Here is a 72,089-nt window from a genome sequence, read left to right as displayed (position 1 = left end):
ACTTTCCGAGGACCCATGGGATTTTCTGAACCGCTGCCATGAAGTATTGCAGAATATGGGAATAGTTGAAAGCAATAGGGGTTGATTTTACTGTGTTTCAGATGACGGATTCCACCAAGAGGTGGTGGAAAGATTAGGTATTTACTAGACCCGTTATAGTTCCGTCCGAAGATGCGGATGTATTGAGAGATCACCTAGTGAATCTTGTAGGGGTGCAACGGACCTTGATGTCTGGTTGATTTATATGAGTTAAGAGGCCAACATTGTGGATTATCGGACGTTGTGACCCATGACTTCGTGCAAAATGGGGATGTCCACTATCAATGAATAGATCGAATGGTCATGTGTTATATCAGTTTGACCTGAAATGTATATATATATGGTACTAAAAGGCTCCCCAACAATATACACATAATTAAGGCCTAAGACATGCAGGGGATAAGGTTGGGACTTGCGATATGTCTGCCTCTTTAATTATCCAATACTTTAGTATCAAAGAAGTTATAAAAACAACTTTAAATTTATTGAAGGTCCGCTTAGTGTGGAAGTCAAGGTTGTAGATTTTGGGGTGCTTTAGAGGAAGTATAGTGGTTGACGATCTTCTGGATTATGTAGTTCATGCCAAGATTTATCTTGATGTAGGTATACTTTTGTGATTATTGTGCATAATTATGGGAAAGAGTTACCCCAAAGAAGAGTCGGAGAGTATATGAATAAATAGGTTAGCTCAGCAGTGTTGAGACAACATATCAAAAGAAGAAATTAGCCGCCGGTGTTTGTGGCAAGCCTATGAAGAGGGCAGACTAGCCAATGAAACACCACCTACTCAGCTCCATTCTCATAAATGTTTTTGAAGGAGTTTGTCTCCCAGATTCTCCGTAATATGTGGTATATGGGGTCTGAACGATTGTGTCAGGTCACCATGACGGTGTCAGAATATGTCATCAGGTTCAATAAGTTAACCGTCATACTCCTACTTTGGTTCCTAAGCTAAAGAGTGAGTCCACAGACTCATTAAAGGACTCAATTATGATCTTGAAATTTAGTAAAACCCGGGAATCTACGGGTTGATGCTTCATTTTGACTAGTGGTAGAAATTGCCAAAATGTTAGAATGTGTTCTGGATGAGGAAAAGAGGAAGCTAAGAAGACCAAGAGGTCTCGAGGTTTCAAAGGATTCAGCGGATTCTACTCTACAACTACAAATCATTATGACAGGGTCTCGGGCAGCCGGCCAGCCCAGTCAATATATCTGATTACTCAGGGTGCTCCAGAAAGTTCTTTCAATGCACCACCTCCATGAGGTTCGTATAATGGTTATTCCAATTATCTAGCATAGACTCAGTTTAAGCAGCCGGACCCTCAAAGGGGATTGTTATGAATGTGGTAGTACTAGGCACATCATGGGAAAAATTATCCTAGACTTGGGAGAAATACATTTTGTAAAAGCACTCAGGATACGTACCCCATTACAGTTACTACTCCAATTACATGACCAACCAGAGGTAGGGGTCAGGATGTTAGAGGTGGAGGTGAGACTCCTAGAGGTGGAGACCGAGCCATTGATATATTTTTTATGGTATGGCTGAGGTCGCAACACCAGATGGTGTCGTTACAAGTACGATCTCGAATTATTATAAAGTAACAATTTTGTTAACTTGATTCGGTTCTGAGTATTGAGGCAAGTACTCCTATTGTACTCCACTTATGAGTGAGCTTCGTAATTCTAAAATCTGCTTATGTGAATACTCCTGTTGGGAGATTCGACGGAGATAGCTATGTCTATCATTATACGTCGGGATTTTGTTAAACGGAAAATATTTTGAAAGAAGAAAATGAAATATTTCGATTGGCACGAGGTGCATAATACTTGTGATTCAGAACTGAGGACGAGATCCTCGCATTTTAATATAATGAGAAATATTTAAACCGGGTTACAAGGTGCGATGGATGTTATATAAGGATGAGGTCCTTGTGGTGGAAAAAAGTGTTTACATGCTCCCTTTGTAAAATTAAAATTTGTACTATAGTACTTATAGGGAGTCATGCCTATTAGACTTATTCGAAAATTCTTGTATGAATATCCTTGTGCATAATTTGCTAGATTTATATTGTAATTATTGAGTTTTAGACTACGAGGTGAGTGCCCGGGGATGTAAATTGTTACTGGTTAATTCAGGTAAGTAATTAAGAGATCTTCATGCCTCGTTGTTAGTAAACTGGAGGTTTGAAATGAGATTTTGTTAACATGAGGTTAATTGGCGATGCTGTAATCTATTATGAACAACTATTAGGACCAGAGATGTGGTTATGGTCATACATATGACGTGTTTCATGTCAAGATATCATTCTGATAATGCAGTGCTTGTAATGCGGAGATTTGTATTATTGATATATATATTGTGGTGCATTGTTGAGTTGTGGATGTGTTGTTAGGAGTTGTTTGGGTGTTACTCTGATAGGTGGGTAGTCCCGGTTGCAAGGGAGGCTCTGCCAAAATTTCTCAAAAATTTGGGAGTTAGAAAAATTTGGGATATTGAGATGTGCAAAGAAAGAGATAAGTTACATTATGCGTTTGAAGACGGGCTCTACTTCTCATTTGAGGACGAATAACCCTAAGTGGGGGGGGGGGGTTATAACACCCCGTATTTGATGGGTGCATAGGCACGAGTTTCTATAGCCAGTCGAGACTAATATCATGTGTCGACGTGAAAATCGGACCTTTCTGGAAATGATTGGAGTGTAAGAAAATTGGTCTTCAAGTTTACAAATATGGATAAAGGAAATAATCTCAATTGAAATGGTATTGTCAGACTTATGTTGAATACAGTAATGGGGATCAACCGCGAATATTTGCGTAAAAGTAAAATCGCCAATTTGGCAACCTCAGAATAATTCTTAGTACGTTCGAGTACGAACGTTTGTTTAAGAGGTGGAAAATGTAATGACCCGAACTGTTGTTTTAAGAATTTACGCCCCGATCCCCTATTAACTACATTCCCGATTTGTTTCTGCTATTGTGAGTTGCCGAGAGGAATTATTTGGAGTTTCGGAGAGTTTTTGGGACACTTGGTCCCAAAATGAGAGCTTAAGTTCTTGAAATTTGACCGTAGTCGGAACAGTGTGAAGACGGCCTCAGAATGGAATTCTGATGGTTCAGTTAGCTACGTTGGGTGATTTCGAGTTTAGGAGTGCGTTCAGATTGTGTTTTGGAGATCCGTAGCTAATTTAGGCTTGAAATGCCGAAAGTTGAATTTTTGAAGTTTCCGGTTCGATAGTGAGATTTTGATCCGAGGGTCGGAATGGAGTTCCGGAAGTTGGAGTAGCTTCGTAGTGTTGAATGTGACTTGTGTGCAAAATTTCAGGTCATTCGGATGTGGTTTGGTTGGGTTTTGATCGAAAGCGTAATTCGGAAGTTTTTAGAAAACTTAGGCTTGAATTCGATGTGTTTTGGGTAATTTGATGTTGTTTGAGGTGTTTCGATGATTGGAGCAAGTTTGAATAAGATTTTAGGACTTGTTGATATATTTGGTTAAGGTCCCGAGGGCCTCGGGTGGAGTTTGGATGGTTATTGGAGTTTAACTTGGGCATTTCAAGAATGTTTCAATGTCGTTTTTCAAGAATATGTGGTATCATATTATGCAAATGAGCTCCAAATTCAGTTTTGATTGAAGCATTAGATCCGTATCGAAATTTTGGAGCCATAGCAAAAAGAATAGTCCAATTCGGACATCGTATGAGAGAGTTATGCCCATTTTTGTGTCGGAGAAAAATAATTTCCCATTGCCAGCGCCCAGGGTAGCGCGGGGTGCCATCCATGGCGCCAGGATTATTTTTGGCTACTGGAACCAGCGCCCGGCGCCACCTGTGGTGCTCGAATCATAAAACTCAATAAAAAGGGTGTGTTTGGCCATTTTTGACGAAAACATAGTTGGGGGAGCTCGGGTGAGGCGATTTTTCGAGAGATTTTCAAGGAAAACATCGGGGTAAGTGTTCTTAACTCAATTTTGGTTAGATTACTCGAATCCACCGTTTTTTTAACATTTAATCCGTGATTTTGTAGGAAAAGTTTAGAAAACCCTCTTGGATAGAATCGCGGATTTGATGGTCGAAATGTGATGGGATTTGGATAATTTTGGTATGGTTGAACTCGTGGGAAGATAAGGAACCCGTTGATATAAAATTTTTTGAGTTTTGAGAAGTGGGACCGGGGCTCGGGTTTTGCTAATTTCGGGGTTTTCGACATTTTTCGATTGTTTTTGCTTGGGCTTTGTTCCCTTTGCATATTGTGACGTATTCGTTCTGATTTTGGATAGATTCGACGCGCGTGGAGGTTAATTCAAGGGGTAAAGGAATCGCGGCTAGAGTTGTAGCCGGTTCGAGGTGAGTAATGATTATAATTGATGCTCTGAGGGTTTGAAACCCCGGATTGCACATCGTAGTGCTATATTGATGTGAGACACACGTTTGATGACAAACGTGTGGTCGTATACTATTGGGGATTGTGACTTGGTCCATCCCGCATTGATGATTTTACCGCGTATTTGACTGTGACTTATTTCTTTTCATTATGCTTTGGGCTAATTGCCATATTTGGGCTTCGTGCCAACTATTTGAATCCTTCGGGGATTTTTACTACCATTTCCTCACTGTTTTGACTTATTACTTGAACTTAGTCCTGTTATTTTTCCACTGTTTTACTACTCAGCCATTTTACTCAGTTTTGAGATTTAAATGATATTCTAAATGATGTTTTGGGCTGAGAAATATTATTTTACTATTTCCCGAGGGGCTTGTGATGATCTTCGAACTGAGTAAGGCCGAGGGCCTAGTTGTGAGGAAACACTAATACTGATTGAGGCCGAGGGCCTGAGATATGTACGCCACGAGGTGGCTTGTTGATATTGTTTATGAGGCTGAGGGCCTGAGATACATATATACACCACGAGGTGGCTTGACTAATATGAGGCCGAGAGCCTAAATTGATGCCACGAGATGGCTTGATATTGCGCTTGGGCTGTAAGGTGCCCCTCCCGGAGTCTGTACACCCCTAGTGAGCGCGGGTACCCACTGTGATCTGATATTGAGCCCGAGGGGCTGTTACTGTTCTAATATTGAGCCCGAGGGGCTGTTACTGTTCTGATATTGAGTCCGAGGGGCTGGCACTGTTCTGATATTGAGCCCGAGGGGCTGGTACTGTTCTGAGATGTTGCCCAAGGGGCAGATTTGTTGATACTATGCCCGAGGGGCGAATTTTCATTTTGTTACTCACTTGTAAACTACTTGTTTTACTTGTTGGAAAAAAGGGATTTTCACTTGATTTCTCACTGCTTTACTGTTTAAAGTGATTTTACTGCTTCAGTATAGAATGCTTTGTGTTTTTACGTGATTTCTTATCTTCAGTCATTATTTATATTTATTACTCACTGGGTCGGAGTAGTCACATTACTCCCTGCACCATGTGTGCAGATTCAGGCGTTGCTGGTTCCGCTCCTGAGTGCTTATTCCTCCAGTTTCAGGCGGCTTTTAGGGATTACGAGGTAGCTGTTGACGTTCGCAGCCCCGTGTCTCTATTATCTCGTCTTTTATATTCCTTACGGACATTGTACTAGTTATTGGATTTAGCATACTTGTATTATGACTCATAGATGCTCATGACTTGTGACACCCCGGTTAGGGCTATGTCGAGCTGGACTTCCGCATTATTATCTTTATTTTCGCTATTTAGTATTATTTAAACCATGCTTAGACTATATTTGTGTTAATTAACTATTTTAAAAGATGATTTGCATTAAGTCGATTGGCCTTGTCTTCACGAGAGGCGCCATCACGATCGGGTTCGGGGTTAGGGTCGTGACAAGTAGTGTAGTGGGACTGTAGCTCGCAGGAATCCCAGATCGGAAAAGAGAGGGGGAGTCCTAGGCTATATTAGTAAGACTTGGACTTACATATGCATAGGCCTTTTCCCCAGTGGGACTGGGGGAGAACAAAACCGTGCCGGTGGGATCCAAAACGGACAATATATGCACAGTGTGGGCCCAGGTCATTACAGTTGGTATCAGAGCCGACTCTCACCTAGTACGGTGGGTGGGTACCCACAACGAGGATGTTGTTTCCTGTTGGTGGGGTGAGTGCAGTGGGACTGTAGCTCGCAGGAGTCCCATATCGGAAAAGAGAGGGGGAGTCCTGGGCTATATTTGTAAGACTTGGACTTACATGTGCATAGGCCTTTTCCCCAGTGGGACTGGGGGAGAACAAAATCGTGCGGGTGGGACCCAAAGCGAACAATATATGCACAGTGTGGGCTCGGTTCATTATATCTCCTTATGTAGTTTATAAAAAAAAAGCAAAGGGGCAAGATTGGAAAGTAGGAAAGAATACAAAAAGGTGTCCCTTCCATTATGTTAATCAAGACAGTGGATTGATCGAAAGATTTACAGAGTGGTTGGAGATGGATGCCAGTGAATATGATTCCAATCGATTCAGATTAACTGGATTTGACATTGCAAAATCATTCTTTACCGAGCTTATGGATCCTAACTCTGATCTTGCGGATGAAGTAAGTTATTAAGTTTGTTTTTTGAATTGGTTTTCAACTGTATTTCCCAAAACTTCAGCTTATTTTTTATAGTAAAGTTTTTGCACTGTAATTTGGAAAACTTCAGCTTTATTCATAGTAAAGTGCTGAAGTTTTTTAGCTTATTTGCTAAAACTTCAGCCTAACACTTCAAACTGAATATGCTTAAGTTTTTGTCATGCTGTTTGTAGTTTTTTAATGCATTTTTTCTAAACCTCAGTGGTATTTTCACATGTTATCATTTGTTGTTGTTCATTTGCATCATATTGATGTGGGCATATATTACTTGCGTAAAAATATTGCTATCACCTTCCACGTTATCCAAAATCAAGATGTGCAGTAACAGATTTACTTTTCGATCAGTATATGACTAAGCTGGATGGTATTCATCCTTCAGAAGAAAAGATAAAGATAATTAACAAAAGGAAGCAAAGAGAATGCAGGATCAAAAAAGAGCAAATCAAAGAGAAAGAGGATATCCAAACAACAGGCTAAAAAAGAAGAAGAAGCGGTTATTCAGCCACTTACGGACTTTAGTTGGTTTGAGGAATCAACAAATGAAAAGGTGACCAACTATGTAAAAGGCCTCGACCTTTCCTGTGGTATCTCATGGGCATCTGCTAGAAAAGTATTCTTTCCATTTCGACTTAAGCCAAGGACGGGCCAGACATCTACACACTACTTTTTTGGAATTTTGGACTTTAAAGATAAAATTATATATGTGTATGATTCCATGGGCAGTGTAACATACGATCGTGCGCTTGAACATGTCAAAATTTATGCCCGGTTGATCCCACACTGTCTCAAATGCTTGGATTTTGGGCCACACAATAAATTTTATGGGGAAAGTCCTGTAGAAAAATTTCAAATTATGTGGATGAAGACACCGCAACAGACTAACAAGTACGTGTTTCGCATATGTTTTACCATGCATCTTATATTTATTATTTTTTGCCCTTGTGTTAACGATTCTTCAATTTCTTTTTCATGTGTTTTTTGTAGTGTTGATTGTGGCATATTTGCTCTTAAGTTTATTGATATGCGGTTGAAGAAAGAAGATATCTTCAATTTCGATCAAAGTCAGTCATTGACATTCAGGAGAGAATTGGCTGCCAATCTTTGGGCTCATGGAAAGTAGAAAAAAGATAGCGGCTATGAAACTCTATAAGAACAAGAAGGACATGATTATGGAGATTTTGAAGAGACTCTGTGTGAATTTTTTGATTAGAGGATTGGTTGAACATAATTTGGATTTTGTGAATATACATTAATTATTTTTTAGTTCACTTTTGTGTCATACAAATATGTTTTTGTCTTTTATCATGAATTTTAAGTACATTTTTGTTTTAAAAAACTTAAGCATGAAGTAAATGACTTCTGCTTTTTAAGCTGAAGTTTTGGTTAAAAGTCATAACAAAACTATTGAATCCAACACAATAACTTCAGCTTATCAGGTGCTGAAGTCTTTAGAAATATACTAAAGAACTTCAGGATATTGGGCCGAAGTTTTTTGAAAAAGCTTTACGACAAAAACTATTGAATCTAACACAAAAACTTTAACTTATCGGGTGCTGACGTCTTTAGAAATATACTAAAAAACTTCCGCACATTGGGCCGAAGTTTTTTGAAAAAGATTTACGACAAAAACTATTGAATCCAACACAAAAACTTTAGCTTATCAGGTGCTGAAGTCTTTAGAAATATACTAAAAAACTTCAGGATATTGGGCCGAAGTTTTTTGAAAAAGCTTTATGACAAAAATTATTGAATCCAACACAAAAACTTCAGCTTATTGGGTGCTGAAGTCTTTAGAAATATACTAAAAAACTTCAGCACATTGGGTCGAAGTTTTTTGAAAAAGCTTTACGACAAAAACTATTGAATCCAACACAAAAACTTCAGATTATCATGTGTTGAAGTCCTTAGAAATATACTAAAAAACTTCAGGACATTGGGCCGAAGTTTTTTGAAAAAGCTTTACGACAAAAACTTTAGCATGTTTTGGTATTTTTTAACTTTATACTTACCTTTTTTTGCATTTTCTAGCTACTTTTTGTCATTTATCACCTATATCACCTACTTTTTGTGGCCTTATTTTTTACTATTTTTTATTGCATTTATCAACTACTAGCATTTAGCACTTATTTGTTTGCCAACTACTTATCTTGTTACATTCAATTTCTGTGGAAAAAAAAACAGTTAATAATCTCTTCAGCATTTATAGATATTAAATTGATTAGGTGCACTCTTTGGCTATATTAACAATCTTATCACTTGAAAATTTCATAGTCATCCATAGACTTCCATCATATTTCTTTAAATTTGTATTCAAAGGAAAACAAGAAAATGTTGGCTAAGACATGCTTATTGGGTGTAGCAGGGAGTTCGTGGGGAGCAAAGATAGTGAAGGAGAAGTCGAAATACTTCATATGTGAAGGAGAGTGGCCAGATCAAAAACTCGAGCTCCAGGACAATTTGCTCTTTTTACTAGTTGATAAATTTAACTTTTAGGAAAAAGAGCAAATTTCCTGGGGCTCGAGTTTTTGATGTGGCCACTCTCCGTTACATATGAAGTATTTTGGACTTCTCCTTCACTATCTTTGCTTCCCATGAATTCCCATATGCACACCAGTAAGCATGTCTTTGGCTAATATTTTCTTGTTTTTTTCTTATGAAAGAAGACGGTAGTTGCTAAAAAATCATAGTACTAAACATCGTCAACCTGTGTCAGGTGCTCGTATTGCCGCTTCTGTAAATCAGTTGAAGACATAGTGAAGGTTCATGGAATGTAGTTAACAAAACCAAGAAGAACAACTAGGACATGACTATGGAGAATATGAAGACACTCTGTGAATTTTTTGAATAGAGAATAACTTGTAAACAAAAAACTAATTTTTTCTTTTTTTCCAAGGATGTAAGTGAAAACAAAATTGAATTTTGTGAATATACATTATTTTGTGTGAATTATGTGACTTGGATTGATTCAAATATGTTTGTGTGCTTTTCTATGAATTTCAAGTATATTTTTGTTGAAATTCAGCATGCTAAACTTGAGCATGAAGTAAATAACTTTTGCTTTTTAAGCTGAAGTTTTGGTTAAAAGTCATAACAAAAGTGTCAAATATACGACAAAAACTTCAGCTCATCACTAAATACACTAAATGAGTTTTTGCGTAAGTTATTTGGAAAAGCTTTACGACAAAAATTATCGAGTCCAGGACAATAACTTCAGCTTATCAGGTGCTGAAGTTTTTATAAATGCACTAAATAACTTCAGCATATTGGGTTGAAGTTATTGAAAAAACTTTACGACAAAACTATTGAATCCACGATGAAAAGCTTCAACTTATGATGTGCTGAAGGTTTTAGAAATGAACTAAATAACTTCAGCACATTGGGCTGAAGATTTTGAAAAAGCTTATGACAATAACTTCGACATGTTTTGGTATTTTTTTAAGTTGATACTTATCTTTTTTGCATTTACTATCTACTTTTTGTCTTTCGTCACCTATTTCATCTTTCATTTACATTTGTTTGACTATATAGTAAATGATCCGAAAAGATATTTTTCAGGCTGAAGTTATTTTTTTACTATAGAAAAACTATGGGCTTTATTAGGGCTGAAGTTACATTTCTTTTTGCATTTACCACATACTTGTTTTTACCACCTACTTATCTTGTTTCATTCAATTTCTCTGAACGTAAAGCAGTAAAAACAGCTGAAAAGTTACTTTTACATTTATAGATATTAAATTGATTAGGTGAACTCTTTGTCTATATTAACAATCTCTTCACTTGAAAATTTAATAGTCATTCATAGACTTCCATCATATTTCTTTAAATTTATATTCATCCTTAGTCTTTCAGCTTTTGTTAAAGAAAAAATATCTGGTGCAAGCGGAAGTAGGAAGCCTAATATGGATGAAATTATGCAGAAGTGGGAGAGTTTGAAGTGTGAGTGATACAATAACAAAGTGATAGCTAATCTTATGCTTTTGTGGGATCAAATAAAGGTTGATTGGGAGAGAATCAGACCAAAGCTCTTTGCAAATGAATCATTCCAGAACAGGCTTAACCTGGAACGTAGTTGTGGAGGTTATTCAACCTCGTTCGACAAGGTTGTGCAGCAGTTTGATAGTTTTCAGTTTTCCAGCTGGAACGACTATTCCAAGATGCAAAACAACCTGAAGGCTCTTCTTACTCTTATGGACAGAGTAATCGTCGAACAAAGTCAGCTACATGATGAATTCAACAAGTTGAAGATTGATCTTCCTGGATTCAGTTGTCTTTTGCCCGACTACCCTATAGTTATCTCCGATACTGATGATGATGATATATATAGAGAAATTGATGAGTACTGTGATGATGATGATGATGATGGTGATGATTGTTAATGTTTGTAATCCTTTTTTTTATGTTTTAATGCGATGCTTTTTTGTTTACTTCAGCCTATATAGCTGAAGTTTTTAGGTTCATTTTGTATAACTTCAGCCCAGAGAGCTGAAGTTTTGTTTGTACTTTGTTTGTTGTTCTCATCTCTTTTTATATCAATGTAATTGTCATCCTCTTTGTTCTTAGCTTTCTATTGCATTGTCCTTGTTATTTGTTGGTATTTGATTTATATTTCTTAGTTGAAGTATGGTTCTTAGTTTTTATTAAGTTCTTTTTCTATAACTTTAGCTTAGAGATGCTGCAGCTTTTGTTTGTACATGCATTTCTTTTTGTGTGTTGTACACGTATGTGTGTGTGTGCGAGTGTGTGTATATGTGTGTGTGTGTGTTTGTTTGTTTAAGGATATGTATTTCATATACTGTAAGCTAATGTTTTTTGTCACAGAAGTCATTGCTTACTTTTTTAAAATGCAACCAAACCTATAAGCCTGCGCAACAAAAATGAGTGATTTGTACTTTAGTAGTATATAAAATAGTCCAAGAGCTTATTTTTTTTATTCCTATGAAAAATATCACATTTCAATTATGCCATACAATAAAGAAAGTCTAAATTCACACCAAGGATTATTGAAGGTTGGATTATTTTTCAGTGTGTTTCTTGGAATATGGATGAGGTGCTGGGGAAGACAAGCAAGTTGTTCTATTATGCTCAGCTTGTTTACATCGACTGCATTTGGTAGACTTGAATGGTACTGATTCAGTCGCAGGTATATGCCTCTTCTTTTGTCTTCTTCCTTGTAAAATCTCTACATCGGGAGGTTTTGTGATCTCAAATTGTACATTTTATGGTATATCCCATGATTTTTGATCTCCCACGGTATTCACATATCCTTCATATGTTTTCAACCATGTTTCCCTTGAATACCAATTTGAGCAGTAATCAGATTTCTGCAAATATCTCTTATTTATAGCAGCAATTGCATGTGGACAGGGCAATTCATCAAGTTGGAATTTCAGGCAGTCACAAGTTCTCTTCTTTAAGTCCACAATGAATTCGATTCCTTCACTATTTATTCTAAACAACATTGAGTCAAGGTTGACCACCTAACAAGGAATAAAAAATTAAGACAAACTATATTAGTGTATTTTTGCTTCAAAAAGAAAAAGTATGAAATTTTTTTAATTGTAAGCAGTAAATCACTGCAACAGATATAAAAAGCTGAAGTTAATAAATATACTCACAAATATTTTGCAAGCCAAGTCCATCTTCTTAGTCATCTCTTCTTCTGCCCATATTGATACTCTGTGAAAAGTTTTATTTGCCTTTTTTCTCTGTTCGTAAAACCACTCTCCCAACTTTTCTTGGATGAAATCTAACATTCTTAAAATAGGCATTTCTCTCCCTTTTAGTAAAACGAAATTCATTGATTCTACCATATTTGTTGTTAGCATATCATAACGTCGCCATGGGAACCACGATCGAGCCCATCTCTCGGGAGGCTCTTCCATTATGTAATTGTATGTTTTCTTGTCAATACTTTTGAGTTGGGACATTAACTGATTAAAATCTTCACGTTTATATGACCTTGCAGCACTTTGAAAAAGATTTATTACCGTGGCTTTTGCATGTCTTTGCTTTAAATTTTTCTCAAAGTGATAGAGGTAGATACCATGGTGACTTCAGGAAAAACTTTTCTAATCCCATTTGCGATCGATTTGTTTCTATCTGACAAGAAAACCAGTTCACGACGGACTTGAATTGCTTTTCTCATTTCCCCCAAGAACCAAATGTATTCCTCATTGTTTCTGAATCTGCTACACCAAAACATAGAGGAAAGTTTTGATTGTTTGCATCCTTTGATACAACAACAAATAGAACACCACAATATTTTTACTTTAAAAACGTTGCATCTACTGTAATAACGGGTCTACAGTAGGACCAACCAGCTATTGATGCCGTATGAGCAAAGAACATGTAAGCAAATCTGTACAATGAAACACACAAAAAAACAAATCATAAGATGTGAAGTTTTTCAAATAGGAACATTTGAAACTTCAGGTTGATGGTTAGTATTGTTTTGCTTACCTATTCTGCGCATCTCTTTTTATGCTTATGTACGTTCCTGGGTTTTTGCCCACCATCATATGTAGGTATGAAGGAAGAATCTGGTAGTTCTCTTCAGGTGTTTCCCTTATGCAAGCAACAACTTTTTGAATAGCACGTCATGCCTTGTGATAACCAATGTCAATTCCAAATTTCTTTTTCATTTCATTTTCTAGAAAGGCTGGTGTAACCTCTATCTTTTTGTCTCGAACATGTTCTATAATTTGTTCACTTATAAAATTTGATGTAGCATGCTTCTGATCTGATTTTCTTGTATCAACCAAGCATTCATGGTTGTTAAGATATTTTATCACACTGAATAATGTGGAATTTTTTATTCTGGTAGCACGTACATTCCAACCACATTTGTCCACGATATATTTCAGCTCGTATCTCTTTGAACATGTCTAACAACAGTGAATTCAACTTTCTGGTTTATCTCCAAGCTGCAGAAAAATTTAGTCATGTTTTGTTTGTTCTCAAAAATAGATCCAACTCTTACTTCCTCAGGAAACACATCGTGCCTAAGTATTTTACATGGTGGAGATTCTTTTAGCTTTCTCCTCACTCTTTTTCTTGATTTCTGAGAAGCATAAGAACTTTCAACAATTTCTTCAATTCTATCTGATGTAATCGGTATAAGCTCCATGTTTACTTCATTTTCGTTGTTGCTTATCATTACAGAAGGTAACAAAACGTTTTGTTCGATTGTGTGTTGGTTGTCAATTTACATTATTAGTTGTCCTTCTTCTTCTTAGTCATCGACAAACTGGTATGAATTTATTGGAGGAGGAGGTAATTGTTGCAGCATTATATATTTTGAAGCAGCTGTAATGTTAGAAGGTTGTTGCTCGTTGTCTACTTCCATTATGGGCTGTCCTACTTCATGTTGATAATCAGCAAAAGGTTCTGAATCTATCACATATGCAAGTGATTATTTGAATGCTGCAAATCTGAACAATGTATTTTTTCGATGATGAAATGGTAATTCTTGTAGGCTGAATCAGTTGTAAGCAAATGTAGGTACTGAGTTCTTCATCTGAAGTTACAAGCATTCCTTTGCTTGTATTTAGTTTGATATCAAACCATACTTTTAGTGCATATCTGGTTAAATCAATATTTGCAACTTAGCTAATTTTCTTCAGGAAAGTATTGAATGATATGTGCTTATTAAGTAGAATAAGTTTTGTATCATGATCCAAGTATTTGAAATTAGGAGTCCAACTCCCATTGAAAGTTATAACAACACAAATCGAACTCATCCTGCTGATTCATGTTAGTGGCAAGTATTAGAAAAGTGAACAGAAGAATATTTAGGTTGTTTGTGCTGAAGTTTTTACAAATGAACTAAATCACTTAGGCATCTTCTGCTGAAATATTTTAGAAAAAGATGTATGACATAATTAATGAATGCTGCACAGAAAACTTCAGCTTATTAAGTGCAAAAGTTTTTAGAAATAAGCTTAATAACTTCAGCATATCAGCTGAAGTTTTTTTGAAAAAGTTGTATGACAAGGATTCATGAATGCAGGGAAAACAATTTCAGCTCATTAGGTGCTGAAGATTTTAGAAATGAACTAAAGACTTCAGCACATTGGGCTAAAGTTTTAGCAAATGAATTCAACAAACTTGAACATCTTTCAGCATTAATTGCATAGTATACAGGAGTAACCTACACAATTAAAGTAGTAATTATATTGCGTTGGGGGTATGTGCTAGTGTAATAATTACATTCCTATCACATTCATGCACGCTTTTCATTAGATAACATTTAAAATTCCTCTTTGCTTTTCATATACCATGCAAAAGTTTTTTCCCCTATATAAGTACGCTATTTCTTGTGAGTTTATTCACTCAAACACATATATTTTAGCATACATAATAAAATACAAAAAGGAAAAAATGGATGTTGTCATCAGGCATATAGCGGAAGAAATCAAGCAAGGCATTATAGAGGCTTTTGAGATGAAACTGGATGAGCTCATACACAAGTACGACATGGAGCTGGAAGAAATTAACAACAAGCTTGATACGCTTGTGATGTATGCAAGATTTGATAATCTTGCTGATGAAGATGCTCGTCCATCTGGTAGTGACGACGACGACGACGATGATATGGACGATTAGTTTTTCTTTTTGTTATTTATATTTATTTTGTTATTTATGTAGTTTAATTTATCTTTTTTGATGTTTAATGAAATATTCAGTTTTTGTTTTAAGTTTTTTTCTGCGTTTTTTTAATAGTAATTCTATTAAAAGTCGAAAAATAGCAAAGGAAATGAACTATATAAGTTCAGCAGGAATTAACAAAAACTAATCCGAATATTAAGCATTTTTTGGTATGAAGTTTTTTAAAAAACTCATAATAAAATACACAGTGCTTAAAGAAAACTTCAAGCATGAACTAATTTTTTTTAAACTTAATAAATAACAGAACAATTAACAAAAACTTATCCGAAAATTACATATTGCACGATAAAATATTAATCATTTTTAGCAGACGAACTAAAAAAACTTCAGCATACAAAAAATTATATGAAAAATCTTTTACATATTCCTGAAAACATAAGCATTTTTTGGTATGAAGTTTTTCCAAAAAATGATAATAAAATATATAGTGCGGGAGGAAAACTTCAGCTCCATCAGCCGAAATTTTTACAGATTAACTAAAGAACTTCGGCACCTGTGCTGATATTTTTTGTGCAATATGAAATTTTAATTTATATTTTATTTTTTACCCAGTGTAGGAGGAAAACTTCAGCTCCTCCTGTTGAAGTTTGTAAATATTAACTAAAAAACTTTAACACCTATGCCGAAATATTTTGTGCAATATGAAATTTTAATTGATGTTTTCTTTTTTTCTTACAGAGTGTAATAGGAAAACTTCAGCTCCTCCTGCTGAAGTTTGTAAATATTAACTAAAAAACTTCAGCACCTATGTCGAAGTTTTTTGTGCAATATGAAATTTTAATTGATGTTTTATTTTTTTTACCCAGTGTAATAGAAAAAATTCAGCTCCTCCTGTTGAAGTTTTTAAATATTAACTAAAAACTTCGGAACCTATGCCGAAGTTTTTTGCGCATAGGTGCTTTAAATATTAAAACACTCATATAATGTTTTAATATAATTTTTTCTTCATTGTGTTATTTGCCAGCTCGTTTTGCTGAATTTTTTAGATATGAACTAAATAACTTCAGCTTGTTTCAGCATATTTGTCGGATTAGAATGTTAGAATTCATCGTCAAATAGATTTAGAATGCAAATTCAGCATATCAGTGAAGTTCGTCAAACAACTTCAATCAATCAATCAGAAAACATGTAATTCAAAAACTATTTTGAATTCTGAAGATGAATTTGAATACTTACAATGTATTTTGTAATTTTGAATTTGGAATTTGAATCTGGTTTAAATCTGGTTTGCGAGAGGCGATCTCAGGAGAGACGGACTGATGGAGGAGATACGAAGAAGATCTGGAATTTGATTCTGGGTATGCTTGATGCATCTTTTATATGTTTTGGAAAGGGTATAATGGTCATATTATTACAGATTTTTTGTTAGTTGGTTACAAAATCAATAGTTTTTAAAAATAGGGTATAGGTTAAAAGATGGCATAAAAATAGGGTACGACTGCAAATCGCCCGGAATTTACTGATATTTTCAGTGTTCGTGTTGTTGGATGACTCTGAGGTCCATTAGATAAGTGAAAGTGGTTACAACTTGAAACTACACTAATTTTGTGAAACTTCCCAAATAAGTTTCAACTTACCAACCTCTGGCCATTAGTCATAGACTTACCAAAACTAGCCAAGTACATATAAAATTGAAAAATCAAATAAATAAGGTTCTTTCTCTCAAAGAATCACATGCAAAAATTACCTTCGATATTTTTATGCGTGATTAGCAACATTAGATGCAAGACTGAAAGGAAATTTCATGGATGAGGTAGCAAATGAGGTGATGAAATACAAAAAAAAATACAATATTCCAAAAATCTAAGCAAAAAAGGAACTTTTTCAATGGGTATAGTTGAAACTCACTGAAAACAATTTGAGGAAGATTAGAGGTGATTTTGACTGGTTTTGTATCAAAATTCATAATTAAATCGAGTTCAAAAAATTATTCTATGACACATGTATCACGCATGTATCTCACACACAGGTATACATGGATATACATGTGATACAAATATGATACATATGTGATATACAAATGATACACAGTGTGATACACATATCTTTTTTTCATGTTCAATTTTTACTTCGAATTTTCAGTTCAAACCACCTCAAAACTTCACCAAATCATCCCAAACTGAGATTCAAGCTCCTTAAGTTGTACCCAGTCTATTCTAATAACACCCGCTCAAAAGAAAACAAAATTTTGATATGTTTTAGCTACGAATAACTAATTGACTAATATTAGTAATATTTTATGAATTGGCCAATTTTTGTAATGAACTACTTATAAATGGACATAGATGGTAGTTTTCCTATAATTTTACATTACTTATGCCCAAATATTTCAAGCTAGTTCCATATTCAAGAGGTATCTTCAAGTCAATGACTATTGTCAACTAAATTAAGCACTTTTTCGACTTGATACGAGATAGAGAGTTTACACTTGCGGAGGTTGTACCTTAGGCTTTGGGGAAGGAACTCTACCATTAAATCAGTTAGAAGGCCAATCTAGTTAAATTTATTAGTGATTACACTTTAGTCCATTATAAGTTTTATTATACAGTTTACTTATTTGTAATTAGGTCTATGAATTATTCTGTTGGAGTACCTTTTAGTCCATCACAGGTAGTTATGATATTTTGTCCTGTAGTAGCTGAGTGGGAGATATATACCCTATAATTATCCATTACCATTATCAATCAAATTAAGTTTTTCGTCTTACCCTAGTTATTAACGTAGCTGTAATTCCATTTTTTTTCTTCTTCTTCAATTAAGCATAAATGGTATCATAGCATAATCTTGCTATGAGGATTCATGGCGAATGAGATGTTAGGGGTGATGTCAATCCTTCACAAAATGTCTGCTGATATGGTGAATCTAAATCAAAGGCAGGACCGATCCGAATATCGACAAGAATAAGCTATTCAGATTCAAGATTCTACCATGCGTGAGCTTAGGGAAGCTGTTGCAACAGGGAAAAGACCAGAGAGAGACAAAGACATCAACTCCAACGGAGGAGAGCTGTATTCTCCATCGGATACTCCATTAAGGGTTGGAGATCTGATTTCCCCTTTTCATGCGAGCTCAAGTTTGAATAACTCAAGCAACACTCAGCTGAACTCACATGGTAATTTTACCCTTCAGAGTATTGTTCCATTGCAAATCCTTTCTTTTGTGGTACCAGTTGCCCCTAATTTTCAAACAAGCAACCCTTCTGTTAATTCCCCAGTGCAAATTTGCTCATCTCTCATTCTTGCTACCCAAAATTTGTTAACGCCAGTAACCATGCTCCTAACACCTCCACACAACCCACACAACCCTACCCCCATAACCCTAACTCAGCAAACTTACCCCCAACCTTCCCTAACTATAACTTACCTACTGTAGGCTTAAGCAACCAAAACCCTCAAACCAATTATATGAGGTATCCCATGCCACAGTCTCACAATCTTTCACCACTACCGAAATAAGGTATGAACTACCCAACACACCAGCCATTTGTCCAAGGAACGCCTTTGGGGATGTTATTGCCTTATAACTCCTATGTTCAATTCCCACTTGCCTATAATACTTAGCCCACACACATTCCTCCACCCCTTTACCATCAGATTCCCTATGCATAAAATAATGCTTCTTACCACACACACTAGAATTATGCTGCCCTTGCCTAACATTTCTTTCACCAAATATACCAAAGTGGAGTTCCCTAAGTTTAATGGGGAAGATTTGAGAACATGGTTGTACAAGGTGGGACAGTTTTTCTCTGAAGAAGATGTCATCATCCAACAAAATATGAAGTTGGTGTCAATGCATTTTGAAGGGGATGCTCTGCAATGGCATTTGGGTTACATGAGGAGTAGAGGACAATTTCCTTTTCCAACGTGGGAAGAGTACTTACGGGCATTGTGTGACAGTTTTAAGGCAGAATATTCAGATCCTATGACTGAGTTGATGAATGTTAAAGATACAGGTAGTGTGAAAGACAACTAGAGAGCTTTTGTTAGTGTCATGACCTGGCTTAATCTGTCTGTAGAGCATGCTATAAGCATTTTCCTAAACAACCTCAAACCTGAGATTAGTAATGCTGTCAGATTTGGGAATCCTTGTACTCTCCCACAAGCATATTATCTAGCTAGGCTTCAGGAGACCAACTTTGCAGCCCAAAGTCAAGCAATAAGGAGTAGTGTTGTTGGTTCTTTCTCTCATAGAGGGCCAATGGGGCATCATTCTAGCACAACATATAAGAACACTACCAACAACTTGAAGAAACCTATTACTGCCAAAATGGATAACAACAGGAGAAGAAGGCTTACTCCAGCAGAGATGGAAGAGAAGAGAGCTCAAGGTTTATGTTTTTTTTTTGTGATGAGAAATATGTGTTTGGCCATAAGTGCCAGGTCAAGAGACAATTGTATTCACTTGAGTTAGAAGTGATTGAAGAGCATACTTGTGCAGAAGAACAAGAGATGTTCAAAGAGCTGGTGGAAGAGGAAGTAGGAGTGGTGACAGAACCATAAAAAACTATGCTAGTTTCATACAATCTTTAAATGGATCCATGGGATACAGAACTCTAACACTTAGGGGCTATACTAACAAAAGACCCATAGAAGTCTTCATTGACTGTGGATCAACACATATAGATGAAGAGACTGCCAGGAAGTTGGGTTGTGCAATCCAAAAGATTAAACCACAACTAGTAGAGGTGGCTGATGGAAGGGAAATTCCCACTGATAAAATGTGCAAATGATTCAAATGGTTGATGCAAGAAACAATGTTTGAAGATGATTTTTTAGTGTTCCCTGTAGGGAAAAGTGATCTGGTTCTGGGAATACAATGGTTATACCCATTGGAAGGCATCAAATTCAATTTTAGAAAGTTGTTGATAGAATTTGAGTATAAGGGTAAATTATTAATACTTAAGGGCATACAACCTACCTTTAAGGCTGTGGATGCAAAGTCTTTTGGAGAAGATGTTTGTGGAAGGATCACAATTCTTTATGGTAAGGGTAAAAAGTAAAAGGAGGACAACAGAACTGATCACTAGTTCTAAGACAGAACCTGAGGAAGTCATACAAATACTGGGAGAATATAGTGAAGCCTTTGGTGAGCCACAACAACTGCCACCTTCCAGGGGAGTCTTTGATCGTCATATTCTCCTGTTGGAAGGTTGTACACCAGTAAACTCCAGGCCCTACAGGTACTCCCTAATTCAAAAAGAAGTAATTGAGAAGATGGTGCAGGAATTACTGAGCCAAGGTATCACCCAATATAGATCTAGTCCTTATGCTTCTCTAGTGGTATTAGTTGGCAAAAAGGATGGATCGTGGAGATTATGTGTTGATTACAGAGCCTTGAACAAGTTGATAGTGAAGGACAAGTTTCCAATTCCAATTATTGAGGAGTTGTTGGATGAATTAGGAGGATCACAAGTCTACTCTAAGTTGGACCTAAGAGCTGGCTACCACCAAATAAGGATGACTCATACAAGTGTTCCAAAAACCGCTTTTAAAACTCACTCTGGCCATTATGAATATCTGGTGATGCCATTTGGGCTAACCATGCTCCTTCAAGCTTCCGAGGACTAATGAACCACATATTTCAAAAATATCTTAGGAAATTCATCTTGGTTTTCTTTGACGATATAATAATCTACGGCAAAAGCTTGCAGGGACATGTGGACCACCTAAGGATTGCTTTTGAATTACTAGTGCAACATCAGCTGTTAGTGAAGATGAGTAAATGTGTCTTTGCTGCTGATAGAGTGGAGTACTTGGGGCATTACATCTCAGCAAAAGGGGTAGAGACAGACCTTAAGAAGATAGAAGCAGTACAATTATGGCCAACACCTTCTTCTGTCAAGCTACTAAGGGGCTTCCTAGTTTGACTGGATACTATAGGAGGTTCATTAAGGGGTATGGAGTCATTAGCAAACCCCTGACTAATCTTATCAAGAAATATGGCTTTAGTTGGTCTGAAAAGGCCAATGAAGCTTTTGGAAAACTCAAATTGGCACTCACCACAACTCCAGTGTTGATCCTGCCTGACTTTTCCTTGCCTTTTGTGGTAGAAACAGATGTCTGCAATGTGGGTATATGAGAAATTTTGATGCAAAAGGGGCAACCAATTGCCTTCCTTTGTAAAGGCCTATCAGTACAACCCCAAACACTGTCTGTATATGATAAGGAGCTTCTAGCACTTGTAATGGCTATGACTAAATGGTCCCAGTACTTGAATGGGAGAACTTTCATTGTGAAGATAGACCAGAAGCCTTTGAAGTTCCTACTTGAGAAGAAGTTGCATATAGGAACACAATTGAAATGGATTACAAGGCTTATGCAGTGTGATTTTACAATCGAATACAAGAAAGGGAAAGAGAATAAGGTTGTTGTTGCTTTATCCAAATTACCTCTAGTGGAGTTAACAACATTAACCTTGTCAACAATGAAGACCGACCTACTGAACTTGATTATGTTAAGTTGGGAAAAGGATCCTTCATAGAAAGAGCTGATCCAAGCTCTAATGAAAGGATAACATGAAGGCAAGGGATACTCTTTCAACCATGGACAATTAAGAAAGAATGGAAGGCTAGTGGTTGGTCTTGATGATCAATTGATAAGAGAAATTCTACAACTATGGCATAATTCACCTGTGGGAGGGCATTCAGGCATGGAAGCTACATATAGGAGAGTGGCAGCTCTGTTCTATTGGGAAAAAATGAGAGAGGACATTCAGAATTATGTCAAATCTTGTGATATCTGCCAGACACACAAATATGACAACTCTCTCTACCCTGGGTTACTACAACCTAATAAGATACCTGACTCAGCATGGAGCAATATAAGTATGGACTTTATAGAGGGATTGCCAAAATCAAAGGGGAAATCAGTCATTTGGGTAGTGGTGGACATGCTAACCAAGTATGCGAATTTCATAGGGATGTCCCACCCTTACACAGCCAGTTCTCTTGCCCAAGTGTTCTTTGATCAAATCTATAAGCTGCATGGTATGCATGAGGATGTAATCAGTGATAGGGACCCAATTTTTACAAGTAAAATTTGGCTGGAGTTGTTTCCAATGTTTGGAGTCACACTTAACACTTCCACAACTTATCATCCTCAAATGGATGGCCAAACATAGGTAGTCAATAGGTGCCTAGAAATCTACCTCAAGTGTTTTTGCTCAGATTCACAGTCAGACTGGTTCCAATTCCTGGCTGCAGCTGAACTATGGTACAACACTGCCTTTCACAGTGCCATCCAGTGCAGTCCTTATGAGGCCTTGTATGGAAAACCTCCTCCTCTTCACTTACCCTACATGGCTGGTGATTCTGCAGTAGAGGAAGTACACAGGAGTCTGCTTACAAGAGAGTTCAAACTACAGCTTCTCAAGTACCACTTACAAAAGGCACAACAAAGGATGGCAGAACAGGCCAATAAACATAGGTCTGACAAAGTTTTCAAGGAGGGAGATTGAGTCTACTTAAAGATCTAACCCTACAGACAGGTCACTATGTCCACCACACACTTCTCCAAGCTATCAGCTAAATTCTATGGCCCATATCAAATTCTACAAAAAATTGGACCTATCGCATATAAACTCTCATTACCTCCTTAACTATTGCTCCATCCCACTCTTCACGTGTCCCAACTCAAAGCATGTCATGAGCTGCCATCAAGCATTTCTCATCCCCTATCCTAGAGCTCTCCAGTCCATATTGCCCTTAGCCTAACAAAATTTTAGAGCGACGTATGATTCAAAAGGGTAGCAAGGCAGTAACACAAGTGTTGATTCAGTGGAATGATTTACCACCAGAACAAGCCACATGGGAAAATTATCAGGCACTCAAGGTTCAATTTCCTCCTTTCTTCCTTGAGGACAAGGAAGATTTTAACGGGGAAGGACTGATACAAGATAGAGAGTCTACATTTGCGGAGGTTGTACCTGAGGCTTTGGGGAAGGAACTCTACCGTTAAATCAGTTAGAAGGCACAGCTAGTTAAAGTTATAAGCTAGTACACTTTAGTCCATTATAAGTTTAATTATACAATTTACTTATTTGTAATTAGGTCCATGAATTATTCTGTTGGAGTTCCTTTTAGTCCATCACAGGTAGTTATGATATTTTGTCCTGTAGCAGCTGAGTGGGAGATATATACCATGTAATTATGCATCACCATTATCAATCAAATTAAGCTTTTTATCTTACTCTAGTTCTTAACGTAGTTGTAATTCCATTTCTTCTTCTTGTTGTTCTTCAATTATGCATCACAACTCCTTAGAGGGATGCCAAAATCCTAGAAATATAAAAAAAATGAATGATCAGAGCACTCAACATAGATATCTCAATGCCTAAACTCTAATAAGCAACATACCAAACCTGTAGAATCAAGTTAAATCTTTCAAAGAAATAAATGAACACCGTCAATATTGTCTTTGTTTTTTTTACCGTTATATAGTACACATAACATGTTGTGCATCCTATGCCTAAGTAACCTTTTAAGCAAAGACTTTGGTTTCAAAGAATAAAAGAATAAAATCACATAACTGACTTTCTAGGAAATTAAAAAAAAAATTGACAATCGAGACATGGTTAACGAGTATAATCACCAAATGAGAATCATTTTCAATCATGCCAAACTGAAAAACCATAATCATATGAGGCACAAGCATTAAGCGAAGATTTTGCACATAGCCTACAGATTTAAGATGGCATACTAAAGGGAAACTGGGTGCACAAGGCATCCCCATTCATGCAGGGTCCAGGAAAAGGCTGCATCCCAAGGGATATGACGTATACATTCTACCCTAATGCAAGCACTAGTGGTTGCTTCCACAGCTCGAAAACGTGACCTATTGGTCACACGAAGACAACTTTATCGCTGCTCAAAGGTTCCCTTCCTTAAGATGTCATAGTAAAGGGGAGATATACGTATCTGCAAAATACTGTAGTAACAAACAGAGCAACAGGAACCAAGAACTACTAGTAGAAGACTTACTAGTTTAAGACTACTAACTGGTTGAGTAGCAATACATTTATAACAATCTAAATAAGAATTAAAAGTTACCATCAGAACTAGCTAGAAGGTTTTCACTACTTTAAGTACCATGAATAGTTTTCACTTTGTTTTCCCATCAAGGGTTGCAAATCTTAGCAGTTTGTTGTCTTCCATCTAGGATAGCAAAAAGAACTATCAATTTTGTTGGTCTAATGAAGGGAACATCACATATGAAGTAGCCTACCCTCTCCATCTGCAATATGTCTCCACGCTTTATGTTTCTCATGTTGGAATCACCATTTACAGTCACTTAGCTTTATGTTTTAATGATCTAACAAACTTACAGTCAAAGAACCAGATAAAGAACCTGATACACTTGGTACATAACTCTACATAACTCAATCAATGGACTCAAGCTAATGTGAGTTGCTATGACTTCAGAAGATAAATAATCAACACAGAGACCTGATCCTCTTGGGTTCCCCTGACAATAGTACAAACTCAACTATCTACAGCTGGAAAGTGACTGTCTACACTGTACATGCAAACAGTGCAGCACAGTACAACAGTCACTTCTCATTGACCAACCAAGGGATTACATCATTCAAGTGATGTCATCCATATTGTATTAACTATAAATATTACAACAAACCATCACTTGAACAGTTAGAGAATTCAACTCAAGCATTCAAGCATCTGAAAATCAAGCAGATAAGGAAGGGAACATCACATCTGAAGTAGCCTATGCTCTCTAACTGCAATATGTCTCCATGCTTTACGTTTCTCATGTTGGAATCACCATTTACAGTCACTTAGCTTTATGTTTTGATGATCTAACAAACTTACAGTCAAAGAACCAGATAAGGAACCTGATACACTTGGTACATAACTCTACATAACTCAATCAATGGACTCAAGCTAATGTGAGTTGTTATGACTTCAGAAGATAAATAATCAACACAAAGACCTGATCCTCTTGGGTTCCCCTGACAATAGTACAAAGTCAACTATCTATAGCTGGAAAATGACTGCCTGCACTGTACATGCAAACAGTGCAGCACAGTACAACAGTCACTTCTCATTGACCAACCAAGTGATTACATAATTCAAGTGATGTCATCCATGTTGTATTAACAATAAACATTACAACAAAACATCACTTGAACAGTTAGAGAATTCAACTCAAGCATTCAAGCATCTGAAATCAAGCATTCAATTCTCAAGTGCATTAAGAATAAAGTACAACACTACTACAGACCAGTTCCTACAACAAGTATCTTGTATGCCCTTAGTTGAGTTGTAACTTTGTAATTGTTCTTCATTGTAATTCCTACTTTGCTTATCTAGAAGCTTTACTTAGGAACCCCTTGTAAACCATAAACCTTTTTTGTTTGTATCGTGACTAGAGTTAGTCATGAGTTGATGTCTTTGTAATATGTGTATTGCATAGCGGCTTGTAATAGGTGTATTACAAGTTAGTGAGGGATTAAGAGTTTAATTCCTATATTGCGTAGGTTGTAACCTAAAGATTGCTCATAGTGAAGTTGAAATCCTACTAGTGTAGGTCGTAGTTTTTTTATCCCCTTGAGCAGGGATTTTCCACGTAAAAGTTACATGTTACATTTACTTACTGTTGCATTAGTGTTATTTGTGGAAACCTATATAGGACCTGGTCTCTATATAGTCTGGTGGACTCATATATTCTATCAATTGGTATTAGAGCGGGCTCTTTCTATCAGGTTAACACCTAGGAAGGATCCTCATGGCTGCTCTACCAAACTTCGAAGAGGGTCAGTCTACCTGCAAACCACCCAAGTTCAATGGCCAATACTATGGGTGGTGGAAGACAAGGATGCATGACTTCATCATGGCTGAAGATTCCGAGCTGTGGGATGTTATATGTGATGGTCCTTATGGTCCTATAAAGAAGGTCAGAGATCCTGCTGTGATAGTGCCTAAGATGAGAAAAGAATACAACAATGCTGATAGAAAGGCTGTGGAGAAAAACTTTCGTGCCAAGAAAATTTTGGTATGTGACATAGGTCCTGATGAATATAACAGGATTTCAGCTTGCCAATCTGCCAAAGAGATATGGGAAGCTCTACAAACAGCACACGAGGGAACTACTCAAGTAAAGCAATCTAAGATTGACATGTTCACCACTGAATATGAGCTCTTCAGAATGAAGGACGATAAATCCATTCAAGACATGCACACTTGATTTACTTCTATTATAAATGAGCTACACTCTCTTGGCAAAATCATTCCTAGGAACAAGCTCGTGAGGAAAATTCTCAGTGTTTTTCCTAGTTCCTAGGAAAGTAACGTGAATGCCATTACTGAAGCAAAGGATTTGCAGACGCTGACTATAGATGAACTAGTTGGGAATCTAAAAACCTATGAAATGAAGAAGAAGAAGAAGAAGAAGAAGAAGAAGAAGAAGAAGAAGGATAGTGAAAAAAGAGAACCAAAGAAGGAAAAGAATCTGGTACTCAAGGCAGAAAGAAATGACTCAAGTGGCGAGGATAATGACATGGCTTACTTAACCAGACGGTTTCAGAAAATGGTTCGAAAGAATGGAGGTATACCAAAGAGAGGAAGTTCTAGCAAGCTAAAGAATTATGACCTCTGTCATAAGTGTGGAAAGCCAGGGCATTTCATCAAAGATTGCCCTCTCCTGAAGCAAGATCACTTCAAACACAACTCTGAGAAAGTATCCAAGAGGAACTTGGTTCCTGATAAATGCTTCAAAAGAAAGAATGTCGTTGACATTATTGTTAAGCAAGCTCTTACAACATGGGCAGATTCTTCCAGTGAGTCTGAAGAAGAAGGTGATGTAGGTGACAACTCAATGATGGCAGTTTAAAGTGAAACAAATGAGTATGACTCAATATTTGCTTTGATGGCTCAATCAGATAATGATGAAGACGATGACAATGATGAGGTAAATTTTCAGGGTTTTCAAAGAAATCTGAAGTCCTACTCTCTTAGAAAAGTCATGTCATTAGCTAATGTGTTGATTGATGCTTACCATAGTCTTGTAAATGATAAGAATGCCTTAACTAAGGAGTTAGGAGATGCTGAACAAACTAGAGATGACTTGGTAGTTTGTGTGGTTGATTTGAAGGAAACCATAGGTAATCTAAAAATGAAAAGGAGGTCCTAACTGAGAGAATCACTAGTGTAGAACACGAAAGAGATGATCTGATGGTAGTAGTAGTTGACCTAAAAGAAATCATTGAGAATTTCAGTAAAAAAAGATGCCTTAGTGGAGAAAATGGTTGTTATTGAGCAGGAAAGAGATGACCTCTTAGTGCTGATTGTAGACTTAAAGGAAACAATGGAGGAACTCAAAACTGAATATAGGTCTGGGAATTCTGAAAAAGGAAAAGAAGTGGCTAGTGAGGCACATATTAAACTTGAAAATAAGTTAAATGCTATAAAAACTAGTTTGTGTGCTGAACTTGAGAAAAATAGACAACAACAGCAGAATTGGAAAGAGTAAAAAGTGATCTTGAAAAGTCTCTTAAGTGGACATGGTCCTCAGATGCTATTACTTCCATGTACGTTAGCAATGGTGGAAATAGACAGGGAATAGGGTTTTAAAGGGAGAGAACTCCTTATAACCCTCATAGCAAGTACGTTACTGTGTATTCCTGATAATTGGCTATGTACCTATTGTGGGAACAATAGGCATTTCAACGAAAATGGCCAAGCCAGGGTTCAGTCTCTTCGAAAAAACAAAGTTTTTGCTGAAAGAGTAACTGCTGAAAGAGGACCAGGTGCCACCTATAAAAAGCGCATGTTACCTGCATGGACTAAACGAGCACTTATTCATCCTCGTGTTTATTACAAGGGACCCAAACTTGCTTGGGTTTCTAAATCTAACTCTTGATTTTCTTGTGCAGGGAACAGTGAAAGGAAGCAGTCAATAATGGTTTATGGACAGTGGATGCTCAAAGCACATGACTGGGAATACCATGATTTTCTTTCACTAAAATCCCTGCAAGGAGGGAGCGTATCCTTTGGAAATGGGAAAAAGGGGTACATTCATGGTGTTGGAAAAATTGAAAAGTCACTCACTCGCTTAATTGAGAATGTGTACTATGTCAATGGTCTTAAGTATAGTCTCTTAAGTGTCTCTCAGATATGTGATAAAGGAAACAAGGTGGAGTTTTTGTCCAAAATATGCACAGTTACAAATCTAGTAACTGGTGAAGTGATACTTGTGATCTGAGCTGCTTGAAAGTAGTTGATGATGATCCTGAAATGTGGCATAGAAGGTTGGGGAATGCAAACTTCTCTCTACTTAATAAGCTGGTTCAGAAGGATCTAGTTCATGGTCTGCCCAAGTCAAAGTTCAAAGAACACAAAGTTTGTGATGCCTGCGCTAGAGGGAAGAATGTGAAATCCTCATTCAAGCCAAAGAAGAAGGATGCCAGCACCTCAAAACTACTTGATCTCCTTTATATGGATCTATGTGGTCCTATGAGAGTGCAAAGCAGGGGAGGAAAAAGATATATTTTTGTGATAGTGGATGACTATTCTAGATTCACTTGGACTCTGTTCCATAGAACAAAAGATGAGACCTTTGAAGTTTTTGTAGCCTTCATGAAGAAAATTCAAGTGAAGATAGAATCAAAAGTAGCATGCATTAGATCAAATCATGGAACAAAATTTGACAATGCTAAGTTTGATGAATTCTGCAATGAGAGTGGCATTACCCACAACTTCTCAACTCCTAGAACTCCACAGCAAAATGGATTTATGGAAAGGAAGAATAGAACCCTTGAAGAAATGGAAAGAACAATGTTGATCGATATTGGGATTGCTAAGAACTTCTGGGCTGAAGCTATCAACATTGCCTGCTACTTGATGAACAGGTGCATGATCAGGTCTCTGTTGAACAAAACTCCCTATGAGTTGCTGAATGGAAGGAAGCCCAAGCTGACTCACTTAAGAACATTTGGGTGCAAATGTTATGTTCTCAACAATGGAAAAGATCAGCTTGGAAAATTTGATGCCAAAAGTGATGAAGGAATCTTTTTGGGATATTCTTCTCAAAGTAAAGCCTACAATGTATACAACAAGCGGACTCAATGTGTTGAGGAGAGTGAATATGTAATATTTGACGAGTTCTACCTCTCCTATGAGAAAAGCAACAAGGATGATCAAGATGGAGAGCCTCTGCTGGTTCCAGGTGAGGTCATTGATATGGAAAATGGAAAGGCAGATATGATAAGTCAAGTGAAGGAGACAAATGAAGACAATGCAGTCTCTTCCTCATTAGCCGGAAAGGAACCAGGTACTACAATTACAACCACTAAATCTGAAGAAAGAGTGGTTGATGCAGTTTAAAGTACTCCACAGGTAGTTGAAAGAAGGATCAAGGGAACTAGTCAGGATTATCCGCTCCTCTACAAATGAAGCTCAAATGCCCAATTGGAAACACAAAAGCTCCCATGCTCTTGACAACATAATTAATCCTCTGGATTGAGGAGTCCAAACCAGATCAAAAGCCAGAAATTCACTTGCCTTCTTAGCATTCCTCTCCCAAATAGAGCCCAAAAATATTAAGGAAGTCTTAAAAGATGCAGACTGGATCACAACCATGCAAGATGAGTTTCATCAGTTCGAAAGGAACAAAGTATGGCACCTGGTACCTAGACCCTCAGATTGAACCATCATAGAAACCAGTTGGGTATTCAGGAATAAACTCGATGAACATGGAAACACTACAAGGGACAAGGCAAGGCTAGTGGTACAAGTCTACAATCAGGAGGAAGAAATTGATTATGATGAGACTTTTGTTGTGGTTGCTCGTATAGAAGTTATCATAATCCTCATTGCCTTTCCATCACATATGGAATTCACTCTATTCCAAATATATGTGAAAAGTGCATTTCTGAATGGCTTCCTCAAGGAAGAAGTGTATGGAAAGCAACCTCCAGGTTTTGAATGTCATGAACACCCCGATCGTGTGTTCAAATTGGATAATGCACTGTATGGGTTGAAGTAGGCTCCTCGAACTTGGTATGAAAGGTTGTCAAAATTTCTCTTAGAAAATAGTTTTACAAGAGGAAAAATTGACAACACTTTGTTTCTAAAGAAACGAAGAAGGAACCTGATCATTGTTCAGGTAAATGTTGATGATATCATCTTTGGGGCAACAGCTGATTCACTATGTGAGGAATTTGCAAAACTAATGGGAAGTGAGTTTGAGATGAGCATGATGGGTGAGTTGAATTTATTCTTGGGTCTTCAAGTGAAGCATTCCACAAAGGGAACATTCATTAGTCAGTAGAAGTATATCAAAGAGCTTCTGAAGGGTTTGACATGGAAGCATCAAAAGTGATTGACACTCCCATTGCCACTGCTACTCGACTTTACATGGACGAATCTGGCTCTCCGGTGAATCAAACAATGTATAGAGGCATCATTGGATCTCTCCTCTATCTTACTACAAGCAGTCCATATATTGTTTTCAGTGTGAGACTATGTGTAAGGTTTCAGTCAAACCCCAAAGAATCTCATCTGAAGGCTGCCAAAAAAATCCTGAGATATCTTAAGGGAACACAGGACCTGGTTCTGTACTACCCTTCAGGTGATAATTTCAATCTTATTAGGTATGTTGATGCTGATTATGCAGGCTATCTTGTAGACAGGAAAAGCACATCTAGAATGGCTCACTTCTTGGGATACTGCCTTATCTCATGGGGCACAATAAAGCCAAATTCGATAGCTCTTTCAACAACTAAAGCAGAATATGTTGTTGCAGTCTTCTGCTATGCTCAGCTTCTATGGATCAAACAACAGTTGGAAGACTTTGGAGTGTAGACTGACTGTGTGCCTCTTCTGTGTAATAACACAAGTGCACTCAACATGGCCAAAAATCCAGTCCAACATAAAAGAACTAAGCACATCGATGTGAGAAATAATTTTCTCAGAGACAATGTAGAAAAGGGGCTTATTTGTATGAAGTTTTGCAGCAAAGAAGACCAAATTGCAGATATCTTCACCAAAGCTCTGAGCAGAGAACACTTTAAGAGAAACAGGCTGGCACTGGGGCTAATAAAGCCTAATTGAGAACCAGATTCCTACTATATGGCTATGAAAATCATATACAGGTAGAATTAGCTAAAGTATTTTCGGTCAAGTCTAACTCACTTCTATACCGATACAGGTAGACACACATGATGATTATAGAAGCTACTGAGGCAATGCATGAGCGGTAAAAGAAGGTTGTGTATTTTATAAAGACTGGTCAAGAACCTGGTTCTTGTACCATATGTTAGTAGTCTTGTATTTTTTCATACATATCTCAAAAGAAACAAAAAATTGAGTGCCACATCATCAACATTTCCATACCCTATATGTCACGTCTTTTTGTTCAAATCCTTTCATTTATCCTATAAAATGTTGCATCTTCCCACACATCTACCGTTGTTTCAGAACCCGTTTCTCTCTCCCTTTTAGTTGCCTTTTCCTCATTAAAACCCTCTCTTTTCAAACCTTGAACGATCACCTCTCTCTTTCTCAGCCTCTCCAGAACTTTCAAATTAATCATCTACCATGGCTGAAGATCAAACAATCCTTCCCACCTCTCAACATTCCCCCTTTCACCACTGTTGAAATTAAAGCACCTAAACCTGATTCTCCGTCACCCTCCATCTCTCTCACCACTCCCTCAGAACACACTCTCCCTCTAAGTGCTGAGAACTCAGAAATCCCTAAAATCGATAGTCTCTCTTCTCTGTCGCCTGAGATTCTCAAAGAACAGAGCAAAGATAAAGAAAAAAGTGAGACTCCACAGGCAGAAAATGTCTCTAAGGACGGTGTTGATCAGTTTACAAGTACTCCTATCTCGAACATTGTTGCACCCATGGACTCTCAAGATAGAGAGGCCATAGAGAATAAGTTGGCCATCTCTGCTGAAGGAATAGTGGATAAGGAAACCTCTACTATTCCTGAGTCTTAGGGGAAAGAGACTCAGTCGTTGGTAGAAGAAGGAGCAATGGTGCTCTTTAAACAATCTGCACCAAAAGAGACTATTAGGACCCCTCTTGAAGGACTTGGTGCCTCTCGTGAGGAAACAAGCCAGGAATCTTCTTCCCAGATCAGTTTCGACTCTGCTCCTTCTCCTCACTTTGATGTTGAGCCTTTGGATGTAGTGGCTCCTGTTATGAGGTCCAGTGATGAAGAAGATCAGGATAATGTTGCTCTGCATGTGTTCATTTCCAGAAGGAGACCAGTAGCCACTCCTGAGCCCTCTCCTAAGCGACCTACTACAAGGTTGTAAAAAAAGGAGGCTCTTGAGTCTGCCTTGAAGAAGAGTAAAAGGAGTAGCAGGAAGAAGAAAAAAGGCTGGTGAAGGATGGAGAGATTGTTTGTGACAAGAACATTCCGATAGTAGAAGTGGATGGGGAAGCTCAAGAGGAACCAAGTTCCTTTATCAAGAAGTCACAGAAAAATAAGAACTCTACTGAGATTACTTCACAAGAGGCTATTGAAACACCCAACGACAAATCAGTGAAGGATAGTGGCAGGTTGAAGGAAGCTGTGGTAGAGGAGTCTGTGTCTGAGGAGGATGTGCAAGTGAAGTCTAGTTGGAAAGTTAAGTGCAGTGGGAAGTCTGGGAAAAGGAAGTTGGAGGATGTAAAGGAAACCGGTTTTGTGAAAAAGGCAAGAAAGGGAAGTATATCTGGTAAAGAAAGGTTGAGGTATCAGAAAGTGTTGTGGGTGTAAGCACGTGATTTCTGCCCAATATGAGAATTACTCCCAAAAAATTCAAAAATAAAATACTTTTCCTTGGTGTGCAATTTTTGTGATATTTTGTGATATTTTGTGTAACTATTTGTATGTTTGTATGTGCATGTTTATTTGTTAAATTATTAAAAATACAAAAATATGTCGCATTTTGCATGTAGGATTTAATTCTACAATTGTTAGTAATTAAGATTGTTTTACAAAAAATAAAAATTACAAAAATAGGCATCGTTTGCATTTTTAGCATTTAATGTCCAAATATACAATTTTATGCTTAATTATTACTTATTTATGCGTTAATTGTTATTGGGAGTTAATTTGCGCCTTTATAACTTAATTTAGTTCTTAATAATAATTTAAGTATTTTTTATAATTTAGTTTTAGAGAAATAAAAGAAGAAAAGAGAGCGAAAATATAAAGAAAGTCGGAATTGGGCCTCTTCTTCGATTTCAAGCCATAGGCCCAAAAAATGGCCCAATCTTCCCAAACGACCCAGTCCATTTCGAACTGGGTCGACCCAGTCCATAACCCAACACCCCTATTATCTTACAAACAACACAAAACAAAAAGAAAAAATGAAGAAAACCCTAAAAAATTGCTAAACCATCCGCCCCCCGCCCTCCTATCTTCTTCTTCTTCCTCAAGCAAGCTCCATCCATGGCTGCCCCTTCACAACAGTCCCATGACCACCTGTTTCCCTCCTCCTTCTTCTGCTGAAACACAAGTTCACTTCACACAGCCCGCCTCCTCAAGCCATGAACGACCTCAAAAAAAAAAACCATGAACGACCCCAAGCTCAAGCTCGTTCATGGCTCTTTCCCTCCAGTCAAACAACTCCATCATCGTCATCATCGAACCCCAGCCAGCGCGACCATAGTCACGAGCTCCGACCACAGTCGCGAGCACCAGCGGCGACCAAACAACCTGCCTGCGCCACGCCGCTACTGTCGCGGCTGCTTCTTCTACTCCTTCTGATCGCCGCAGCTGCTGCCCGTTTCTGCCACTGCTGCTGCGTTCCGGCCTGCTTCTGCTTCTCGCCGCGTCCAGCTCCCCGGCGCTGCTGTTTCGCGGCAGCTTCTCCGTCGTGATAACGCCGCTGCTACTGTTTCAAAGTTTTTCTTCAATGCAAGCTTCGTCTTCTTCGTTTCTTTGTCGTTGTTTTGAATCGGTTAGTTAGTTTATGTTTCAAATTTCGTCCATATCTTGTTTGATATTTTTCGGATCCAAAATCGTTAAATGATTCGATTCTTGTTTTGTTTGTTCGTCGTTGAAATAATTTCCTAGTTTGTTCATATGTTTTGTTGATTAATTTTCAGATTTCAAAATGGAAAGTTTAATTAGTTGTTTTCATGTTTATTTCATGTTTGTATTATTGTTTAAGTGAATATTTGTTAGTTTAATATTAGTTAGATACAAATTGAAGTTTAATTAATTGTTTCTTCAATTTGTTTCATGTATTTTATGTATTTTCCGGAAATTGTTAATATTGTTAAGTTCAAGTTTAAATTCATAATTGTTTCTTCTTAGGTTTTGTTTTGTCATTTGCCTAAAAGAATTTAGTTGTAATAAGGGAAGTATGTTGGTTTTAATCATTTGAATACGTCGTTTTTATTTTTAGATTTAATTCATGTTCATATTATGTTTGTTTGATCTTGAATCCGAAATTTGTATAGCTTGATTTCTTGTTTACCATTTGTGATTATTTCTTGAATTTGTCTCATAATCTTGTTTAAGTTTAATATAGGAATTGTTTGTTGTAATGTTGTTAGAGTTGATTTTAAGTTCAATATTATTGAATTTAGAAATCTAAATATACTTGTTTGTTGTTGTTGTTGAATCCGAAAATAGGATTGTTTGTTGCTAAAATATTGTTCAATCAAATTTTAGTTGTTCTTTGTTGTTCAATTTGTGTTCATGTGATTTGTTGTTGAAATCATGTTCATGTGATTTGTTGTTGAAATGTTGAAGAAATCATGTTCATGAAATTTGTTGTTTGAACATTGTTAGAAATTAATCATATTGTCTATATTTTGGTTAAGTTTGATTAATTGATGTGTTATAGCTGATGGGTAGTTTGGTAATTTATAGTACTTTCGGGGGTAAAATAGTAATTTGCAATAGGGTCGGAGGGGTAGTTTAGGAATTGTACATTTTGTAATTGTTTATATGAAGCATGGGGGACAAAATGAAATGGGGTGGGATGTGATATGGTTATTTAATATAAAGGGGGGACAAGACAAAATTTAGTGGGGGAAATCTTGTATTTATTTATGTTAGGCATGGGGGACAAAATATAATGGGGTGGTGTGATATGTTTATTTAATGTAATGGGAATGAGTGGGAAGATAATGGGTTGGGTAGAGAAAAAGTATTGATTTTAATTAATTGAAAGATTTATGGGATGAGTTATATATAAGAAGTCTTGAAATCAGAATACACACAAGAGAGATACGAGAAAAAAAATACACAGACAGATAGAGAGAAAAAACGGATAGAGAATAGAAGAGAAAAAAAAGGGATGAACATTTAAGAGAAAGAAAAATTCCGAAAAATATTTAAGTTTTCAAAATAAAAATAAAAACTAAAAAATCTTCTGCTTTCTTTCTTTGTTTGAAATTAGTATTAATGGTTGTTGTTTCATTCAAAGCTTAAAGCTTTTGTTTTTGGGATTACTACTCCACTGGTCTGTTACTGGGTTGTTACTGTTGCTGGGCAGTTGTTGTTGCTGTACTGTTATTATTGCTGTTGATTCTCATCATCATTTTCTTTTGCTTCCAATATCAGGTACATATCTGTAAATTCATGTCATGAAAAGCTTCAACATGGCAAGTAAATGAAGTTTGGAATTATAAGGATGTCTTCTACTCATTTAAATTTTATTAGTTTAAGTTTCAGTTTTGTTTTAGTTGGTTAATATAGTATTATACTTGACATGATAAACTGTTAACTAATTAACCTTCTGGAGTAATAAATTCCACGATAATCATATATGTTTTGAGGACTAGTGATGACATTTACTGTTTGAATTGTTGAGATAGGGAACATGGCAGAAAGTTGGCTATTAATTAAATCTTGTGATATTGTTAGCTAAGTAAAGAATAGTACGGAAATACCCAGAAATTACATTACTAGCTTATTTTGTCAAATATCCAATTTTGTTTAAGACTAGATGATGTCAGTCGTACTTTGTTCATATATGGCGTAATAACGGTTATGTGTATAACCTATAGTTGAAAGGTGAATTAATATAATCCATTACTATTACAATGCTGGAATATTGCGAACAGGTCATGATGTATGTTTACGTTATATGTGATGTCGTCTTATTAAATCAATTGGCAGATTAGTTCTCTTTCTTAATAACAAATGGCTTAGTTATTTTAGGAACGCGATCAACTCATTTCTTTTAATGTATGAAATAATGTCAACGATTTTTTTTACAAAACATAGAGTTAGTGTTTGCAAATATTCGCATAGGCAGAGAATAAGAATTGGTTTATTTATCTCAAACTCACTCTTCGTAAGCAAAATTAACTAAATAATTATAACCTCGAACTAAAAACAAGTAGTGTAAAAGAATGATGGATTTATAAATTGTAACATTTTAAGTCAAAAATGTGTAAATAGCGTTTGCTCCAAATATAACAATGAAAATTCTTCGAAAAATATTAGTTCGTTTATTAAATCAATTATTTTCCCAAGTTTTATACGCAATTCGCTTTTTGGGTAGATAAATATTGTATTTACGATAAAAATGGTAGTATTAATCACGCGTTGTTTATTTTTTACTCTTTAAACTCGAATGGTTTTTGAGGAATATAATTCCCACGCAAAAAAATATAATTTGCGGTCAACACTTAATGAATTGTGAATTCTTTTCAAGGAATTTATAGGCATCTCAAATAGTGATTTCTCATGACTTTCACATAAAAATGTATGGATGTAATAAACAATTTGTGGAAAATTTATACTACCATCAAGAATATCTTGTGTGATTAGGGATACGTTCGTGTGACCTGATTATATTTCTAAAGGCAATTCGGATTATGCGTTCGCGCAACTTCGAGCAAACATTTAATAAAAAGGGGGTTCTTCGGAGAATATCAAATTAATTTCATATAACCCGAGATGTGCAGTTCACTATTTAATCATACAAGAGCGACAGACGTTCTTAATTTTATTTTAAGCACAATTTCGAACTTAAGTCTATTTTTATAATAAAAAAATCGAAAAAATAATTATTATATTATCAATATCATTGTGTATACGTACGCGTGACACGATTTTTCACGTTAAAAAATATATAATATATAAAACGGATACACGTATGCGTGATTCGATTCGAAGAAGGGTCTTTAATTATAAACAATCTAAACAGAAGCGATAATAAAATCATGCAATAAAAAATATAAAATCGAGATAATTAAGCCAAGAATAAAAACATTTAAGCGACCGTGCTAGAACCACGGAATTCGGAAATGCCTAACACCTTCTTCCGGATTAACAGAATTCCTTACTCAGGATTTCTGGTTCGCAGAATAATAAACAGAGTCATATTCTCCTCGATTCAGGGATTAAAATTGGTGACTTGGGACGCCTTAAAATTCCCAAGTGGCGACTCTGAAATAAACAAACAAATCTCATTTCGACTGTCCCTTAATTGGAGAAAACTCCTTCACCCCCGCGGGGGCGGAAAAAGGAGGTGCGACAGTAGGGTCGTACTTTTGACCCTGAGATTTCTGAGATGGCGGGAATGCATCAAGTGTTTGAGATGGTTGAGTTTCAATGGTGGTGACACCTACTCAAGGTGGATAAGCCCAAGGTATATTAGGAATAGGTTCAAAGTTTCTATGCTGACCTCTTTACTAGTAAATCTGATCAAATCTGTGCACTGGTAAATGGTGTCGACATTGTTATGGACTCTGCTCTATTAAGAGAAATACTTAAGGTTCCTGCTGATGGTCTGTCTTCTGTTAGAGATGCGTGTAGCTCAAACGTTAGGCATGTTATAGTTAAGGAGTGAGCAATGCATCGGGGGGAACATGTGCATAAGAAAACTTTGCTTCTTGTTTATCAGCACCTTTTTGAGTAAGTGAACAAGGTCATGCTTCCTCGGGCTGAGAGGAGGTCCATCACATACAAGTCTGATCTGTATCTGATGGAAGCACTGGATGGGTTCAGCACTGTTAATCTGCCAGCCATAATGATTGAGCATATGCAAAAGATGGCAGCATTCAAAGATGGAAATCATGGCCTCCCCTATGGGTTTCTCCTCATGCGTGTCTTTAAATTCTTTAAAGTACCTTTTGGATAGCCTAAGATGGGGACCAAGAAGCAGGCTATCTCTAAAACTACTCTAGAGGAATACGAGTGTATCGACAAAATGGGAGGGGTAGGAAGCACTTCAACGATTTCCCAGCTTATAAATGCTCAAAGCAGTGTTACTGAAGAGATCAAAAAGTTGAAAGCAAGGAATGACATATTAGAGACTCAACTCAGTCAGGCTCAAGAGGCATCAGGGTCCTCCAGCTCCTCAAAATGCAAAGGTTGCCCATCTGACTAAGGAGAATGCTGATCTTAGGCAACAGGTTGAGAACCTGAGGGAGAAACCGCTCGCTAAGCAAATGTCCGCCAATGCTCAAATAGATCTTGTTCTCAACACACTTGCTGCCTCTTCCAAGCCCTCTTTCTCTAGTGTCCCCTAGGCATATCTCTCAGTGACTAGTGACCAGTTTCCAGTTTATCTCTTTTATTTTGATGACTTTGTGGTAGTTGTTTTTGTTATTTTTTTGTGGTATGGATGGAATTCACTTGTACTGTTCCCGCTTTTAACAGTCTAAAACTGCCTTTGTTGTAATAGCAAAGGCTTATGTTTTATATAATTAATGAAGACTTACCTCTTTTGATGTAAATGCTCATGTTTCTCTGCTTCTCTTTTCTATCATGTTGTGTGTACACATGTGCCATGAGTTAGCTAGGCTATACTTCTTTATGCTGATTGCTTGCTTGCTTGTGTACTTTTAATGATGACAAAAGGGGAAAATATGATAAATTTGAAAGCAGGGGATCTGATTAAGGGGGAAGCACAAAGTGAGGGGGAACTTGTGAAGTTCCTGTTACTTTGAGCCCGTTTGGATGAGCTTATTTTAAGTGGCTTTTAAGTCAAAATAGCTTTTAAGCCATAAGTTAGGAATTATAGCTTTTGGCTTTTGGCTTGTTTTTGTCATTTTAACTTAAAAACAAGGGCTTAAAAGCACTTTTTTACTCTATCCAAATACTACAAAATAGCTTAAAAATTATTTTGGCTTAAAAGTACTTAAATTAAGTCAATTCAAACGGGCACTTTATCTGGTTTTTGTTGCTTTAAATATGATTGTCAATTTCTAAGTTTGTCATCATCAAAAATGGGAAAATTGATGGATTTACAGTACATTAGATTTATGTTTTGATGATCTAACAAACTTACAATCAAAGAACCAGATAAGGAACCTGATACACTTGGTACATAACTCAACACAACTCAATCAACGGACTCAGGCTAATGTGAGTTGCTATGACTTCAGAAGATAAAGAATCAACACAGGGACCGATCCTCTTGGGTTCCACTGACAGCAGTACGAAGTCAACTGTCTATAGCTGGAAAGTGACTGCCTTCACAGTACATGCAAACAGTGCATCACAGTACAATAGTCATTTCTCATTGACCAACCAAGTGATTACATCATTCAAGTGATGTCATCCATGTTGTATTAACAATAAACATTACAACAAAACAACACTTGAACACTTAGAGAATTCAACTCAAGCATTCAAGCATCTGACAATCAAGCATTCAATTCTCAAGTGCATCAAGAACAAAGTACAACGCTACTACGGACCAGTTCCTACAACAAGTCTCATGTATGTCCTTAGTTGAGTTGTAACTTTGTAATTGTTCTTCATTGTAATTCCTACTTTGCTTATCTAGAAGTTTTACTTAGGAACCCCTTGTAAACCATAAACTTTTGGTGTTTGTGTCGTGACTAGAGTTAGTCATGAATTGAAGTCTTTGTAATATGTGTATTGCAAAGTGGCTTGTAATAGGTGTATTACAAGTTAGTGAGGGATTAAGAGTTTAATTTCTAGATTGTATAGGTTATAATCTAAAAATTGATCATAGTGAAGTTGAAATCCTACCAGTGTAAAGTCTTTTTTGTATAGGGATTAACAACATCAACAAAGTCTTCATCTTCCTCAAGCTGCAAGACAGAGTATGATGATCTATTACATGGATCTCACAGTTAGCAAAAGCAATAATGCAAATAACATATTTAAAGTACATAGTGGATCTCATTTTTGCAATAAGGCTTTCGCGAGGTTGCTAAAAATTAATTAAATACCAAAAAATATAAGTTATTACAAAATTAAAATTGATAATAAAAAGTATAATATTTTTCTTGATAAAAAATTGTATTCACGCTTTTGATTAAAAAGTAAATACTTTTTTAGAATATATTTTTTGAAACTCTTAATAGAAAGTAAAACAAAATTATTTTAATAATATGACTAAAATATTTACGTATTTGACAAAATAGTTTTATCTTTCGAAACTCTTAGATATAATAATGTTATCTTTATTTGTTTAAATAATTAAACCTCTTATACAATGAAAACCATACACAAATGCAATTTCGTCTAAAACTAAGTAACTTTAATATAATTTTAAACGGGCAAATAAAATGTAATAAAAACCTCAAAATAAAAATGAAAATTTCCTATAATGAAATATTATAATTATATAAAAAATACAAATAACTTACATGTTTAATGTCCAAGAATTTTTTTTCTAATAGCTTGTATATCTTATCGTAAGTGGATTTGCGTTTTTTCCTATTTTATGAGTTTCAGAAAATGCATGTTTCGAAAAATATTTAGTTTCTTTTTTAATAAAATTTTTGAATAAAACTATCTAAACATGCCCTCAAACTTGGTTTCAACTGGCAAGTATGCCCTTAACTTTGGATGTGCACAAATATGCACCTCAACTTGTATAAAGTTGAACATGTAAACACAAATACTAACACGGCACTGACGTGGCACATAAACTTTAGAGGTGTCTAAATGATCATTTTGTAAGTTGGGATAAGTTGAGGTGTCTACTTGTGCATACCCAAAATTGGAGGGCATACTTGTTAGCAGAGCTAAGTTTGAGTGTCTGTTTATATATTATGCCATATTTATTCTCTTGTTTTCTTGGTATGTAATGTCATTGTAATGACTACGGAAATAGTCATTTGTACATAGTAGAACTCCATCCAATACAGTATACTGATGGATTTATTAAATACGATCATGTATAATGGATATCCACTTTAAAGAATAACCTTGATTCATACAATTTCCAATTGACATAATATGTCTCGTCAACATCTTATTAAGAAAAAACTCAATAAGAAATAACATGGTGAATAGAAAAAAATTACATAATTCTTGGCAAAATACGCGATGAATTATTGTCTCACTAAGAACCTGTACCAGGAAAAACATAGTGGAACAAAAACTTTGGTAAAAAAAATAATACTAGAGTGAGTATTTTTCCTCATGAAAAGATCCTCGAGGTATCTAATAGCCTGTTTGGCCAAGCTTCTCAAGAGGCCAAAAATATTTTTTTCCCAAAAGCATTTCTTTTTTCCTAACTTGTGGTGTTTGACCAAGCTTTTTTGGGGAAAAAGTGTTTTTTGGGAGAAGTAGAATCAGTTTTGACTTCTTTTTTTCTCACCTAAAGTACCGTTAACAAAATATAATATATACCAAAATAACCATTAAACCTAATACTTAGGATATTAATGTATAAGTATTTCTTCTTATTTTTAGGATAGCTTTCTAATATATAGTGATTTTAGGGGTGAATGCTTTATTGTTGAATGAATTTTAATATATTTAACGTATATTAAAAGAATTAAGTACTTTTTAATTTTATTTTTATATTTTACTTAAATAAAATGAAAAGATTTAATTATTGCTTATAATAATAAATTTTTGAGATTATTTATTTACTTATAATATTAAATATTAAGTAAATCTATTCATGCCCTTATTCGTAATTTGATACTTAAAAGCACTTTCTGAAATGCTTGTCAAATACAAATTATTGCTCAAAAGTGCTTTTTAGAGTGATTAGCCAAACACAAATTAAATTGTTTCTCTCAAAAATTACTTTTTTCAAAAGCACTTTTCAAAATAAATTGATTTCTCCGGCTTGGCCAAACAGGCTATAAGTCTCCACATTCCAAATTTTTCAATTTTCAAAACTTGAGGTATGAAGTGCTTTCATGTGTGTCAATTGGAACAATTTTTTTTTTTTTGGGTACAAAAGATAAAATTGCCTTAACTATTAAAAGAAGTTCCACAAAGAGCGCGATGCATCATATCAGGAGAGCTAGTTTGGCGACTATTACAAGTAGGATTAGGAGGTAAGTTTGTACAAACAATAGGCTGATCACTAGTTAATACAGAACTCCCTACTGTAGCAAGTCCATTGGCAGCTGTGGCAGGTCCATGGTTGTGTGCAGCAAAAAGTGTTGTTGTGGTTTCCATGTGTAGTTCCAGCTAATCTCGCATTGACTTGATCTTCCTATATTGTACTCCTCCTGTTTGATCATGTTGTAAGATGGTGCTAACAAAAACTGGGGGCGATGCAAAAACAGTAGGTGACATAATTGGTTTCATCGAACAACCTTCCTTCGCTAATCTATCTGCCACTCGATTCTCCTCTCTGTGACTCTGTAGACGTGTGATGGTAGCATTATGCAACTGGTCCAGGAGGTCAATTGGAATAGTTGTAGAACATCTTGTTACTAATGTTCACATACAAAATGACCTGATAAAATTATTTACTAACGGATTGCAATTTACATGACCATTATTTATGAGATCCAGGCTTCATATTTCTTTTTTAGGAGATGTTATCTTACATATAAAGCCGCACGTATACACATCAGGCCAACAAGTTAACATTAGTTCTCTTCTTCATAATTGGTCCAAGGTCGGAAAACAAACATTTCTCATCTATATTAGATGCATGATATATGTTTTAATTACTCTACCATATTACAATAAGATGGGACCTCAAAAGAGGATGATAATATATGTTGGATATGAATCTTTCTTAGATTATTAAATATCTTGAACCTTCGAAAGAATATTTATTTACAGCTAGTGTCAATTGTTATTTTAATTAAATCAAAATTTTCAATATTAAGGGAAAAGAATAAGTAGCTGAAAGGAAAAAAAAAATAGACAAGCAGATGCCTTTGCAAGACACTCAAGTGTGGGTGGGGTGACGGTTCGGGTGGGAGTTGGTGGGGATGGAGAATAGGGTGGAATATGTTGAAAAAGAATTTTAGAAAATGTTTTCCCTTCTCTTGATAAGGAAAACATTTTCCTTCAATTGAGTTCATGAGAAAAATGTTTTTCACAACATTTAACCAAACATGAAAAAATTGAAAAATATTTTCCTTCGTACCAAATACACCCTTAATCTTTGATTCTTTTTCTAGGTCTAACCATTAATTATATGATAGAATGAGAACATTATTTCAAGGCGTAAGCACCTCCCAAGATGAGGTTTTGATCCGATCATTACACTTATCTCCCAACTCCCTTCAAGAATTCACAATTCCCCAGTTGTTCTCATAGTTGCACGTTCAAACCCTGTTAAGGAATCGTATCCTTTTAAATCTCTATTTCATTTCTCATAGTCTCACCTTCCAATCTCTCTTTCATTGCTATGATTAATACAATTTGAATTGAAAGAAATACTTTGACAATAAAAAGAACAGTAATGCACGAAACATGCCACACGAGGAAGTACCGCACCTCAAGAGAGTAAGATGTAAAAGAACAGCAATGACCTAGGGTAAATTTTTTGCCTAGATAATGCTGGTATGGATATATTATCTTCATTCGTAAGATTGTTCTTTACCATTTCGATCATCCTTTATCTTTTCTTGATGAAAAGGAAAGATGGTATCTTAGAAATAGGAAATCTTGAAATTCTGCCTCCCAAAAGTGATAAAAATTTCTGATTGCACATGGAATTATAATGAAACTGGAAATGCTGAAATGTTGAAGATGCAATAGTTCAAGAAACTTATTAAAAAGAACCCGAGGGTGCCAAAGAGGAGGAACATCACAAGACAGCAAGATCTCCAAACACAGATAACTTGAAATCCTTTTTCACTATACAGATCTACTAGTTTGAAAGGTTCCTGAAATCATCAGCAGCTTGACTTGGTAGCCACTGCAAGTTCAACGGATATAATGAAAGTTGATCGCCCCGCCTCTCTTAGGTACTGAACTTCCCCATTCATCAGCTTCACCAGCTTTCTGCTGATGAGTAAGCTGATCCCTTCTTCAGATGCTTCGGCCTCAGTACCGAACATTTGGCTTAGCAGTTCTTCTGGCACTCCTCCCCCTGTGTGGCTTATCCTGCAAGCAGATGAGTGATTTTTAAATTAATCCATTTTATCTTTTATATAATGACCACATGAACACGTCTTGGCTGAAAAATTAATATTTACAAAACCAATGGAGGAGAGAAGACAGAGAGCAGTAGCAGACTAGCAGCTTCTACTGTTAAAGATCAAATGCTATTGCAACCATAGGACTTCAAACATTCAGACATTGAGTTCAAGCTAAAATTTCTGGTCCTGATTTTGTTTTAGAGAATAGGCACACAACAACAACAACAACAATAACCCAGTATAATCCCACTTAGTGGGGTCTGGGGAGGGTAGTGTGTATGCAGACCTTACCCCTACCCTAGGGTAGAGAGACTGTTTCCAAATAGACCCCCGACATCCTTCCCTCCAAGAACTTCCCACCTTGCTCTTGGGGAGACTCGAACTCACAACCTCTCGGCTGGAGAGAATAGGCACACAATCGAACAAAAATAACTGCTGGAGATGCTAACCTGGACAGTAGAAATCTGGTCAAGGTGAAAAAGCCAGTTTAGATTGTTCTATCATATGAATTTAATTACCTGACTTCCAAGAGAGCAAGCTGAACAGATTCTCCTATGCGATCTTTTGTTAATGTGCCTGAAATACTAAGCTGACCACCACTTGGTGTAGAATTCACGCATACTAACAAAAAGTTAGCTAAGACCTGTTGAAGCCTCGGACTATCTCCGTATAAAGTTTCATTGAGAAGATCTTCAACCATGTCATTCACAATCATTATATTCTTTCCATTGCTCTTCATCATGATTTGACTAATAGATGCCACTAATACTTCGTGCAGCTTGAACTCGAGCATCTCCAGATCCAAATAACTGGTAAGAGAATAAAAAAGAACAAATTTGTTGATAGTATAAACTGATATAACAATGCAGCAAATCCTAAATCCTTTAAAGCCATAAACATAAAAACTAAAATACATGTAGTATAGTAAAATGATTATAACATACCCATCAATGATGCTATCAAGATCTGTATCATCAAGAATTTTGTTGAGCTGACGCTGACACTGGGAACTAGTACGCAGTATATTTTTCTGCTCTTCGCCCAAGTTAGTCCCCTCCAGCATTTTCCGAGAGAATATAATTCCAGAAAGAGGGTTTCTAATCTGCCTCCTTATGTAAGCTAATACTTTCAACCTCTTCAATGCAGTTTGTTCTGATAATCGTTGAATGTGAAGAGCTTGTTGCAGCTCATGGCTTGCAAGCTGCAGGAAACAAAAGAGTCCCGTGACTGCACCCTCTCTATCCAACCTTTTGCTCACACAAAGTAAGCACTCTACGTATTTCCCATTACGTGCAAAGAAACCAAAAGATATCTTCGCACACTCTTGACCAGTCATAGCATTGTTTAGTACAACTCCAAAATTTACAAAAGCTTCTTGATTCTTGAGACGGCAACAAGCTGCCTGTGTCCCAAAAACCTCCCCTAATAGCATTTTATCAATAACATCATCACGCCGCCATCCAGTTAACTTTGTCATTGCCGAGTTCCACTCAGAACACCAGCCGAATTGATCAGTGCCAAATATTGGTGGGATCAATGGGTGAGGATTTTGGATAATAGCTCTATAGTCACCTTCAATCCGGGTGAACTTGTCCATAATATTTTTTTGTCCTGTTATATCCTGAGCAATAAAACATACACCCACAACACTATCTCCAACATCCCTGCTTGCACATGCATTCACAATTAAGCTGATTGGACTAGAATCTCCTGACGGCCCATGTGTTTTTATTTCAAACTCTACATTTCTTTCCTCTTTCCCTGGTAAAAGGTATAGGATATTCGGCTAAATATACAGGAATTTCATAATTCATTTAACTGAATGGATAGACAAAACTTATGTAAACCAATACTACTAAAAATAATATAATAAAATGGCGTACAAAGGCTAAAAAATTATCTTCACGAAAAGAGTTATAACATTAACATAACACGGAAAGGGAAGTACGCAAAAGCAACTTACCTTGCAATGCTAATTCCAACATTTTACTCACGGTATCAACTGAGGAATCCTCCACGAGTGTGAGCAAATGATTCCCAATTGCTTCATCAACAGGAAGACCGGTTAATTCAGCAATTTTTGTGTTCCAGCCATTAAGCTGCCCATCAACATCAACTGCGAAGATAGGAACTGAAGCTGTTTCAATCAAGCGGACCATTTCAGCAGTCACTGCTTCTAGCTCCTGCAACCCATCAATCTTAAGATCGTTAAGTTTCGTGTGGATAATATTGGTATTTGAATCCATGGCATCGGCATCCTTGGATGCATTTCTTAGTATAAGCTGCAAAGAATGGATTGCGTCCATTTCATAGTCCTTCCATGGTACACTTCTAGTCTTGACAACTTCCAGGAATGCTTTGAATGATGACCTAGGATGCATTTTCCTGCCATCATCCTTTTCACCAGGTTCATGCTTTGCTCCACCCCATCTAACTTCAGCAGCAGTGTGTGACCTATACCAGAACAGCCAGCCCTTATCAGATATTCTAACAGCTGCCATACCACACACTACATCACCAAGAGCAAGAGCCCCAGGGAAACCAGCATCATACAAGCTGTCTGTACTCAAACCTGTGGAATCTGTATGATACTCAGAAAGCCACGAGACAATATCGTGCAGCTGAAAGTCGCTTGGGGTCATTCCAAGTCGATGTATCTTATTCTTATAGAGCAAAGCAGCACCATCACATTTGACAAGATCCATAATATTTGGACTCTGTGACACTATACCTAAGGGAGCATCTCGCATCAGCATATCACACAAGAGAGTCTGAGTACGCAGGATATTTTTCTCAAGAATCTGACTTTCCAATTCCAGTTCCTTGTTGACGTGTATGGCAAAGACTTGCGCAAGAAATTCACATGCATACCTCAGAGGGAAGGGAACAAACCTCGGGGTGGTGTTGTGGCAAACCACCAGGCCCCAAAGCCTTTTTCTCTTTTGAGATTGTGTCGAATCAGAGCTTTCTCCCTCTTCGTCCCCGTCATTGACCACAACTGCCATTACAAGGGATGCAATTGAACTCATGTTCTCCATATACTGTAGATGGCAGTAGTGAGGAGCCCTAAGAGTAGAGCCGCACAATGTTAAATCAAATGGAAGCTTCTCATCTTGGACTACCTTCACATGTTTTGCTCGGCAATCACAAATCATTCGGACCTTATTCTTCATGAACAAAAAGCGTGCAGCTTGTGGGATATCCGTAGCAGGATAGTGTAAACCAAGGTAAGGATCAAGGCCAGGCTTCGTGATCTCGGCCACCACCTCTCCATGATCATCATCGTGAAACTTATACGTCATCACCCTGTCATAGCCTGTGAGTTCGAAAACCTCCTGAACCATAGTGTCACAAAGTCTTTCCATACTGCCGCTGGGCAAGGCCTGCAAGCGAGTAATGGCTTTGGCTGCAAGTTTATACGACTGCAGGGCCCCTGCAGCAGTCATGGGTACTTCATAGGGCTTCACAGGCTCGAAATCAATGATTAAGCTACCAGTAACCCTATGAACAATTGCATAATATGGCTTCCCAGAAGTTTTGCAGTGAACGAGGACCGGATTTAACAGAGAAACCTCTCCGAACCCCAAAGCCTTCTGCAATGCAGCTGCGCTAGGACCAGTGAAGATCGTTCTGATATCAGTCCCAATGCCAAGAGCTGGAAGCTCACCCACACTTGGAACAGCATGGCTAACCATGGTCAGCATTTCGGGGGCATTCTCGCTGAATGCTATGACCTTAAATGTTTTCTCATCAAGGGCTAACAAACAGCCAAATGGCTGGATAAACTTACCCTTCTGGATCTGATTGAGGTAAGCGGTAGTTACTCTGTCCGACTTGGGCTTTCGCTCATCCCCAGCTACACTTGTAACCCTCACTGAGCTTGAATAGTCAAAGGAATCACCCGACTCCTCGAAATCTGCATGAAGCTTTGCATCTATAGTGGTCTGTGCAATGATCCTAGCACTATGCTTTGATCTTGCTGAAGTGGTGGAAGATTGGCTTGGTCTTGAAGATGACATTTCGACTCAAATCTGAAATAGAACATCAAAAGCAATTACCACCGATGATCAACAAAAACAAAATTATAATAGGAAGTTAGGAACCGTCACGGTCAGGCACTGTCAAAATAGAACAGAGTTGTTAACTTTTTGTATCAGCAACTTAGCAGGCAAGGATTCATTCTAGAGTCTCCACATTTTATCAATATGAATATCACACCCCCATTTTGCAGCATAGAATCTACATCCACTTAAGAATATACCCCCCAAAACCCCCCAAACAATCAACATACTCTGCAAAACAAAAAGCAGGAAGGAGGTTGCATATGTGCAAAATAGATATTTCAACTATGTACTAATATAATAAAGAAGTCACAACATGCAGAGAAATAGGCATAATACACTAAGCTAACAGCTCTTTCAGCTAGATAAACAAAAGTAGGCACAGCTTATTGGGAATTCGAGTTCTTTATTATCCTATAGTAGTAGCAAAATTAGATAAAGATGCAAGTCATTTTCTCTTTAACAGAAACCAATAAGCTATTACAACCAACACATTATTTGCGGAGAGAAAACTTTCAAGATAAACACAACAAGAGAAAGGCCTCACCTTTTACAAGATTTCAGAGGCAAGAACAACTTAGCTTTCAGCTGATCAATACTTGATATATAGAAGTCTGAATCTGAAAGCAAAGAAATGTATAACAAAACTGGTCCTTCCTTAGGCCAACAAAAGCTCAACAGCCAAGGTATCGATCACAGCTTCCAACTCAAGAGAAGTACTTAACCCTTTAAAAGATTCATTAAAACACACACTTGTCAAAGTTCATGCAGACAACTCTACACAAATAGCCATAGTAGGATACGCGTTTCTATAAATAGGAAAGTGAGAGAGACTTTACTAGAAAGCAGTGAGTTGCCCAGTTGTTCTCTTTCCAAACATAGTTTGATGGTGTCAATTGATGTACCCCAAAATTAGCATAACCCTTATTCTTGATTTGTCCTCCAGGTCTACAATAATTATAATCAGTTGAAATCTAAAAAATACCCCCAATTAAGACCACGAAAGTACGGATAATATATAATAATAATTCGTGAGTGGATAGTAGTACTCACTAGAAGGCTTCTTATGTCAAGAAAATAAGAATATAAAGATTTAACCACACACAAAAAAAGAAAAAGAAAAAAAAAGATTCGTCTCTCTTTAAAATATAGTTTAAAATCAAAGTGGGTCTTAAAAAAAAAGAAACAGAGAGATATCCCAAACAATATTTTATTGATGAGAAAACCCACTTGGAGGGGAAAGTATAGGGGTGGAACAGAGAGACCATACCTCGAATAGCAAGTAACCAGCAAGGCCAAAAGGTTATGGACATCACGTGGAGACATCATCCTTTCCTTATCTTTCAGATTTTGAGAGAATTAAGGACTGAAACTCTGAGCTGAGCTGGTAAGGAGCCAAGGTGGGAAGTAAAATAAAAAACTATCAAGATTCAGTTAACCAATCAAGTTGAGGTTGCATCTGATTCCCAGATGTAGCTGGTGACTATGAAATTGCTGCTACAAGTTTTTACTCGTAATTTCTGTTTTGGCCGTTTGTACAACCAATCTAAAATCATTCATTGAAGACAGGAGTCAAAATGAGAAATGGGTCTTCTTCTTTTTTTTGTTTTCTTTCCCATATGCCGGAATAGTCTCATGATGGCAGCTGGACCCTCTTTGCCTACTACTACTCTTTTTACCCTTTACAACGGTATTCCTTTTCACTATTGATTTGACCTGAATAGTGAATTCATTAACTGTCTAAGCTTATTAGCCTCGGAATGTTTTGAATAACATCTTCAATATCAGAATCCATGGTAAAAATATTAATTACTAAGTAACTTTAAAGAAGATAAAATTACCTTCCTTCTTACTCCTAGTAGGTTTAAGCTAATGTGAAATCACATCATTAAAAAAGGAAAAACACTAACTAGCAAGATTTTTTTATTCCACTCAAAAAAGATAAAGTAATCTTATAAATCCCACCATAATCTTTGGTAATATTTATAATTCACAAACAGAGTAACTCACAAATTAATGTAGATAAAATAATATTAATACTAACCCTTACACTAGGCAAATGCTTCCCGAATATAGAAGTACTTTTGTAAGACCAAAAAAAGTTAGGTAAAGAAACATATAAGTATCCAATATGTAAGCGTGATTTCGGTACTGAAGCAATAACAACAAACCAATAATGAAGCATTTTTAAAAATCATGTCCGACTTCTGGATGTGATATTTCAAAACCTCGCAAACGTATTTGAAAAGGAACTAAATTTGATGCATATAATTTCTTATGAAATTACAAAAGCTTGGACGATTATCCTCTATTTATTACTCTATTTGTCAAGAAATGACTTAATAAAAACTAACATAAAATGAACGGAAAGAAGTGATTCACAAAATGTAAATAAAATAGTGACCGAATTTAATTACGTGGTATATGTAATGTACCAAGATTTCACTGAAGCTAAACGTTAGGATATTTGTATCGTATGAGCTTTTCTAGGTCACTACTTAAATTTAGTCCCCGGGCTAAATTTCGTCTTAAAAAGTAATTTGATAAAAAAAAATTGCAAACATATTTAACACACTGAACAACTGGCAATAAAATTTTAAAATTGGTCGCAGGGAAGACCATCTGTGCGAGCGTCACGACTTAAATAATAGGCACAACAAACACTTTGTTCTTTTATATTTGTTTCTTCGCCTCACAGGTTATCGCAAGTAGAGGCAGCTTCAAGTACTTTGAATCGGTTATCCAGGGGAGGGGAGATCGACGAGGATGTCACACACCGTATTGGAGTAGGATGGATGAAGTGGAGGTTAGCATCTGGAGTCCTGCGCGACAAGAGAGTGTCACCGATACTCAAAGGTAAGTTCTATAAAGCGGCGGTTAGACCGGCTATGATGTATGAGACTGAGTGTTGGCCTGTTAAGAACTCACATATCCAAAAGATGAAAGTAACAGAAATAAGAATGCTGAGGTGGATGGGCGGGCACACTAGAATGGATAAGATTAGGAATGTTGATATTCAGGAGAAGGTGCACGTCGCTCCCATTGATGAGAATGGTGCACGTCGCTCCCATTGATGACAAGATGCGGGAAACGAGGCTAAGATAGTTTGGGCATGTTCAGAAGAGAAGCTCAGATGCTCCGGTAAGGAGGTGTGAGCGGCTGGTTGTGGAGGGCACGAGAAGAGGTAGAAGGCGGCCTAAAAAGTACTGGGGAGAGCTGATCAGGCAGGATATGGCGAGACTTCAGATTTCCGAGAACATGATACTTGATAGGAAGATGTGGAGGTCCAGTATTAGGGTTGTAGGTTATAAGGTAGTTGAGTCTTGCCTTACTTCGTGCCATTGTGAGACTAGTCTAGTAGCGTTTTTGTCTAAGATAGCTAGTGGCAATGTTGTGTCTCACTATTTCGCCTTTCAGCGCAGGACCTATTTACTAGCTATCGCTTTTGCTTTGCATCTTTCTTCTGGATTTCATGTTGCTCCTATTTTCTATGATTTATGTGGTGATACTAATATTGTCTCCTTTTGTCCTTTTGTTTTCTTAAGCCGAGGGTCTTTCAAAAATAGTCTCTCAACTCCTTCGGGGTAGGGGTAAGGTCTGCGTACACACTACCCTCCCCAAACCCTATTAGTGGAATTTTACTAGGTTGTTGTTGTTACTAGAATAGATTATGTTCGTTAGTTTGTGCGTGGTTTATAGACAAGTGAATTGATTTGATCCCAAAATGGTAAATAAATTAAACAAGAATCTAAGACTTAGTGTTGAAATCGAAATAAGACAGCAGAAATTCCAGTTCCAGGAGCAGAGCTTCCTAAGGCAGTAGTAACGATATTAATAAGCAAGAAGATAAAATATTATTGAGCTTAGAACAGTATATATCATAAGCTTCTCTGAAAATTCCTCCCACAATGATTGTTGAACTCATTATTTGTAGTTGCTCTTAAGAAACAAGGTCATATGATCAAGCCCCTCTTAAATAACAATTATGGGGGCCAATGAAGAATGTGTACTGGGAGGCTATGAATTACATATTCTTTGTAACGGGCTACGTACTTAATGCTATAGAATATTCTTCATTAAATGTTACTGGGTGATAGACATTTATTTTGTCTTTATCCCTTCGGGAACAGACAAGATTACTGCCCTCAGACTTGATTGCCATTTATTTCGTTTTCCATCTGCTTTGCCTCCACGTGTCGTTTTATTATGCGAGTATTTAATATGAACATATCTTACCCTATATAGATGGTCCCCTTGCATTCTGGTGGCACATCCTTGTGTCACCGGGAAGCTGGTGAAGATACAAATACCTTTCTTGGTGGAAAATTCTCAGACCCCCTCTAAAAAGTTTCTAACGCTTGATTAGACGCACGTCTCTCCATATTTAATGCCCCGAACACGCGTAATCCCACGATTCAGCAACACTTTTACCGTTTCTCGAGATAATCATGGCCACGATTTTAGCTGCCTATTCCTTTACTTATGCGCTCTAACCTTCTTCTTTTACACTTCATAATTTTCTAAACTCTCTCAAACTCTCTTTACTCAACTCACACTTGTTTTCAACTTCCTTTAATCTTTCTCTTTAGAGAAAAACCTTACTTCTTTCTGATAACTATGGCCTCCTTCCAAAAATTCCAGTTCTTCAAAGAACAAAGAAAATACTGATGATGCTGCTCCTTCTACAGTGGGCACCATTAACCCCAGAAGGCTTATTACAACTAAGGACTTCGAAGAGAAGTACCCTACTGTTAAACCTCGCATGTGGGCTGTTGGTGCGTATCCTTCTTCCATCCGTCCTTCCAGCATCCTTGTTGTGAAGGAAGATTGTGGTTGTCAATATTTGAACATCATCTCTCCTGACCTAGTGGAGCGCGTAACCTTCTCCAAAAAGGGTTTCACGTTTACATGTACCCCTTCACTTTGGGCCCGTTCTCATTGAGTGGGGAACTTGATTCTGTAATTTTGGAGTTTTGCTTCCATTACCAAGTCTGCTTGGCACAAGTGAGCCCTTCTATGTGGTGGACGGTCGCCTGTCTTCGGCATCTATGCTAGGAGACGGGGGAAGAGCTATCCCTGGCTCGATTGATGAACCTTTATTCCCCCCAAGATTTTCCATGGGGGAATGATAAACTTCAGTAAACGTGATCACCATGCTTTAGTCACCAGCATGGACGATGACAACGACTGTGGATGGATGGAACGGTTCGTTGTAGTTTCCACTAAAGACATCATCCTGACCACAACTCCATCCTTTCCTGAATCATGGAACCGTACTCGTAAGTTTAACGTCTATCTTTCTTCTAGTTAAAAATTGTCTCATGCTATCACTGATCCTTCTTCTTCATTATTTCAGTAACTCGGTGGACACCACCAAGGGTTGAAGGCTTGGACCAATGGGTCCAGAAGACTTTGGACATCACTACGAAAGAGACCTGGTGATGGAAAGAACTATCCCTTGAATATGGGTGGAAGGCCAAAAATCATTGTAGGTTGAACTTATCTTGTTTTTATCTTACGTATAGGAAAACTAGTTAACTTTTCTTTCATGTTGAATTCAGGTCTTCCGTAGGGCTCTATTACCGTCCCAGATGAGGATGTTTTAGTTGATCCTACTGATACATCAAGGTTGTTACATGAGGCTTTCACCCAAACGGGTGTCATAGGGCATTCTTTCGGTGCAAGAGCTTCCTCTCGGAGTCTCTGGACGGAGAACAAGCAACAAAAAAGGCGACGTTCCTCCACGGCCGAGGGGAAAAATAAAAAGGCAAATAACGTCGCGCCCGAACCAACCGCAGACACTACAGTGATCGATGATGATGGAGGAGCCAGTGATGAGGGGGCTCTTCTACATAGAAGAAGGCGACCTTCATCAACTCAACAGAATACTCAATCCATTGAGCTAGTTATACCAACCGAGGATGACATCCAAGCGCTCTAGGAAATATGATATAGTGGAAGATGCCAACTCTCACTTTCGAGTCCCAGTCGATGTTCCTATTACCGTGAGGCTGGGTACCGAGTCTTTTCCATCTTCGATTGATGAGCAACCAACAACTAGCATTGCTTTTGGTGCAGCTGCTTCTTAACCTATAACGCTATCAGCTTCATTTTCCTCTTCGCCAACTTTGCCTTCGCCACCAGTAACTGGTACATAATCTCCACCGTCCACAATCGTCCGAGTGGAGGATGTCCCTTGTCATGACCCAAACTAATGGGCCGCGACGGGCACTTGGTGCCTTACTCAACCGAGTACCAATGTAATGTATAATTCGTATCATTCTATCATAGGTAAATGAACTAGAAAGGCTGTCATGTGATAATAAGAATAAAACACGAGGGAACACTCGACATAGGATGACCCAACATGTAATACAAACTTATACATATGACATATAGGCCAAAATGATCACTTGTACACAGAACATAGGCCGGCAAGGCCATATAATCTTTCATATATATGACATATGTCTACAAGCCTCTAAGAGTAGATAAATACTATAATGGTTGGGACAGAGCTCTGCCATACCAATCAATACATGTTCAAATTATACTGACCAAATAAGCAACTCCGGAGCAAATGAAGCGCACCAACACCTTCCGTTAAGCTGATAGCCTACTTGGAGGACTCTCAACCTGTCTATCGGGACTTGCAGGTATGAAGCGCAGCGTCCCCAGGCAAAAGGGATAGCATTACAAATAATGTACCGAGTATGTAAGGAATGAAAATCAGTAAAAAATAGACATAAGAGAAACATAGAGTAAAAGACTCAACATGTAAGTATGAATAACTCTGTGAATCATTAATATTTATAATGCTATGTGTATAAATGTCATACCATGCATAGGTAAATGCGTTCATAACATCATCAAGCCTCTGAGGGCATCCCATCATATCATCTCGGCCACTGTGGGCAAAATCATCAACATACCAACTGATCAGGTGGTGGTGCATATATAATATTGTATATATATATATATATATATATACACACACACACACACACACACACACACACACATATATATATATATATATATATATATATATATATATATATATATATATGTATATAATGTCATCTGGTCATGGGTCAATGTACATGTATAAATAAATACAATGCATGAGAAGTACGTCAATAAAATCTCTCAGAACGTCATAAGACCATTATGCCTTTGATTAATGTTATGAAATAAACTTTATCAACTTACGCATTTTCTGAGACCCATGAACAGATGATAGAACAATAGGACACATGGGGAATCAAGAACATAGACATTTCTTGTATTTCTATGAATAGAGTCATTTATGAAAGTTGTGCATTTGCTTGTTCCATTTGTATCGTATGGATCATGCCAAAAGGAAAGAAGGAATAACATTAACATGCCCGAACTGATTCTCTTGACGATCCCTCTAACACATGTCTTTTGAAAACACATAACAGCGGATCGAAGTAGGGAAAATCCGTATGATTTTCTTGAGAAAAATTATATTGTGTTCTCTTAAAATTACATCTTACACTGCTATTACATAATTTCATACATTCTTTGTTGAAGCCTCACCCGTTACTTAGTATGAAGATCTCATCACTTACCTTTTTGAAGCCTTTCTCCATCTCCCCTTAATAGATTAGGGAGGTTGATTTTTATCTTATTGAGTGTGCCCCACTTTAGGGGATGATTTAGCCAACAAAGCCCCTAAATATGACACCTAGCACCTAGCCAAAGAGACATTGTTACATGATTCCCTTGCTGCCACATTGAGTCTTTATCAAGCCTATCCCATAATTCACCCATTTCCTTAATCAACTTATTAATCCCCCACTAATCTAATAATTAACCAATTACCCACATAATTAAGAATTATCCCAAATTACTTAAAATACTAATCACTTTTAACACACTTTATACACCTTACCATCATGGTCATGTGGTACCTTGTATGACATTAGTCCATAAATACCGGGTATTATAGATCGGACCGTATTTTATCCCAAATTGACAAACTTCAACGAAGCCCACTTTCTTCGATTCACTTACCCTTTCATCTTCATGAATTTACTTATCACTTGTTTGAAATAGCGTAATACTTATAATCTCAAAATAATCTCATTCCCGAGCTTACGTCAATTAACTTACGACGAAACTTTAACGTACGAAAATACGAGATGTAACATCTCATTTCCGAGCTTTCATCAATTTACTTATGGCATACTTTCACATACAAAAATATGGGGTGTAACATCATTCCCCCCCTTTGGAACATTCGTCCTCGAATGTTGACTGATGCACTTATCATTATCATAGCTTATAGTTCTTGCGAATACATTAGTACTCTTCTTGTCATCTAGGCAATTGTTTTGTGAATAAATCTAAAGGCTAGGGCATTCCCCCCCTTTAGTCCTCTTTCTCGCTCCACGACTTATGGTCGGAAACCTTCCAATCTCGTAACTATTGCTACCTTCTATCATGCATCCTGTATGACTTTGACCTTGTAAGTGCGCCTATGCGACTCTTCTCTCCTTTTTCCTCCAGTTTTAGCCAATCTCTAAGCCTCACTTTGTAAACATATACAGAGCTTGACAAGATGTCCCTCTGGCATCTATAGGTACATGTCGACGCCCCTTTTTTCTCTAACCGTGGGGTCAGAAATCGGGTATATGACATTGGGAAGGACAACTCTATTCTCTTTCGAGAATTGGGTTTCGGAATTTGAAGAGTCGCCACCTAATGATTATAGTGCATTAGGACACTCTTTTTTAGAAGAGTTTGAGTTGGAAAATCAGAGTTCGAGTAAGGGCTAGAAATTATCTCGAGAGGAAGGTGTTAGGCACCCCTCAAGATCCACTAGTGTGGTTCCCGGCCATGTTACAATTGTGACTTTAAAAGTAAACAATCAAGACTCAAATAAGGATTCGCATATAACATTGCAGTCAGGTTGAAAACTTTCGAAGGTAAGTAGAGAGGGCAGAAATTTATGAAAAAAAAGATTTGAATAGTTTTAACAAGAAGAGATGAAAGCAAATAAAGGGAAGGGGGTCCTAAGTTTATAATTAATATGGATCACTTCAATGCAATACCCAGCAATCACTCCTCAGAAGAGGGGTCGCACGTGATATTAGCTCATCGGTCATCATATCCATATCTACCCTTCCCACCCCATTAAGGTGTTAAAGCGCGAAATGGTATCGTTACTTATTGCATGCTATTACCCGTCCTAATCCTATCAGTCCCAGAGGCATATGGGACTACTAATCCTAAAGGGGAGGGAGTTGGGGCTTTTGCGGAGTTTTTAAAAGGATAAAAATCTAGGCGACAAGCAATAACAGATAGCAGTTAAAAGGGAAACAAATAGCAGTTAAGGCTCAAGTCGGCCTCCTTATTCAAAGCAGCAGATTATTTAGCATGACTTACAAATACTAGTTTGGTCTGTATTAAACTTAATGTAGGAAGGGTGGCTAATTTATCACATATTTTCAGATAAGAAGTCCGAATTAGGCCTGCCTGCTGATTGTAATTATCAAAACTGATGCAATTATAAAATTTTACTCTAAGGCTTGCCTAGGAGTTAAACAGAACATATAGGCATGATATCTATTAGTTTCAGAAATAAAGAAGTAAACTGATTGCAGAAAAAGAATTGTCAATTACAAGGACATAAGATCTGCAGGCGTTAAACATTATTGCTACTGATTTTAGGCCTATAAGCGAGTTGATGATTCAGGTTTAGTTAACAACTCCTATAGACATGCTTTCTAGGTGTTACTAATTTGAGCACTGTTATTGCTTATGCAGGAATCCTATAGGCAGGTTGTCTACATGCAATTGATTAGGTATTTAAATCCTATAATAGGTTTGCCTAATGTCAGATGTAGAATACAGAAAGTCCTATAGGCATGGTGTCTATATGAAGATGCAGGATTTTAGAATCGGCTTACAGGCATGGTATCTGTTATAAAATTGCGGAAAACCCTATAGACATAGTATCTATATGAGTGCAGAATTTCAGGAGTATAGTAATTCCCTATGAACATGGTATCTACCCCTCGCATGCATAGTCCCCTACCTTTTTCCACTAGCCGACCCCAAATGTTTATTACAAGATTATTACAGACCAGAATGAATTAAGAAAATAATATATCAGAAATTAAAGATTCCAACCAAGGAGAGCCTAATTCAGACCCCAGGTCTGAAATATGAAATAAACCAACTTCCAAAGATTAGATTCCAAAGCCTTCTCTTATCTGGGGTGTTTCAGAGATCCAAGGAGTTTTAGGAACTCCAGGCAGTGCTTACACCCCAAATATATTGCAGATTTAGATTATAGTGCAGTGTGGAAATGCCAGCTCTCAGATGTCCAAGTTCAGAGGGAACTCAAGGCCCCAAAGCAAGGCTCAAAAGAGAGGAGCAGAACTTAATATTCTAGGAATAGGTGTAAGTGCACAAGGGGGGAAGGGAATCAAAGAGATACAGGGCAAGCTAGTGGTCATGCCCAGCAATTGGGATGCTGGCACACCCCTGACCAGCCTGCTAGTCAAGCATTGAGAGTTAGGTTCCATTGTGGATCAAGCCAAGGCCTAGACAGTAATTAGGATACTGTTAGGCCAAGAACTTAACTCAGCACATAGAAGGGGATAGGGGTAGAGGATTCATAATAGAAATATAAGCAAGGAAGAAAAATATTTAACACAAATTACTGAACATAGGCAGTAGAGTACAACAGTCTGAAGCACATAAGGGTGAGGCATAAAATTAAATAAAGGACATACCAGTTTTAGGGAAACAAGAAAAGAAAAGCAGTAGTCTTGTAAAGTCAACAAATAGTCAGAAGATCTTAGAAGAGAGCTGTGAGATTATGTGTGTAAAGTGTTGAATTGAGAGTGTGTGTGTAAGAGTATGCAATTCGAAGTGTGTTGTAAAAGTATTGAATTGTAAGTTAAGGCTCTCCCCAAAGTGCAGAAGGGTCGTGCCCCTTTTATAGTGCAGAAAACAAGTGAGAAAAGTTAAGGAAATAACATTGAAATCAATCTCTCTTTAGTTAAGGGATTCTGATTTCAATGGGTAAAAGCCAATTAAGGAAAGCAGTTTTGATTAAAACCTTTTCAAAGTAGCACAAAAGGGGTAAATACAGAGAAGTTATTAAAGGAAAGAATTCAATAGTACACGGCTTGGAAAAAATAAGGAAAGGGAATCAATCAAACAGCCAGGGAAATCAAAATTACAATTCAATTCGAATGAACCAAGTCAGGAAAAGGTAAAGGAGGTTCAATTAAAGAAAAATCAGTAACAATCAATCAAACCCCATTAGAGGATTTCAGAATCAATCAAAAACCTTTGAAGGCAGAGTCCTTATGTATAAAGCACACAAATATGTGAATACCAGAGGGACTTGTCAAATTATTTAGAAGAGAGTTTAACAAAGAAAGGTTCAGAATCATAAGCAAGAAGAGGTATAAGTCTAGTTCGCAGACTCACAATGAGTCTGAGAGTCCAGGGTCCCGAAGTGGAACCTAACTCGCACACAAAAGATCAAAATGCCAAGAAATCCCCGAACCTTAGGGTTTCGAGTTGAGTTAGACAATAGAGATGAGAAGGCAAACCATTCAATAGAGGCTTAGGAGTCTTTTCCAAAGACTTATGAGAAACAAACAGACATGATACACAGTCAAAAGCATGGAGAACACGTTTTGAGAAAAACTCTGAACTTAAACAAGTTCAGAAGAAAAAGTGATACAAACTTAAGAAGCAGTAGATGAAACACATTTAGCAAGAACACGAAAAGAGTCCAGTAAAGCAAACAAAAATCGAAGAACTTAACAGTAAACACATATAGTAGAAGAGTAATGAAAACATAACAAGGATAATCATGTGAGCACAGGAGTAACATGTATAAAAGAAAAGTAGAAGGACAATACATGCGTGGTAGAAAAGAAAACATATGAACATAGTATAGCCACATACATACAAAGAAAAGAAAAGGAAGAGTCAGAAAAACATTTTAAGCTTTTCAGAAACCCTAGATCAGAAAGAAGTAATTTTTTGAAAGAAAAATTGGGGAAAGCTTTTTAAAACTCTAGTAAAGCACATATATAGCATAGATTTAACAGAACAATCAGAGAAAACCTCGAATAGTTAGGGTTTCAGAGGAACCCTGGAATGGGAAAGGCTTGGTAAGAGGTCCGATCTAAGTCGGATGAGGTCAGAAACAGGCTCAGAAAACCAAGAGCCACCGGAGCAAAGTCGAAGATGGCCGGAATCTTCGAATCGGTGAAGGTCTGAGTGAAGACCTTCGAGGTCTGGCCTCGAACCTTCGAGCATCAGGTATGCAAGAGCCAGAGAAGGTGAATATAGGCTGTCCATGGACTGAGAAGCCATGGATTCCGGTGAAAACACGGTGGAACAAGGCAGGAGGAGGCTAGGGTTTGAGAACCCTCGAGAGAGTTTAAGATAGTAGAGGGTTGGAGAGGTGGCGGTTGGTGAGAATGAGGTAGGGTAAAGGGGTCGTTTGAATTAACAAAGGAAGGGGATGAGGGGAGCCGTTGATCTAAAAGATCAACGGCTGGGATTAAAAGAAAATCGGGCAGGTCGAATAAATGGGTAAAGGGGTTGGGTTAAATCGAAATTGGGCCAGTCCAATTGGATTTCAGAATTGGGTCAATTAGGGAGGATCAATTTGGCTATGATTGAAATAAAAATGGGCCAGATTTTAAATAGCCAGTTTTTCTCTTTTTATTTTTATAAAAATGGTAAAATGATCTTGAAAGCAAATTAAAAGTACTGAGCCAATGAAAAATATATAAATATTAATTTAAAAATATTTAAATCAATTTCACAATTATAAAATGATATTAATCTTAAAGTAGGTTACAATTGCAATTATATGCGATTTAGCTTTTAACATACCAAATAAATTTGTAAAAAAATGCAAAAATTATCTTAACTATATTTTGGTATAAATATAGGAATGAAATAAATTATTCAACAAAATTGATGATTTTGGGAATAATTATGGGTTTTGCACTGCTAAGATAGACAATAAATTGATTTTAAAAATCTTTAAAAATTAGGGAAAAATACCAAAACTCTTGGGCATGCTTATTTTGAAAGTGTTTTGAGTATAAAAATACGTAGGGAAAAATTGGGTATCAACAGTTGTCCCTTTTTACCCGAGGAGGATGAAAGAGTTGTCGGGTAAAGATAAGATGGCCAATTTTCACCGAAAGAAACGATTTGCAAAGAATTCTGACCGAACTCTGGCTCTTGCCCTGCATACATATCCTTGGTCTTATAGGAATCAGCCATATGTAGTTTAGGATCCATCGGCAGAATATGCCGATGGAGATTTGAAACGGACGGACGTGATGTTTTAGATTGAGAGAGGTTTTCTGAAAAATCGATAGACTGCTGGAATCGGAGCGGGATCGCTCCTGCTGAGACGGCCATTGCCAGCCGGTGCACCTGCAAGTAAGCAATACGAGCGCATATTGTGCGTAAATCTAAACGTGATGCAAATTCCCAATGGACCGTGAATGCTGTCCTCGGACGGTTAGGATGACGTCCTCAAACTATGACGTCCTGGGCCATGAGGCATATGGTAAAGGATTCGCAGGCTATGAAATGATGTTCTCGGGCTATGAGAATGGTGGCTGTGAACCATGATGCCTTTGAATAATGATGTGCAAAAGATAAAATGGGGTCCCCAAGCCATGGCATGGCGTTCTCGGGCTATGAAAATGGTGCCTCCGAACAATGACGCCCTTGGACAATTTGGCGATCTTTCAACCCATGAAATGCAGCAGGTGGTGATCTTTCAGCCGATGCAAGACGTAAATAAAAGGTGGCAATATTTCAGCCATGCAAGAAAAAAAAAGTGGCGATATTTCAGCCATGCAAGAAAATAAAGTGGCGATATTTCAGCCATGCAAGAAAATAAAGTGGCGATATTTCAGCCATGCAGGATGGAGACAGAGCTTAGTCTCGGAAGTCAGAAAGGCAGCCTTATGCAGATGATGATGGAGGTAGAGCTTAACCTCGAAAGGCAGAAAAGTAGCCTTATGCAAAATGCAGATGGAGATAGAGCTTAGTCTCGAAAGGCAGAAAGGTAGCCTTATGCAGAATGCAGATGGAGACGGAGCTTAGTCTCGAAAGGCAGAAAGGTGGCCTTATGCAATGCAGGAAATGCAGATGGAGGTAGAGCTTAACCTCGGAGGGCAGAAACGTAGCCTTATGCAAAATGCAGATGGAGACAGAGCTTAGTCTCGAAAGGTAGAAAGGTAGCCTTGTGCAATGCAGGAAATGCAAATGGAGGTAGAGCTTAACCTCGGAAGCCAGAAAGGTAGCCTTATGCAATGCATAGAAATGCAGATGGAGGTAGAGCTTAACCTCGGAAGGCAGAAAGGTAGCCTTATGCAAAATGCAGATGGAGATAGAGCTTAGTCTCGAAAGGCAGAAAGGTAGCCTTATGCAATGCAGATGGAGATAGAGCTTAGTCTCAAAAGGCAGAAAGGTAGCCTTGTGCAATGCAGGAAATGCAGATGGAGGTAGAGCTTAACCTCGGAAGGCAGAAAGGTAGCCTTATGCAAAATGCAGATGGACATAGATCTTAGTCTCGAAAGGCAGAAAGGTAGCCTTGTGCAATGCAGGAAATGCAAATGGAGGTAGAGCTTAACCTCGGAAGGCAAAAAGGTAGCCTTATGCAATGCAGAGAAATGAAGATGGAGGTAGAGCTTAACCTTGGAAGGCAGAAAGGTAGCCTTATGCAGTGCAAGAATGTAAAAGGATGATTAGTAGTAAGATCTCTTTGCTGATAGCTGATTATGACAATATGACTGCTGGGGAGATTGTGTACGGATATCAATTGCGGGCAAGTGATGATTCTGAGAAGTTGCATTCTTGGGAAGGTATGCGTGCATAAATATACCTGACGATATTGCAAGTCGAGTGCCTCTTTCGCTCCTAAATTTTGAGGATCCTCCTCAAAATTCTGCCTCAGTTTGCTGAGCGGACATCTATGACGGCTGTGCTGACTGACTAAAAAAATCATCTTCGGAATTTTGAGGGTCTTTCTCAAAATTCTAACCCAGTTTACCAGGCTGGCACTTCTAGCGATGCATGGACTGAAATTAACTTCAGAATTTTGAGGGTCCTCCTCAAAATTCTGCCCAGTTCCAATAGCGGGGAAAAATAGAATTTTTATTAAATTGTGACCGAACCCATAGGGCTGCCTACGTATCCCTATTAAATGGAAATCAGGTCAGGCATAGTTCAAAATACATCATTAAGGGAATCATAAGTGGTTACACATAATATCGTTTCACTGCATCTGAATTGATTGGCTTCGGCCAGACTTCTCCATCCATCTCTGCAAGAATAAGGGCTCCTCCAGTTAGAACCCGGTGAACCATGTACGGACCCTGCCAATTGGGAGAGAACTTCCCATTGGCTTCATCTTGATGTGGGAATATTTTCTTCAACACCAGCTGCCCTGGTGTAAACTTCCTTGGCTTAACCCTTTTGTTGAAGGCTCTGGACATTCTGTTCTGATACAACTGACCGTGGCAAACCGCATTCATCCTTTTCCCATCTATAAGGGCTAACTGCTCATAGCGACCTTTTACCCATTTTGCATTGTCCAACTCTACTTCTTGTATGATCCTTAAGGAGGGAATGTCTACATCGGCGAGGATGTTGGATCTGTTGGCAGTTTATGAGCTACAATGGATGTGCTGAGACCAGTCATATCATCATATGACCAGGCGAATATGTCTTCATTTTCCTTTAGGAACTCCGTGTACTCTTTCTTTTCTGATGGTGATAGGTGAACACTGATGCGCGTTTCTTTGACATTCTCTGCATCTCCCAGATTAACGACCTCAGTTTCATCCAAGTTAGACTTAGGCCTATTTTCAAAATTCTCAACTCCTCTAATGACCTCTTCTGGTATATCATCCTCTTCTGAGTCCGTATCCGTTTGTTGCGTTGTCTCGTTGCAAGTCACAATCGTTGGTTCATCATCAAGGCAAGTAATAGTAATGCCCGAAGTTTTCCGGGTCCTGGTGGTTATGATTGACCAATTGCTGAGGCGCTCTCCTCAGTTCACAACTTGTATAGAAGGGCCTTCCTCCCCTTTCTCCTCGAAAATAACACAGCAGTCCATATCATCATCCTCCAAGAACATATTCTTCACGGTTGCCAATGCTTCATCTTCCTCCGACCCATATATAGTATCTGCCGGCTGGAAAGTCTGCTCCAGGTGAGGTATCGGATGCTCCAGTGGGTAGTAGTGACCGCGCCATGGTGGCGACCAGTGATTGAACTCCTCCCAAGTTTACTCATACCCCAAACCAAATGTAGTGCTATGTTTCTTCAGCTTGATGGGTTTGGCGATTCCCTGGAGGTTTTTGTCGAGTCCCTTTCCAGGTTCATATCCATACCAATTCAGGATACTTTCAATCTTGTTATCCCACCATTTATCTTTGTCTACAACGTTGACTCTTTCAATGTAGTGGTATATTTCTCCGCCTATTCTCCTTTTGCCTCCAATCATCGGGATGGTCTGGCGACTATATATGGGGTTGCTACAATCGCCATGAATGATCACCTCTTGGTGATTCCATTCAAACTTCACTTCCTGATGCATGGTCGATGCTATAGCTCCAGTGGCATGGATTCATGGTCGTCCCAACAACAAATTGTAGGATGCTGGGACATCTATCACTTGAAAGTCAACGTCGAACCAGGTTGGACCCATTTGCAAGCATAGGCTGATCTCTCCGATAGTAGACCTTTGGGACCCATCGAAGGCTTTGACATTGATGGCCCCATCTTTGATCTCGCACAGGCTCTTTCCCAATGTTCTGAGAGTTATCAACGGACAGATGTTGAGGCTGGAGCCTCCATCAATTGAGACTCTAGTGACGAAGTAATCCTCGAATTGCACGGTGATGTGTAGGGCCATGTTGTGACTCAACCCCTCCGGCGGTAGCTCATCTTTGTGGAAGGTGATTTTGTGGCTTTCCAGTATTTGTCCTATCATATTTGCCATTTCGCCCCCAGTTATGTTGCTGGGCACATAAGCTTCGCTCAATATCTTCATCAAGGCATTTTTGTGTGCGTCAAAGCTTTGTAGAAGAGCTAGGATGGAGATCTATCCTGGTGTTTTGTTCAACTGCTCAATGACCAAATACTCCTTAGCTTGTATTTTCCTCCAAAGATCATCGGGACCAATTTCAGTAGTCCGTCCCGAGGCTTGCTTACTAGACTTAGCTAGGTGCTCTGGAGTGTAAACCCTGCCTGTTCTGGTCATACCCTGCGCAGCAATTGCTTCTCCCGTCTTGGTCCTTCCTTTCCTCCTTGCTTCAGCTGTGTAATCTCATGGTATGGCATTTGAGTGGAACAGTGTTACGTCTGACATTGCTACAGGAATGGGTAACCTCGGTGGTAACACAGCAACTTCAAAGGGTACAGGTGCCTTTGGAGCCCCAAACTCAACCTCAATTGGCCTGACCACCTTCGCAGAAGAAGGTGCTTCAAATTCGAGAGGTATAGACATGTTTACTTCATCGCCCCTGGAGGGCTGGTTCTGCACAACAATCGGGTTAAGTGTGACTTCCGGTTTCTTTGGCTCATCATCCTCAGCAATCAGTCTTATCGATCCCTTGGGGTCCCAGTCATCTTCGATCTCGATCATGTAAATGTTCCCACCTCTGTGATCAGGCAGAGGGTTGTTGCGGACATTAGGAGCAGGCTCCTTTGCTACGATAACCTTATTGTCGATCAGAGTTTGAATCTTGTCCTTCAACGGGCGGTACTCATCAATGGTATGTCCCTTCATGCTAGAGTGGTACGCACAGGTATTATTAGGGTTGACCCACTGGGAAGGATTTTCTGGAGTTATGGAAGGGATATGGGAGACGTAACCAGCAGCTCTGAGCTTCTCATACAGCTGGTCAATTGGCTCAGCGATGTTTGTATATTGTCTGGGAGGTCTACGGTCAAAATTTGGTCTGGGTCTAGGGAAATTTTGGCGAGTGGGAAGTGATTGGTAGTGAGAGGGTTGGGCATTATATACTTGGTAAACGAGTGCAGGTTGAGAGTATCTGGGTGAAGTGGGTTGATATGCGGGAGGTGGAGATGATTGGTAAACGGGTGGTAGATTTTGGTAAGAGGGTGCGAGTGCTTGGTAATTTGGGATAGGCTGATATGTAAGTAGAGGTGACGGGTAAGTGTGGTATTTTAATGGTGATTTGGCTCCCTGTGCGACCATCACGGCATTGACATCCTTTTTCTTGGACGTGCCACCAGACTGTAAAGCCTTGTTGGTGGCCTGCAATGCTTCAAGATTAGTAACCATACCATTCTTAATGCCTTCCTCAATTCTTTCTCCCAACTTGATGATATCGAAGAATTTTTGGCCCTTGATCAGCATCAACCTCTCATAATGTTGTGGGTCCTGAGCCCGAACGAAGAATCTATTTATTTGTTCCTCTTCTAAGGTCGGCCCGACCTTAGAAACCTCTGACCTCCAACGAGTAGCATACTCGCGGAATGTCTCGATAGGCTTCTTCTTCAGATTCTGGATGTAGAATACATCCGGTGCATTCTCTGTATTGAATCGGAACCTATCCATGAAATTCGATGCCATACCTACCCAGCTTGTCCACTTCTCGGGGTCCTGACTAATGTACCAGGATAAAGTATCCCCCTTCAGGCTTCTCATGAAGAGTTTCATACGGATTTTCTCATTCCTTCCGACTCCGACCAACTTATCACAATATGTCCTCAAATGGACTCTGGGATCTTCCGTGCCATCGAATATTTCGAACTTGGGAGGTTTGTATCCCTCCGGAAGTTCAACGTCTGGCTGAATGCAGAGGTCCTCATAATTCAGCCCCTCTATGCCTTTGTTTCCTTCCATGCCCTGGACTCAGCTGGTCAGCTTCTTGAGTTCTGCTGCCAAGTTTCTAATAAGAGAGTACTTGTTATCAGACTCATGTGCACTTGAGATTAGTTGAGTGTATTGGGGTATGGTATCTACGTAGATGGGAGTGTTGTGGGGGTAGTCGTTTGTGGTGTTCGGTGGTTCAGGAATGAGTAGTGGAGTGTGGCATGTGTTGTAGTGTTGAGCATGAGCGGGTTGCATCTGTGGTTGTGGGGTGTTCTGTGGAGGTGCGGGATTTTGAGCATTTGGAAAGTTTACATCAGGAGCGGTGAGAGTGAATGATAAATTTGCCAAGTTCTGAACTTGATCCAGTTCTTCTTGGAACTTCAACAGTTTCTGCTCAAGTTGGGCAGCAGTTTCCTTAGTAGCCGGGGTACCCTGAGGAATCTCAATTCTTTCAATTTCCTTTCTGGCGCTTGAATCTCCCATTCTACCTTTGTTATTGTTCCGGATAGGACTCGGAGGAGGAGGAGGTGGAGGGCCCTTGGATCTCGTACTGTATGATGATGGTTCCAGAATGCACAAACTAACCTTTGGGGAGGGGAATAAAAAATAAAGAAAAACAAAAAAGTAACAAGTTAGTGTGGGTTATGAGAAGAAAATGTTCCAATATTTAAACACATTGTGCAAGAATATAAATCGTGTCCTAATTTGGGTGCCTCATTGTGCCCGAGGTAGGCCTAGCGACAAATTAATTTGGAGAACTTATAATGCTAAATGCCTCATTTTATTGATAAAAATAAGACGAATCCAAAACGATGCTAAATAACAGAAAATAAAATGTCACTAGTGGCCATCGGCCTTATTACATCATTAAAAGCAAAATAAAAGACTCCTAACTACTTGGTCCCAGAAGGACCTTCTCCAGATTCGGCATCTTTATCCCCCTCGAATAGCTTCACCAGCTCGCACAGTCCTAGTAGCAGATAAGCTTGGGCCAAATGTCCGCCTGCATTCCCTTCAGCGTTTCGACAATCTTTAATCCTCTTGAGGAACTTTCCTTCTAGCTCCACTAGACCCCACTCCAAATATCCTAGTCGCTTGTTGGCGCTGATAGCCATATCCTTCCATTCCTCGATCAACTTTTGATGGGTTCTTGTATTTCCTGATGCTCACTTTCACACTCTCGAATCTTCTTGCGCAGTTGATTGTACTTAACCCGTGCTTCAGCTTTCTCGTCGATGATTCTGTGTCCATGAATAAACCCGGGCTGACCCATACCATTGTGATTATCTTCCAACCAACCCGAATAGTGCGGCACGCACCCAGCGTGATACCTGTCTGGCTCAATAGATTCTTTCCCCAAAACGAGCTTCCAATGCCACATGTGTTGAGCTTGGCATTTGTGAGGGCTATCATCATCCTAGAAATTAGCCCTAAAGTGACTCATTTTGTCGACCCTTGGTATGATTTGCTTTCTTCCCGCCTGCCTCATGGCTCGGAGGGGAACGTAAGGATAAGTTCCTCTTAGACCAATGAGTATGAGAAATGGTGCATCTCGGGATCGAACAATGAATTCTTTCGTAGGGAACCATTCGACCATCCACTGTACCTGGTCTTCTTTTAGATTCTCGAATAGCTCCACCAATCTTCCAGCGTCCTCTGGCTGAGCGAACATGTTAGGCATATAATTCATACGCCTTGGCTGGTGGAAGGCAATGTGATCATCCCAGTCTCTGCGTAAGATCTCCTGTCGGTATTCTCCTTTCTGGAGGTGTTCCATGAGCCAGAGTTGAAGTAATAAATTGCATCCCTCAAAATGACTGGCCTTTCGCTGACAGTTGTCCAGAGCTCGGTATATCTCAGCAACAATCATGGGAACTATACTGAAAGGATGTCCGCCAATTCCTTCCATCAGAGTCTTGGTTACCATGGCCAGTCTGGTGTGGATCCTAGCCTTATTCATAGGGAACACTATCATCCCCAGGAAACAAAACATGAATACGAAGACCCTTCTGTGAATATGCCCCAGTGAGGTGAGGGCAAATTCATCTGAGTAGGTGCGGTATGACTTGCTATGGCCGTACCTCTCGTACAGATAGTCGAATGGGATGTAGGAGTCTTTCAAACAGGTCAAGTCTGGGTTCTTCTTCAGTCCCATCATCTTAAGGAAACCCTTACCCTTGCGATTCTCTAGCATAAGCAAACCCGGAGTCTCCTAAGGAATACCAGCTAAGCCTCCTATTTCTTCGAGCAAAGGAGTCATTTCAAGGTCCCCGAAGCGGAACACGGACCTGTCACTATCCCAGAACAGAGTTGCAACCTCTATGATTTTGTTGTCAGGCTGGATTTCTAGAAGAGAAGGTAGATTCCCTAAGTATTTGCGGATGAGTGTCTGATCACTAGAGTGGAGATCTTCCCATCAATTTAGAAGCCTTGGATGAATGTTGGTTACCATGCCAAATCTAGGGACTTCGTGCCTCATTTTCTGCAAAACAGAGTGTTAGACCCTGACCCCGCCAGACTCGACTATTTAAACCAATAATTAGCATAAAAGCATTTAGTTCTCCAAATAAGTGCACAGAACATGTAGGTGTCCATTTGGGTTTCAGGGAAACCCGATGGACTTTGGAGAAGGCTATCTTAATGAGTCATTATGTGGACAACATAACTGACTCGACTAGGTTTGACCATGACGCATGCACAGTTAGACAGAGTAAGGTTTCTATTGGGGTATTAGACAGGTACCCTTAAGCGGACAACTCAAGAGGGAAAGGCACGGAACTGTCGACTGCACCGTTGATCGACTGATTTTACCGCAAATACGCCTTTGCCGAATTTAAAAGGTGATAATATTGGAAGAGCGCAACCACTCATTATAAGCATCACTATGGTATTTGTTTGGCACTAGTGGAATATGATGTCGAAGATGCAGTTTACAAGAATGAAACAAATTGACATGTATTTTCACGTTCATAAGATAAATAATTACAATAATTGCAGTAATTAGAACAGTATTGAAATAAAGTAGTAAAGGAAAGCAGCTAAAGGAAGGAAAAGACATGAAGAGCCAAGTCAGTTTCGTAGTGAAAGAATAAAAGACAGTAAATAAAGCAATTAATGAGATAGTAAAGTCACAAGCAACATGCAATGGTAAAAGCCTAAAGAAGATCCCCAGCAGAGTTGCCATGCTGTCGACGCCCCCTTTTTTCTAATCATGGGGTCAGAAATCGGGTATACGACATTGGGAAGGACAACTCTATTCCTTTTCGAGAATTGGGTTTCGAAATTTGAAGAGTCACCACCTAATGATTATAGTGCATTAGGACACTTTTTTATTTAGAAGAGTTTGAGTTGGAAAACCAGAGTTCGGGTAAGGGCTAGAAATTATATCGAGGGGAAGGTGTTAGGCACGCCTCAAGATCCACTAGTGTGGTCCCGACGACCATGTTACAATTGTGACTTTACAAGTAAACAATCAAGGCTCAAATAAGGACTTGCATACAACATTGCAATTAGGTTGAAAACTTTCGAAGGTAAGTAGAGAGGGCAGAAATTTATGAAAAAAAAGATTTGAATAGTTTTAACAAGAAGAGATGAAAGCAAATAAAGGGAGGAGGTCCTAAGTTTATAATTAATATGGATCACTTCAATGCAATACCCAGCAATCACTCCTCAGAAGAGGGGTCGCACGTGATATTAGCGCATCGGTCATCATATACATATCTACCCTTCCTACCCCGTTAAGGTGTTAAAGCGTGAAATGGTTGTAAGCACGTGATTTTTGTCCTATATGAGAATTACTCCCAAAAAATTCAAAAATAAAATAATTTTTCTTGGTGTGCAATTTTTGTGATATTTTGTGTAACTATTTGTATGTTTGTCTGTGCATGTTTATTTGTTAAATTATTAAAAATACAAAAATATATCGCATTTCGCATGTAGGATTTAATTATACAATTGTTAGTAACTAAGTTTGTTTTACAAAAAATAAAAATTACAAAATAGGCATCGTTTGCATTTTTAGCATTTAATGTCCAAATATACAATTTTATGCTTAAATATTACTTAATTGTGTGTTAATTGTTATTGGGAGTTAATTTGCACTTTTATAACTTAATTTAGTTCTTAATAATAGTTTAAGTATTTTTATAATTTAGTTTTAGAAAAATAAAAGAAGAGAAGAGAGCAAAAAAATAAAGAAAGTCGGAATTGGGCCTCTTCTTCAAATTCAAGCCACAAGCCCAAAAAATACCCAATCTTCCAAAACAACCCAGTCCATTTCGAACTGGGTCGACCTAGTCCATAACCCAACATCCTATTATCTTACATTTTACAAAACAAAACAAAACAAAAAAAGAAAACCCTAAAAAACTAATCCCATCCGCCCCCTCCTCTCTCTCTCGTCTTCTCCCCAAACGACCCCCAACCTCAAGCAGTCATGGCTGACCCCCCCCCCCCACACAGCCGGCCAGCTTCCAAGAAAACCCCACCCCACGTTCGAACCAAGCAGCTTCCCCCTTCGCTGCGTTCCCTCCTCCACGACGCTACAACAGCCTCGTCGACCACTCGCTTCCATGGCCAAGCTAGTTCTGCGTCTGCTATTGCTGCATCGCTACTGCTTCGTCAACCAGCTT

General features: G+C 38.0%; 3 protein-coding genes across 6 annotated transcripts; 2 read left to right on the top strand and 1 right to left on the bottom strand.

Moving 5' to 3' along the window:
- The first annotated feature begins 26,108 nt into the window (after positions 1 to 26,108).
- LOC142172558 (uncharacterized) lies at positions 26,109 to 26,462 on the top strand. The gene has a single exon (XM_075236207.1). It carries the CDS (start codon positions 26,109 to 26,111, stop codon positions 26,460 to 26,462), a length of 354 nt encoding a protein of 117 aa, XP_075092308.1.
- Positions 26,463 to 30,577: 4,115 nt separating this feature from the next.
- LOC142172557 (secreted RxLR effector protein 161-like) lies at positions 30,578 to 31,078 on the top strand. Its single transcript, XM_075236206.1, has one exon. The coding sequence runs from the start codon at positions 30,578 to 30,580 to the stop codon at positions 31,076 to 31,078; it is 501 nt and encodes a 166-aa protein (XP_075092307.1).
- A 12,967-nt stretch (positions 31,079 to 44,045) lies between these two features.
- On the bottom strand, positions 44,046 to 50,725 carry LOC107827766 (phytochrome A1-like). Of its 4 annotated transcripts, none has more exons than XM_075235984.1 (7): positions 49,843 to 50,725; positions 49,412 to 49,520; positions 49,120 to 49,298; positions 46,475 to 48,542; positions 45,456 to 46,272; positions 45,030 to 45,320; positions 44,114 to 44,476 (listed from the first exon to the last, which is right to left on the bottom strand). In XM_075235984.1, the coding sequence occupies exons 4-7, from the start codon at positions 48,528 to 48,530 to the stop codon at positions 44,266 to 44,268; spliced, it is 3,375 nt and encodes a 1,124-aa protein (XP_075092085.1). In that variant the 5' UTR covers positions 48,531 to 48,542; positions 49,120 to 49,298; positions 49,412 to 49,520; positions 49,843 to 50,725; the 3' UTR covers positions 44,114 to 44,265. The 4 variants fall into 4 exon arrangements, with proteins under 4 accessions (NP_001412897.1, XP_075092085.1, XP_075092086.1 ...); XM_075235985.1 differs by having other exon boundaries at positions 49,120 to 49,192; positions 49,843 to 50,201; XM_075235986.1 differs by lacking the exon at positions 49,412 to 49,520 and having other exon boundaries at positions 49,120 to 49,192; positions 49,843 to 50,139.
- Positions 50,726 to 72,089: the final 21,364 nt, after the last annotated feature.

This window comes from Nicotiana tabacum, chromosome 18, assembly GCF_000715075.1.
Source record: "Nicotiana tabacum cultivar K326 chromosome 18, ASM71507v2, whole genome shotgun sequence".
Lineage (NCBI taxonomy): Eukaryota > Viridiplantae > Streptophyta > Magnoliopsida > Solanales > Solanaceae > Nicotiana > Nicotiana tabacum.
The sequence above is the reverse complement of the archived record's forward strand: the minus strand, read 5'-3'. Positions and strand labels throughout refer to the sequence as shown.

Bases quoted from the DNA above. Each gene is read 5' to 3' on its own strand.
- LOC142172558 (XM_075236207.1), top strand. From the start codon at position 26,109: ATGGCTGAAGATTCCGAGCTGTGGGATGTTATATGTGATGGTCCTTAT.
- LOC142172557 (XM_075236206.1), top strand. From the start codon at position 30,578: ATGGAAGCATCAAAAGTGATTGACACTCCCATTGCCACTGCTACTCGA.
- LOC107827766 (XM_075235984.1), bottom strand. From the start codon at position 48,530: ATGTCATCTTCAAGACCAAGCCAATCTTCCACCACTTCAGCAAGATCA. The intron at 46,273-46,474 runs GTAAGTTGCTTT...ACCTTTTACCAG, and splicing joins GTTGGAATTAGCATTGCAAG to GGAAAGAGGAAAGAAATGTA. The intron at 44,477-45,029 runs GTAATTAAATTC...ATCTGCTTGCAG, and splicing joins CTTGCTCTCTTGGAAGTCAG to GATAAGCCACACAGGGGGAG.